The sequence below is a fragment of the Leopardus geoffroyi genome, chromosome X (genome assembly GCF_018350155.1).
Source record: "Leopardus geoffroyi isolate Oge1 chromosome X, O.geoffroyi_Oge1_pat1.0, whole genome shotgun sequence".
Classification (NCBI taxonomy): Eukaryota; Metazoa; Chordata; class Mammalia; order Carnivora; family Felidae; genus Leopardus; species Leopardus geoffroyi.
Window position 1 is genome coordinate 10,084,218 of NC_059343.1, and position 72,089 is coordinate 10,156,306.

Consider the following 72,089-nt stretch of genomic DNA (forward strand, 5'->3'; position numbering starts at 1 on the left):
AGACAGACACTCACTACAGACTTTTTGTTCTTTTCGGACATGTAGGTAGTAGTTAAGGTTCCCAAGACCCTGCCAAAAACGTCGTTTGGGGGCCCATAGACAGTTAAGCATTTGATGTGAACTGAGCATTTCTGGTAAGCATGAGTATTCACTATCTTCTTGTAGAGGTAATGTATTTTTATAGTCCTAGTGGTAACAGATACGCAGGTAACCATGGAAATTTTGCAGATGTCCCTTTAAGAAAGGAAGTAACCTTCTGAGGGAGAAGTAACTTCTGAGGGACTAACCTCCGATTTAGGCAGTTATTCAGGTGAACTTGATGAGTTACAAAATGATGCACCTGACCAAGGGAATTTTTTGTGGGTGTCCATGTGATGTGTACTGAACACTTCGCATATTTTTCAGGGTCCTCTTAAGACCCTGACCATGCCCCTGTCAGCGGTATTTAACGTGGCGTAAAGGAGGTAAGCGATTTGGGCTAAACCACAAGCACAGACCATCTGATCTTCCCACATCTAGGTGAGTGATGTTGATGCCCTTAATACTTCCTGTTACCCTGACCTTGTTGCAGGTATTCGGGTAAGAAATGACAGAGTGTGGGGCGCCTGGGTGGCTCAGTCAGGTAAGCGTCCCCTCTTGGTCTCAGCTCAGGTCATGATCTCACGATTTAGGAGATTGAACCCCACATCAGGCTCTGTGCTGACAGTGCAGAGCCTGCCTGGAATTCTCTGTTTCTCTTTGCCTGTTTCTATCTGCGTCTCTCTCTCTCTCTCTCTCTCTCTCTCTCTCTCTCTCTCAAAAAATAAAACGAAAAACAACCAAGAAAAAACAGAGTCCTTACGAATGCTAATAACCATCAGTTTCTACTTTGCACACTTTGGAAAAAATACGTGCTTAATCCCGTAGGAATTGAGAAGTTGATCCTGTCTAGGCAGTTGTGGTGGAGCCTCACCACTGTAGAAACCATAGGATTTTCCCAGGTATCCAGTCCGGTAATGTTAGTCTCTGCTGACCATAGTGTTGACCTTGAATTAGTGCAAGTGCGCCAGTGGAGTTGAGGTGTTGCCTAACGATGGAAGGGAACATGTTCATGTTCAAGTGAGGAAGATGTGCCTAACATTGGCGTTAATGTGTTTCTCTTCTGAAAACTTTATGAGCATCAGATTAAAATCTTTGCTAGTGTGCACGTATGACGTGATGTGGTATTAACCGATTAAAGACCTTTGTTTTACGGTTTTATTTTTCAGTAATTTCCACCCCCAGCATGGAGCTGGAGTTCACAACTCTAAGATCAAGAGTCCCGTGCACAACCAACTGAGCCAGGCAGGTGTCCCTAAAGACACTTCTATATTGAGATATATACATGATTTATGATCTTAAGCGTCTTATGTTTATTTGGATTTGGGCATGTATTCAGCTAAGACTTTATTTGTCCCTAATGATGTTCATAGCAATATGATTTCTTTGTATTCCTGTTTAAAAATATGTACTTAACATACTAGCGGTAGACGGATTTGCAGATATCCAGCAAATTTAACATATTGTCCTGCGATACTTTATTGACTATGGAATCATTATAAGTAATGTGAAGAGAGGAAGGTGTGTCTTCCTAGGGATTGACCTTGGAGTTCTCCAAGTATCTGTGTAGTGTTGATGGGTCCTGAAATGATACAGCGGCCAAGGGATTTGCAGGTGTAGACTTAGAATGAGACGTACACCAGAAATATTTTCTACGCTGGTATTTTTTGTGGTTTTTTTTTGAGACTGCTGTCAATCACAGTGACCCCAGCAATGATAGGTAACAGAGACATTGCTGATGTCACAGTAGAGATGATGTAGGCCTAAGCCACAGCACTGACCATCTGCTCTTCAGAAAGCTAGGTAAGTGCTGATGGTGTCCCTAAGAGAGAGACAGAGAGACAGTTTAAGAGTTTTAGTTTGTGGCGGCGGGGAGGGGGGAAGAGAGAGAGGGAGAGAGAGGAGACAGAGAGGGGAAGAGAGTGCTCTCACTAGGAGAAAGAGAGAGGCGGGGGGAGGAGAGAGAGAGAGAGAAGAGAGAGCTCTTCCTCTCCAGAGGAAGAGAGAGAGGGAGAGCGGGGCGGGGGGGGGGGGGGCAGGGAGGAAAGAGATGTGGGGGAGAGAGAGAAAGAGAGGGAGCAAACCCTTGTTGATACCTTGATTTCCTTGCAGGTATTCCGGCAGGAAATGACAGATTCCTTACTACTCGACACCATAAGTTTTCAGCGTTTAGAGAAAATTCTTGTTTAACTCTGAATGATGTGGGATTGCACGTATCAGGTGTTTGTCGTTATGTCTCAACCGCGGTAGTGATCATGGAAACTTTGCAGGTGCTCTGTAGAAGTTGTATTCCTTGAAAATGGTCTTGACCTTGGAGTACTACAGCTATCCAAGCAGAGGTAATGCTTTCATAATGATGGAAATGACTGAGCTTATGTATAGGTGCCCTGGTAGAACAAGCTGTGTCCTTTCACCCATGTACCATACTGTGTTTTCCAGGTTTGCTGTCGAGATCATGATGAACGTCCCGCTAGTGATTCTCTGGGGACATTTCTGTTCCCCAGACAATGATGATGTTCACCTCCATTGTTTCAAATGATCTGATCTTCTCATAGCGATATATGTGTGATCGATGGCCTAAACTTGCTTACCGTGTGTGTGTGTGTGTGTGTGTGTTTATGCGTGTATGTGTGTGTGTGTGTGTGTGTGTGTGTGTGTGTTTTAGATAATCAGGTAAGAAACGACAGCATTTCGCCAATTACTGCTCTCCTGCTATTCTAGTGTTTTCTATTTCAGAGAAAGACTATGTTTACTTCTGTGAGTGATAGGTGAATTCTGACGTGAATAGCCATAATCATGGAGTTGTGTGATGGGGTAGTACCCTTGGGTTTGTGCAGGTGAGCAGGCAAGTGGTGAAGGTGTGGCAATCTTTGGCATAGACCTTGAAGGACTGCAACAATGCGGGAAGAGCAGAAGGGTCCTGCAGTGAGGGCAATGAACAAGATGATGTGCCGTGGCCTGGTAGAAGAGGCGTGTCCATAGACGCATTGTTCGCAAAGTGGTTTTTAAGTTACCATCAAGAGGTCATGGTAAATTTCAAGGTGGTCATTGATTAGACTTTGCATCTATTCAAGTAAGTGATGCTATGGGCCTTAAGCACCCTACAAAAGGATTTTCAGATATTTAGATAAGGGTAGATGTTGTTCCTAAATGTTCTGTTACCATGTGTCTATTCAGGTGTTCGGTTCAGAAATGATACTGTGCCAACCAGTGCTAGTAAGTATGAGCCCTTATTTATTTCTGTTTTTAAATTGAGATCTAATGTGTATTTAACTTCAGTAGTGATAACGAGATATGCATTTCCAGGAAACTTCTCCTTTTAGCCAGCAATAGTGACCATGAGATTTCTAGAAGTACTGCTAGAAGAGATGTTAGTGTGTCTGACAATGGTGTTGACATTCAAGTTGGGCCAAAATCCATATTGTGTTGTTTTCCCTAATGATGGAAGTGACTGAGATTAAGTGAAAATAGGCTATTTATTTATTTATTTATTTATTTATTTATTTTTGGCAGGTAAACAAGTTGTATCTTGCCACAGGCTTGTTGAGTGTTTGTGTCAAGATTCTAGCAGTCCTGACATCACAGTGACCCAGACCGTCATCATCAATGGGAACTTGCTGGTAACCAGGTATGTGATAAAGTGGTTTATCACAATAGACATATCTGATCCTCAGCTCTCCAGGTGAGTGAGGTTAGTGTCTCTAGCCCAGTGTACCGTACTTTTTTGAAAGTTTCCTATTGACTTCTTTGCTAGTTCTTTACCGTTTCGAGATGATGTGATAGTAAGTCATTAGGTCCATTCACTTTGTATTGGAGACACAGTTTGTTTGACCCTGTGAGCGTTGAGGGATAACACATATGCAAATATTTACGACCGTGTCTTCCCCACAGTCCTCGAGATGGGCTCTCTGCTGGTGGCCAGTGAAGTGACGCTGAGTTTGTCTGACATCAGTGTTGATCCTTGATTACCGAAAGTACCAGGTGGAGTTTGTGTGCCTATCATGACGGAGTACCCAGGCTATTTCCAGATACTGGCTAACACAAGTCGTTTCCTTTAACGTAGAGTTCATAATGTCTTGACAGCAACCTGAAAAAGACATCGCTGTGCTCTTAACATTGATGTTAATGGCAGATGTGGCTGTTATGTCTGCAGGTAAGTGAGGATGTGGGCCTCAACCCCGGCACAGGCCGTCTGATCTCCAGATAGCTAGGTAAGTGACGATGGTGTCTCTTAGCGTCGGGACCCTGATTTCTTTGCAGGCATTCGGGTACGATTTGATAGTCCTTACTGATTCTAGAAACCATGAGTGTTTACCGGTTATATTTTAGAAAACACTTTTGGGGCACCTGGGTGGCTCAGTCGGTTAAGCGGCCGACTTCGGCGCAGGTCATGATCTCACGGTCCGTGAGTTCGAGCCCCGCGTCAGGCTCTGTGCTGACAGCTCAGAGCCTGGAGCCTGTTTCAGATTCTGTGTCTCTCTCTCTCTGACCCTCCCCCGTTCATGCTCTGTCTCTCTCTATCTCAAAAGTAAATAAACGTTAAAAAAAAAATTTTTTTTTTTAAAAAGAAAACACTTTTGCTTAGCCTTGTGAGAGTTGAGACATTGCCATATCCGTGTAATTAACATATGCCCTCAACCACAGCAATAACCATGAAAATGTTGCAGGTGTCCTGTGAAGACATATTTCCTAACTGGTGATGATTTTGACCTTGGAGGACTGCAAGTATTCAGGTAGAGCTGACATGTCTCATGAGGAGAAAATGACCAAGGTTATTGCAGGTGTCCTGTTAGAACAAGTTGTGTCCCTTTACACATGTGTTGTATTGTGTTTTTAGGTGCCTGTCAACGAGTTCAATGCACCTGACAAGGGTCATCAAGGCGGGGACATTTCTGGCCTTCAGGTATATGATGAGGTGTACCTTCACTGTATCAGACCCTCTGATCTTCATGAATCTGTTTGTGCTAAGTTTTGTTAATTGCTTGAAGTTGTTTACCATGTGGGTTATGTGAAGCATTCTGGGAGAAGTGATAGTATTTTTACCAAGTCTAGCAAACGTATTATCCCACCATTTTATGTTTTAGTGGAAATTTACATTTAACCATGTGAATATTTAGTGATTCATGGCTATTCACGTAATAACCATGGAGTTGCAGGTCACACGCGTTACCATGGTATTTTGGTAGGTGAGCGATGAAGGCATAATGGCATCTGACAGTGGCCTAGACCTTGGCATACTGCAAGACCCCAGGTAGGTTTCATGGGTCCTATAGTGATGGAAGCATACACAGATACTTCCCATGTCCTGGTAGAGGGGGTTATACATGAACCCATTTATCATACGTGGTTTTCACTCGATCTTAGCCAAGACGCTGAGGAGTGATGTCACAATGTGTTTTTCCCGGTCCTGTCCAGAAATCACAGTGAGCCTCCTACTGACCAGACCTAGGACTGTGCATTTCCAGGTGAGTGATAACGCGGGCCTTCACCCTGGAAACAACGTAGCCATCTGATAAGTGGATAAGTGTGGATGGATTTCCCAAGTTGTTGTTAGTATGCTTTTGTCTTTGTTCTGTTTTGACAGGTATTGGGGTAAGGAATGATACGGTCCCCACAAATGGTAGGATGCATGCTAGTGAGTATTTTAAAGTTTAGATAGAATGTGTGTTTAGCCCTAGTGGTGACAGAGGGATACACAGCTGTGCAAGTCCCTTATCCTACCGGGCCACAGCACAGTCATGAGCCTGAAATTTTATAGGTACTCAGGTGAGAATGGTTTCTCTAACAATGGAGTTGACCTTGAAGCTCTAGCTCTGCCAAGGTCCAAAGTGTTGATGATTCCTCTAATGATGGAAATATCTTACATGTCAGTTGTGTTTTCTCAGGTCATGGTATTTAGTCATGTTACAGTGACCCTGGTTATGCTCTTTCATGGGACCCTGCTAGTCACCTGGTAAGTGGTATTGTGGATGTGACACTATAGTTGAGATCAGCTGTTCTTAAGAATTCTAGGTAGGAGAGGATGGCGTCCCAAACACTAACCACAGCGTTAATATGTTTTCTTTTCTGAAGAAATCATGTTAAAGTCTTTGCTGTTGCATGGGAATCAGATGATGTCCCATTATCACATTAACTCATTAGAACTCCATTTTTTCAGGTACGTATCTAATTAATGATGTGAATACTCTTACATTACCCATGGTTCTGGCTTGTATGCAGTGAAATTAATTTCCCCTTAACAAACTTGGAATACAGACTATTTCGATATATCCTTCTTCAGGGATTGTGGTTTTCAACTCTATTTGAGAAAAGAATATGCAGGTATCCAGGTGATCTGTGTTACTGTCCATCTTCACAGTGTGGAACATGGGTGTAGGTATCTCTGTGAGGAAAGAAGGTATTTCTTACCAGAATTTAGTCTTGTACTTCCGCAAGTATCCAGCTAGTGGTGATGAATCTCAAAATGGTGCCCTTGACCAATGGAATCTGCAGTAGATCAGGTAGAATCAGGCATATACTGAACATATTCCTGATTGATAGGCTCCCCCATATTGAATGAGGCATACAGAAGTATCTAGGTAAGTGATGGTGTGGTCCTAACGACAGCACAGACCATCCGATCCTAATACGTAGGTAAGTGATTGTGCCCTTAACACTTTTGTTACTATGATTTGGTTGCTGGTATTCAGGTAAGAAATGATGGAGTCTCTACCAAGTCCAGTGACCATGACTCTCTACTTGCTACGTTTTATACACAACTTATACTTAATCCCGTGAGTGTTGACATTCAAATGTATCTATTGTTGTGAAGGAGTTTCTATGCCAGTAGTAAACACCGTATTGTTGCAGGAGTCCAGTTACAACATGATGGTCTCTCTGACCAAAGTGTTGACCCGAATTAATGGAAGCATCAAAGTAGAGTTGAGGTGTTCCATAATAATGGAAGTGAAAAGGATTATTAGCAGGTGTTGTGGTGGAACAAGTTGTGTACTTAAACATATTTTTCCTATGTGTTTCTTCAGATTCTTGTCAAGAAATCCCAGTGAACCTCACAGTATTCACTGATGGAAGCTTGCTCTTAACCTGGTAAGTGATAAAGCGGGTTCCACCACCATCCTGACCACGTGATCTTCCATAGGAAGGTGGGTGAGGTTGATGTCCCTGACATTTGTGTTACCATGTTTGTTTGCAGGTATCCCGTTAAGGCTTTTGCTCTGTTACACAGGTATGAGATGATGTGACATTGACTGAGACATTATTTTCAGAACTGGGTGTGGACAATAATATTGTGCAGGCTCTTACAGTAGCCTAGTGTTAGGCATGTGGCAGTTAGGAAATTCACTTGTCCCTAACAATCATAGTATGCCTGAGAATTTCTTCTTGTTTAGAGAGAATGTGTTTTGGACTGATAGTGGACTTTCAGACATCCAGGGAATTCACCGTATTGTTCATCGTTGTGTTACGAACCATGGGAATTTTGCAGGTATTCCTTCAAGAGAGGAAGATGGCTCCTACTGGGGGCTGACCTCAGAGTTTTGCAAGCATTCAGGTGTCGATGGTCTTGACATGATACAAATGACCAAGGGAATTTCGAGGTGTAGAGATAGAATGATTCATGAACCAAACACTTTTTTCACAATGTGTTTTTCAGATGAAGTCAAGCCCTCACCCTGAGCTTACTAATGATAACTTAACATGGGACATTGTTGTTATCAAGGTGTGTGACGATGTGGGCCTAAACCATAGCACAGATCATCTGATCTTCATATACAGAGGTAAGAGGTGATGGGTATCTCTAACACTTTTTGTTAACATACTTTTTACAAGGATTCAATTAATGAAGGAAAGATTGTAGCCAATTCTGGTAACGATTGTTTTTCACACTTTATATTGAAGCGAAAAATTATGTTTACCTCTGTGAGTGTTGAGGGATGGTGTGTATCCAGACGATCGTCATGATGTTGTGTCCCCAGTTAGTAACCATGGGATTTTTACAAGGATCCAGTTATGAAATGATGGTGTTATATGTCAATGGAGTTGACCTTGAATTAATCCAAGGATCCAGGGAGACTTAATTTGCTCTGTAATGATAGAGTACCCATGGTTATTTAGAGATGTTCATGTTAGGAAAAAAAAAAAAAAAAAAAAAAGCTGTGTCTCTTCATGTATACTTCACAAAGTATTGCATAGGTTCTAGTGAAGATATCATGATGAACCAGAAGTCATTAACGGGGGGACATCTCTGGTATGCAGGTAAGTGAGGACAGGCACATCACAGACCGTCTGATCTTTCTGTATCTGGGTGAATGATGTTGGATTGTCTAAACCTGTTTTACCATGTGAGTTCCTAGCAGGTGTTAAGGTCAACAAGCAATAATTTGCTAATTGTAACAACCATGTTATCCTGCTTGCACAGAAAAGGTTCAACTATGTGAGTATGGAGTTATGTGCATTTATGCAGGTAATTACTCTGGAATTCTGCCTCACCATTGTAACCATGGTATTTTAGAGATGTGTAGTCAGGAGATGATGAGGCTAAATGTGGTTAGCCCTTGAGTTAATTTGATGGATCCTGCCATGATGGAAGTGAAGGAGGTTATTTGTAGGTGTCCCTATGGAAGATGTGTGTCCATAGATGAACTTTTGTCCCAATGTGTTTTTCAGGTTCTACTCATGAGATCATAGTCAACCTCCTCATGTTCATTACCACAGACTTTGCATGGATCACAGGAAGTCATGGTATGAGCCATAGGCACCTTAAAGATCAGGTGATCTTCAGATACTGGGGTACATGAGGATGATGTTCCTAACCTTTGTCTTGCTGTTTTTGATAGGTATTCAGGTAAGAAATGATGTTGTTTCTACTGATGCTAGTAAGCATTAGCCTTTAGTAGTTGAGAGTTTTGATGTAATCAATGTGTGTTTATACCTAGAGGGGACTGAGGAATAAACATGTGTCCAGGTTATCCTTGTGTTCAATACCAAACACTACGGACCAGGAGATTTCTCCAGAAGAAATGATGGTGTCTCTAACAATGTCAGCTTGGAAGTTCTCCCAAGATTGTGGTAGTGTTGAAGCTTCCCCAACTATGAAGGTGACCAAGATTTATTGTAGGAGTCATGGTACAACAAGGTGTTGCCTTTCTTCCTTCCTTCCTTCCTTTCTATTTCTTTCTTTCTTTCTTTCTTTCTTTCTTTCTTTCTTTCTTTCTTTCTTTCCTTCCTTCCTTCCTTCCTTCCTTCCTTCCTTCCTTCCTTCCTTCCTTCCTTTCTTCCCTGTTGTTGTTTAACAGTTTGTGTTCTTAAACAACATCGCTGCGTGCATTTTCTCAATTTCCAGGCAAGAAATCACAGCAAATGTAGCAATGGTCATTATTGGGACATTATTAGTAAGGTAAGCAATAAAGTAGGTCTTACTGCCATGTAGACTTTCTGATCTTCAGTGCCTAGGTAAGGATGTGTCCCCATCACATGTGCTGTGCCTTTGCAGGTATCCTGTTAAGGTCTCTGCTAATAGAGGTGTGATGTGATGAGACATACGCTTACAGGAGACTTACCGTTACTTTCAGACACACAGGTAATTTTGTTCCCAAGAGTCTTCTAAATATGTGGTTTGGGGACACGTATAACAGTTAAGAAATTGATTTGAACTGAACAATTCTGGTAAGCATGAGTATTAACTATCTTCTTACTTAGAGATAATGGGTTTTTTATACTTGTAGCGGTAACAGATATGCAAGTAACCATGGAATTTCTGCGGACGTCCCTTAAAGAAAGGAAGGGATCTCCTACTAGGGGTTAACCTTGGATTTATGCAGTTATTCAGGTGAATCTGATGAGTTACAAAATGATAGAACTGACCAAGGGAATTTTCTGGGTGTCCAGGTAATGTGTACGGACCACTTGCCACAGCATATTTTTCAGGTTCCTGTTAAGACCCTGACTATGACCCTGTCAGTGGTATTTAACACAGCATTAAGGAGGTAAGTGATCTGGGCCTAAACCACAAGCACAGACACATCCCGGCGAGTGATGTTGATGTCCTTAACTCTTCTTGTTACCATGATTTTGTTGAAGGTATTCAGGTAAGAAATGACAGCGTCTTGTGGTTCCTGGGTGGCTCAGCCAGGTAAATGTCCCCTCTTGATCTCAGCTGAGGTCATGATCTGACGATTCCCGAGATTGAGCCCCACATCAGGCTCTGTACTGGCAGTGCAGAGCCTGCTTCGGATTCTCTCTTTCCCTTTCTCTTTGCCTCTCTCTCTACCCACCTCCTTCTCTCTCCCTCTCCCCAAAAAAAAGGAGAGCGGCTTAAAAAACAACTAAGAGGAGACAGAGTCCTTACCAATGCTAATAAACATGTGATTCTATTTTTCACATTTTAGAGAAAATTGATTTTTAATCCCGTAGGTATTGAGAAATGGATCCTGCCTAGGCAATTGTGGTGGAGCCTCACCACTGTAGAAACCATAGGATTTGTCCAGGTATCCAGTCAAGTAATGTTTGTCTGTCCTATCAACAGTGTTGATCTTGAATTGGTACAACTTTGCCCGTGGAGCTGATGTGTTCCATAGTCAAGGAAGGGAACAAGTTCAGGTGCAGGAATCTTGAGAGAACACATTGTATCTGAAACGCATTTCAGTGTGTTTCCTCAGGTTGCTGTTAAGAAAACAGAGTGAATGGAAATGGTTCACATACCCTTGCTGGTAAGCAGATAAGTGTTAAAGTGAGTCCTTCTACAATGAAGTCCTCTGAACTTCATTATCTAGGAAAGTGAGGATGATGTGCCTAACACTGATGTTAATGTGTTTCTTTGTTGAAAATTCTGTATCAGGTTAAGATCTTTGCTAGTATGCAGGTATGAGATGATGAGATAGTAACTGATTAAAGACCTTTGTTTTATGGTGTTATTTTTAAGTTATTTCTAGCCCCAGCAGGGGACTCGAACTCACAACTCCAAGATCCACAGTCACGTGCTCCACAGACTGAGCCAGGTATGTGCTCCTAAAGACATTTCTAGATTGAGATACCCACATATTTGTGATTTCAAGTCCCTTACCTTTGCTTTGTTTTTGGCATGTATTCATTTAAGGGTTTAGTTTGTCCCTAACGATACTGGGAACAAAAGGATTTTTTTTTGTATTTCTGTTTAAAAATATGTACCTAATGTACAAGCGATAGACGGATTTGCAGATACCCAGGAAATTTATCATTTTGTCCTTCCGTACTTTATTGACCATGGAATTATTGCAATATACCTCGAAGAGAGGAAGGTGTGTCTTCCTAGGGATTGACCTTGCAGTTCCTCAAGGATCCAAGGTCATTTCAGGATCCTGAAATGATACAGTGACCAAGGGAATTGGCAACTGTAGAGGTACAGTGAGAAACGCCCAAAGTATTTTTTGCAATGTTTGTTTTTTTTTTTCTTTCCAGACTCCTATCAATGAATCACCCTGAGCCCAGCAATGGTGGCTAACATGAGACATTGCTGATGTCACAGTAAGTGATGACGTGGTCCTAAGCCATGGCACCGACCATCTGATGGTGTCCCTAACACTAGCTGTTACCATGAATTCTCTGCAGGTATTCAGGTGGAGGAAATGACAGATTTCTTACTAATTCTCAAAACCATGAGCTTTCAGTGTTTAGTGAAAAGTCTTGTTTAACTCTAATGAAGGATTGCACATATCAGATGTTTGTCATTATGTCTCAGCCACACTAGTGATGGTGGAAATTTTGCAGGTGCTCCGTAGAAGTTGTATTACCTGACAGTGGTCTTGACCTTGGAATACTGCAGCTATCCGAGCAGCGGTAATGCTTCCATAAGGATGGAAATGACCCAATTTATTTATAGGTGCCCTGGTAGAACAAGCCGTGTCCTTTTACACATGTATGGTAGTGTGTTTTCCAGGTTTCCTGTCAAGAGATTATGGTGAACCTCAGACTGGTGACTCTCTGGGGACATGATGTTCTCCCTCACCATTTCAAACCATCTGATCTTCTCATATCTAGATACATGTTATTGATGGACTAAACTCGCTTACCATGTCTTCTGGTTTTTTCCAGATAACCAGGTAAGAAATGACAGTGTTTTACCAATTACAGCAATCATGCTATTCTAGTGTTTTCTACTTCAGAGAAAATTTATGTTTACTTATTTGAGGGTGAGGTGAATTTGGATGTGAACAGCCATAATCACGGAATTGTGTGCTACGGGAATACCCTTGGTGTTACTGAAGGTGAACAGGGAACGGGTGAAGGTGTGTCTATGGTTGGCATAGACCTTGAAGGACTTTACCAATCCAGGAAGAGTTGATGGGTCCAGAAGTGAGGCCAATGAACAAGATGATGTGCCGTGGCCTAGTAGAAGAGGAGTGTCCATAGACGCATCGTTCACAAAGTGTTTTTTAAATTACCATCGAGTGGGCATGGTAAATTTCAAGATGGTCGTTGATGGGACTTTGCTTCTATTCAGGTACGTGATGATAGGGGCCTTAAGCACCCTGTACGTTGATTTTCAGATATGTAGGTGAGGGCAGATGGTGTTCCTAACTGTTCTGTTACCATGTGTCTATGCAGGTATTCAGTTCAGACCTGATACTGTCCCAACCAGTGCTGGTAAGTATGAGCCCTTATGTATTTATTTTTTCAAATGCAGATCTAATGTGTATTTAACCTCGGTAGTGATAAAGGGATGTGCAGGTCCAGAGAATTTCTCCTCTTGCACAACAAGTATTGACCTTGAGATTTCTACAAGTGCTGCTAGAAGAGATGTTAGTGTGTCTAACAATGGTCGGCCAAGACCCATGTTGTGTTATGCTTCCCCCAAGTGACCAAGGTTATTTGCAAATACACTGTTTCTTTTTGCAGGTAAACAAGTTGTATCCTGCCACGGGCTTGTTGAGTGTTTGTCTGAAGATTCTAGCAGTCCTGACATCACAGTGACCCAGACCTGGTTGTTGGTGGGAACTTGCTGGAAACCAGGTATGTGATAAAGTGGGTCTTATCACATTACACATATGTGATCCTCAGCTCTCGAGGTGAGTGAGGTTAGTGTCTCTAGCACATTGTACTGTGCTTTTTTGAATGTTTCCTGTTGACTTCTTTGCTAGTTTAGCGATAGGAGATGCTGTGGCATTAACTCCTTAGGTACATTCATTTTGTATTTGAGACAAAGTTTGTTTGACCCTGTGAGCCTTGAGGGATAGCACATATGCAACTATTTACGACCGTGTCTTCCCCACAGTCCTCCCCATGGGCTTTCTGCTGGTGGCCAGTGAAGTGACGCTGAGTTTGTCTGACATCAGTGTTGATCCTTGATTACTGAAAGTACCAGGTGGAGTTTGTGTGCCTATCATGACGGAGTACCCAGGCTATTTCCAGATACTGGCTAACGCAAGTCATTTCCTCTAACGTAGATTTCATAATGTCTCGACAGAAACCTGAAAAGGCATCACTGTACGCCTGACATGGAAGGAGATGGCAGACATGGCTGGTATGTCCGCAGGTAGGTGAGGATGTGGGCCTCAACCCCGGCACAGGCCGTCTGATCTCCAGATAGCTAGGTAAGTGACGATGGTGTCTCTTAGCGTTGGGACCCTGATTACTTTGCAGGTATTCAGGTACGATTTGATAGTCCTTACTGATTCTAGAAACCATGAGTGTTTACCAGTTATATTTTGGAAAAGACTTTTGCTTAGCCTTGTGAGTGTTGAGACATTGCCATATCCGTGTAATTAACATATGCCCTCAACCACAGCCAAACCGTGAAAATGTTGCAGGTGTCCTGTGAACACATATTGTCCTAACTGGTGATGATTTTGACCTTGGAGGACTGCAAGCATTCAGCTAGAGCTGATATGTCTCATGAGGATAAAGCGCCCAAGCTTATTGCAGGTGTCCTGTTAGAACAAGTTGTGTCCCTTTACACATGTGTTGTATTGTGTTTTTTAGTTGCCCGTCAACGAGTTCAATGCACCTGACAAGGGTCATCAAGGCGGGGACATTTCTGGCCTTCAGGTATATGATGAGGTGTACCTTCACTGTATCAGACCCTCTGATCTTCATGAATCTGTTTGTGCTAAGTTTTGTTAATTGCTTGAAGTTGTTTACCATGTGGGTTATGTGAAGCATTCTGGGAGAAATGATAGTATTTTTACCAAGTCTAGCAAACATATTATCCCACCATTTGATGTTTTAGAGGAAATTTACATTTAACCATGTGAATATTTAGTGATTCATGGCTATTCACGTAATAACCATGGAGTTGCAGGTCACACGTGTTACCATGGTATTTTGGTAGGTGAGCGATGAAGACATAATGGGGTGTGACAGTGGCCTAGACCTTGGCGTACTGCAAGACCCCAGGTAGGTTTCATGGGTCCTATAGTGATGGAAGCATACACAGATACTTCCCGTGTCCTGGTAGACGGGGTCATACATGGACCCGTTTATCATATGTGGTTTTCACTTGATCTTAGCCAAGACGCTGAGGAGTGATGTCACATGAGTTTTTTCCGGTCCTGTCAGAAATCACAGTGAGCCTCATAATGACCAGACCTAGGACTGTGCATTTCCAGGTGAGTGATAACGTGGGCCTTCACCCTGGAAACAACCTAGCCATCTGATAAGTGGATAAGTGTGGATGGATTTCCCAAGTTGTTGTTAGTATGCTTTTGTCTTTGTTCTGTTTTGACAGGTATTGGGGTAAGGAATGATACGGTCCCCACAAATGGTAGGATGCATGCTAGTAAGTATTTTAAAGTTTAGATAGAATGTGTGTTTAGCCCTAGTGGTGACAGAGGGATACACAGGTGTGCAAGTCCCTTATCCTACCGGGCCACAGCACAGTCATGAGCCTGAAATTTTACAGGTACTCTGGAGATGATGGTTTCTCTAACAATGGAGTTGACCTTGAAGTTCTAGTTCCGCCAAGGTCCAAAGTGTTGATGATTCCTCCAATGATGGCAGTAAGTTACATGTCAGTTGTGTTTTTTCAGGTCATGGTAGTCAGTCATGTTACAGTGACCCTGGTTATGCTCTTTCATGGGACCCTGCTAGTCACCTGGTAAGTGGTATTGTGGATGTGACAGTGTAGTTGAGATCACCTGTTCTTGAGATTTGTAGGTAAGTGAGGAGGGTGTCCCAAACACTAACCACTGGGTTAACATGTTCTGTCCGCAGATATCTTGTTAAAGTCTTTGTGTTGCACACATATGAGATGATGTCATATTAACTCATTAGACCTCCCTATTTTCAGGTGTGTATGTAATTAATGATGTTTTGAATACTCTTACATTACACAAGCTTTTGGTTTATATGCAGTAGTTTAATTTGTAAACACCGTATTCTTGCAGGAGTCCTGTTAAAACATGATGGTCTCTCTGATAAAAGTGTCGACCCAAATTAAAGGAATCACCAAAGTAGAGTTGATGTGTTCCACAATAATGGAAGTAAAAAGGATTATTAGCAGGTGTTCTGGTAGAACAGTTTGTGTTTAAACAGACTTTTCCTATGTGTTTGTTTTTAGGTTCTTGTCAAAAACACCCAGTGAACTTCACTGTATTCACTGATGGAAGCTTGCTCTTAACCTGGTAAGGGATGAAGTGGGTTCCACCACCATCCAGACCACATGATCTTCCATAGGAAGGTGGGTGAGGTTGATGTCCCTGACATTTGTGTTACCATGTTTGTTTGCAGGTATCCCGTTAAGGCCTTTGCTACTATGCAGGTATGAGATGATGTGACATTGACTTAGACATTATTTTCAGAGCACTGTGTGACTAACGATATTCTTCAGGCTCTAACATAACTTAGTGTTAGGCATGTAGGCAGTTAAGACATTCAATTGTCCCTAACAATCATAGGATGCGTGAGAATTTCTTCGTTTAGAGAGAATGTGTTTTGGACTGATAGGGGGACTTTCAGACATCCAGGGAATTCATCATACTGTTCATTGCTTTGTTACTAACAATGGGAATTTTCCAGGTATTCTTCAAGAGAAGAAGGGGGCTCCTACTGCGGGCTGACCTCAGAGTTTTGCAAGTATTCAGGTATGGTTGACGGTGCTGAAATGATACAAATGACCAAGGGCATTTGAGGTCTAGAGGTAGAATGATTCATGAACCAAAGACATTTTTCACAATGCCTTTTTCAGATTCACGTCAAGACCTCACTGCGAGCTTACCAATGATAACATGGGACATTGCTGTTACGTAGGTAAGTGTTGTGGGCCTAAACCATAGCACAGATCATTTGATCTTCACATACAGAGGTAAGAGGTGATGGGTATGTATAATGCTTCTTGTTCACATATTTCTTAGAAGGATTCAATTAATGAAGGATAGATTCCATCCAATTCTGGGAACCGTTGTTTTTACACTTTATATTGAAGAGAAAAATTATGTTTACCTCTGTGAGTGTTGAGGGATTGTGTGTATCCAAACAGTTGTCATGATGTTCTGTCCCAATAAGTGACCACGGTATTGTTACAAGGGTCCCGTTGTTAATGATAGTGTTATATGAAAAACGTGTTAACCTTGAATTAATCCAAGGATCCAGGTAGACTTGGTGTGCCCTGTAATGAGAGAATGTCCATGGTTATTTAGAGAGGTTCAGGTTAAAAACACACACAAAAAAAGCTATTTCCCTTAATACATACTTCACAAAATGTTTTTCATGTTCTTGTCAAGATACCATGATGAACCAGAAGTCATTAACAGGGGGGACATCTCTGGTATGCAGGTAAGTGAGGGCAGGCACATCTCAGACCCTCTGATCTTTGTATATCTGGGTGAATGATGCTGGATTGTCGAAACCTGTTTTACCATGTGAGTTCCTGGCACGTGTTCAGGTAAGCACGCAATCATAATATGTTGCCAGTTGTAACAACCATGTTATCCTGCTGTCCTGTTGCACAGAAAATGTGTGTTTAACCTTGTGAGTGTGGAGTTACGTGCATTTATGCAGGTAATTGCCCTGGAATTCTGCCTCACCATTGTAACCATGGTATTTTAGAGAAGTGTAATCAGGAGATGATGAGGCTAAATGTGGCTAGCCCTTGAATATTGCAAACATCCAGTGAAGTTGACGGATTCTGCCATGATGGAAGTGAAGGAGGTTGGTTGTTAGGTGTCCATATGGAAGATGTGTGTCCGTAGATAAACATTTGTCGCAATGTGTTTTTCAGGTTCCACTCATGAGATCATAGTGAACTGCCTCATCGTCATTACCAGAGACTTTGCATGGATCATAGGAAGTCATGGTATGAGCCATAGGCAGCTTAAAGATCAGGTGATCTTCAGATACTGAGGCAAATGAGGATGCTGTTCCTAACCTTTGTCTTACTATTTTTGATAGGTATTCAGGTAAGAAACGATCTTGTTCCTACTGATGCTAGTAAGCAGTCGCCTTTGGTAGTTGAGAGTTTAGATGTAATGTATGTTTATACGTAGAAGGGACTGAGGGATAAACAGGTGTCCACGTTATCCCACTATTCGATACCAAACGCTACGGACCAAGAGATTTCTCCAGAAGAAACGATGGTGTCTCTAACAGCGTCAACTTTGAATTCTGCCAAGATCGAGGTAGTGTTGAAGCTTCCCCATTAACGGAGGTGACCAAGATTAATAGCAGGAGTCGTGGCAACACACGTTGTTTTCTCTCTTTCTTTTTTTGGAAAAAGGTTGTGTTCTTAAACACAATCATTGCACGTGTTTTCTCAGGTCCCAGGCACGAACTCACAGCAAGTGTAGCAACGGTCATTATTGGGACAACGTTTGTAAGCAAGTGAGCGAGAATGTAAGTCTTTCTATGATGTAGACTATCTCATCTCCAGTGTCTAGGTTGGGATGTGTCCCCAGCACATGCGTTCTGCTTTTGTACGTATCCCGTTAAGGTCTTTGCGAAGAGAGGTATGATGTGATCAGACAGACACTCACTACAGACTTTTTGTTCTTTTCGGACATGTAGGTAGTAGTTAAGGTTCCCAAGACCCTGCCAAAAACGTCGTTTGGGGGCCCATAGACAGTTAAGCATTTGATGTGAACTGAGCATTTCTGGTAAGCATGAGTATTCACTATCTTCTTACAGAGATAATGTATTTTTATAGTCCTAGTGGTAACAGATACGCAGGTAACCGTGGAAATTTTGCAGATGTCCCTTTAAGAAAGGAAGTAACCTTCTGAGGGAGAAGTAACTTCTGAGGGACTAACCTCCGATTTAGGCAGTTATTCAGGTGAACTTGATGAGTTACAAAATGATGCACCTGACCAAGGGAATTTTTTGTGGGTGTCCATGTGATGTGTACTGAACACTTCGCATATTTTTCAGGGTCCTCTTAAGACCTTGACCATGCCCCTGTCAGCGGTATTTAACGTGGCGTAAAGGAGGTAAGCGATTTGGGCCTAAACCACAAGCACAGACCATCTGATCTTCCCACATCTAGGTGAGTGATGTTGATGCCCTTAATACTTCCTGTTACCCTGACCTTGTTGCAGGTATTCGGGTAAGAAATGACAGAGTGTGGGGCGCCTGGGTGGCTCAGTCAGGTAAGCGTCCCCTCTTGGTCTCAGCTCAGGTCATGATCTCACGATTTAGGAGATTGAACCCCACATCAGGCTCTGTGCTGACAGTGCAGAGCCTGCCTGGAATTCTCTGTTTCTCTTTGCCTGTTTCTATCTGCGTCTCTCTCTCTCTCTCTCTCTCAAAAAATAAAACGAAAAACAACCAAGAAAAAACAGAGTCCTTACGAATGCTAATAACCATCAGTTTCTACTTTGCACACTTTGGAAAAAATACGTGCTTAATCCCGTAGGAATTGAGAAGTTGATCCTGTCTAGGCAGTTGTGGTGGAGCCTCACCACTGTAGAAACCATAGGATTTTCCCAGGTATCCAGTCCGGTAATGTTAGTCTCTGCTGACCATAGTGTTGACCTTGAATTAGTGCAAGTGCGCCAGTGGAGTTGAGGTGTTGCCTAACGATGGAAGGGAACATGTTCATGTTCAAGTGAGGAAGATGTGCCTAACATTGGCGTTAATGTGTTTCTCTTCTGAAAACTTTATGAGCATCAGATTAAAATCTTTGCTAGTGTGCACGTATGACGTGATGTGGTATTAACCGATTAAAGACCTTTGTTTTACGGTTTTATTTTTCAGTAATTTCCACCCCCAGCATGGAGCTGGAGTTCACAACTCTAAGATCAAGAGTCCCGTGCACAACCAACTGAGCCAGGCAGGTGTCCCTAAAGACACTTCTATATTGAGATATATACATGATTTATGATCTCAAGCGTCTTATGTTTATTTGGATTTGGGCATGTATTCAGCTAAGACTTTAAATTGTCCCTAATGATGTTCATAGCAATATGATTTCTTTGTATTCGTGTTTAAAAATATGTACTTAACATACTAGCGGTAGATGGATATGCAGATATCCAGCTAATTTAACATATTGTCCTGCAATACTTTGACTATGGAATCATTATAAGTAATGTGAAGAGAGGAAGGTGTGTCTTCCTAGGGATTGACCTTGGAGTTCTCCAAGTATCCGTGCAGTGTTGATGGGTCCTGAAATGATACAGCGACCAAGGGATTTGCAGGTGTAGACTTAGAATGAGACGTACACCAGAAATATTTTCTACGCTGGTATTTTTTGTGTTTTTTTTTTTTTTTTTTTGAGACTGGTGTCAATGAATCACAGTGACCCCGGCAATGATAGGTAACAGAGACATTGCTGATGTCACAGTAGAGATGATGTAGGCCTAAGCCACAGCACTGACCATCTGCTCTTCAGAAAGCTAGGTAAGTGCTGATGGTGTCCCTAAGAGAGAGAGACAGAGAGACAGTTTAAGAGTTTTAGCTTGTGGGGGCGGGGAGGGAGTAGGAGAGAGAGAGGAGAGAGAGAGGGGAAGAGAGTGCTCTCGCTAGGAGAAAGACAGAGAGAGGCGGGGGGAGGAGAGAGAGAGAGAGAGAGCGCGCTAACCCTTGTTGGTACCTTGATTTCCTTGCTGGTATTCTGGCAGGAAATGATAGATTCCTTACTACTTCTCGACACCATGAGTTTTCAGCATTTAGAGAAAATTCTTGTTTCCCTGTGAATGATGAGGGATTGCATGTATCAGGTCTTGGTCGTTATGTCTCAACCACAGTAGTAATCATGGAAATTTTGCAGGTGCTCTGTAGAAGTTGTATTCCTTGAAAATGGTCTTGACCATGGAGTACTACAGCTATTCAAGCAGAGGTAATGCTTTCATAATGATGGAAATGACTGAGCTTATGTATAGGTGTCCTGGTAGAACAAGCTGTGTCCTTTCACCCATGTATCATACTCTGTTTTCCAAGTTTGCTGTCGAGATTGTGATGAACGTCCCAGTAGTGATTCTCTGGGGACATTTCTGTTCCCCAGACAAGTGATGATGTTCACCTCCATTGTTTCAAATGATCTGATCTTCTCATATCGATATATGTGTGATTGATGGCCTAAACTTACTTACCATGTGTGTGTGTGTGCGTGTGTGTTTTAGATAATCAGGTAAGAAATGACAGCATTTTGTCTACGGCCATACCACCCTGAACGTGCCCGATCTCGTCTGATCTCGGAAGGTAAGCAGGGTCGGGCCTGGTTAGAACTTGGATGGGAGAAACGACAGCATTTCGCCAATTACTGCTCTCCTGCTATTCTAGTGTTTTCTATTTCAGAGAAAGACTATGTTTACTTCTGTGAGTGATAGGTGAATTCTGACGTGAATAGCCATAATCATGGAGTTGTGTGATGGGGTAGTACCCTTGGGTTTGTGCAGGTGAGCAGGAAGGTGGTGAAGGTGTGGCTATCTTTGGCATAGACCTTGAAGGACCGCAACAATCCGGGAGGAGCGGAAGGGTCCTGCAGTGAGGGCAATGAACAAGATGATGTGCCGTGGCCTAGTAGAAGAGGCGTGTCCATAGACGCATTGTTCGCAAAGTGGTTTTTAAGTTACCATCGAGAGGTCATGGTAAATTTCAAGATGGTCATTGATTAGACTTTGCATCTGTTCAAGTAAGTGATGCTATGGGCCTTAAGCACCCTACAAATGGATTTTCAGATATTTAGGTAAGGGTAGATGGTGTTCCTAACTGTTCTGTTACCATGTGTCTATGCAGGTGTTCAGTTCAGAAATGATACTGTTCCAACCAGTGCTAGTAAGTATGAGCCCTTATTTATTTCTGTTTTTAAGTTGAGATCTAATGTGTATTTAACTTCAGTAGTGATAACGAGATATGCATTTCCAGGGAACTTCTCCTTTTAGCCAGCAATAGTGACCATGAGATTTCTAGAAGTACTGCTAGAAGAGATGTTAGTGTGTCTGACAATGGTGTTGACATTCAAGTTGGGCCAAAATCCATATCGTGTTATGTTTCCCCTAATGATGGAAGTGACTGAGATTATGTGAAAATCGGCTATTTATTTATTTAATTTTTCTTTTTTGGCAGGTAAACAAGTTGTATCCTGCCACAGGCTTGTTGAGTGTTTGTGTCAAGATTCTAGCAGTCCTGACATCACAGTGACCCAGACCGTCATCATCAATGGGAACTTGCTGGTAACCAGGTATGTGATAAAGTGGTTTATCACAATAGACATATGTGATCCTCAGCTCTCCAGGTGAGTGAGGTTAGTGTCTCTAGCACAATGTACCGTGCTTTTTTCAAAGTTTCCTATTGACTTCTTTGCTAGTTCTTTACCGTTTCGAGATGATGTGATAGTAAGTCATTAGGTCCATTCACTTTGTAAGTGTGGATGGATTTCCCAAGTTGTTGTTAGTATGCTTTTGTCTTTGTTTTTTTTTTTTTTTGACAGGTATTCGGGTAAGGAATGACACGGTCCCAACCAATGGTAGGATGCATGCTAGTAAGTATTTTAAAGTTTAGATAGAATGTGTGTTTAGCCCTAGTGGTGACAGAGGGATACACAGGTGTGCAAGTCCCTTATCCTACGGGGCCACAGCACAGTCATGAGCCTGAAATTGTATAGGTACTCAGGAGATGATGGTTTCTCTAACAGTGGAGTTGACCTTGAAGTTCTAGTTCCGCCAAGGTCCAAAGTGTTGATGATTCCTCCAATGATGGCAGTAAGTTACATGTCAGTTGTGTTTTTTCAGGTCATGGTAGTCAGTCATGTTACAGTGACCCTGGTTATGCTCTTTCATGGGACCCTGCTAGTCACCTGGTAAGTGGTATTGTGGATGTGACAGTGTAGTTGAGATCACCTGTTCTTGAGATTTGTAGGTAAGTGAGGAGGGTGTCCCAAACACTAACCACTGGGTTAACATGTTCTGTCCGCAGATATCTTGTTAAAGTCTTTGTGTTGCACACATATGAGATGATGTCATATTAACTCATTAGACCTCCCTATTTTCAGGTGTGTATGTAATTAATGATGTTTTGAATGCTCTTACATTACACATGCTTTTGGCTTATATGCAGTAGTTTAACTTGTAAACACCGTATTCTTGCAGGAGTCCTGTTAAAACACGATGGTCTCTCTGATAAAAGTGTCGACCCAAATTAAAGGAATCACCAAAGTAGAGTTGACGTGTTCCATAATAATGGAAGTAAAAAGGATTATTAGCAGGTGTTCTGGTAGAACAGTTTGTACTTAAAGAGACTTTTTCAATGTATTTGTTCAGGTTCTTGTCAAGAAAACCCAGTGAACCTCATCGTATTCACTGATGGAAGCTTGCTCTTAACCTAGTAAGGGATGAAGTGGGTTCCACCACATTCCAGACCACGTGATCTTCCATAGGAAGGTGGGTGAGGTTGATGTCCCTGACATTTGTGGTACCATGTTTGTTTGCAGGTATCCTGTTAAGGCCTTCACTACTATGCAGGTATGAGATGATGTGACATTGACTTAGACATTATTTTCAGAGTGGTGTGTGACTAACGATATTATTCAGGCTCTTACATAACTTAGTGCTAGACATGTAGGCAGTTAAGACATTCAGTTGTCACTAACAATCATAGTATGTGTGAGAATTTCTTCTTGTTTAGAGAGAATGTGTTTTGGACTGATAGGGGGATTTTCAGACATCCAGGGAATTCATCATATTGTCCATCGCTGTGTTATTAACAATAGCCGTTTTGCAGGTATTCCTTCAAGAGAGGAAGGTGGCTCCTACTGCGGCTGACCTCAGAGTTTTGCAAGTGTTCAGGTATTATTGTTGGGTGCTGAAATGATAGAAATGACCAAGGCAATTTGGAGGTGTAGAGGTAGAATGATACATGGACCAGACACTTTTTTCACGGTGTGTTTTTCGAGTCATGTCAAGACCTCACTGTGAGCTTACCAATGATAACATGGGACGTTGCTGTTACCAAGGTAAGTGATGTGGGCCTAATCCATAGCACAGATCACCTGATCTTCACATACAGACATAAGAGGTGATGGGTATCTCTAATATTTCTTTTTAACACACTTCTGGATAGTATTCAAATCATAGTGGTTAGATTCCATCCAATTCAGGGAACCATTGTTTTTCACACTTTATATTAAAGTGAAAAATTATGTTTACCTCTGTGAGTGTTGAGGGATTGTGTGTATCCAAACAATTGTCATGATGTTCTGTCCCCAGTAAGTAGCCATGGGATTTTTATAAGGTTCCTATTATGAAATGATGATGTTATCTGATCTTGGTGTTGACCTTGAATTAATCGAAGGATCCTTGATATGCTCTGTGATGATAGAGTGTCCATGGTTATTTGCAGATGTTCTGGCTAAAAAAAAAAAAAAAAAAAGTTGTATCCCTTAATACATACTTCAAAAAATGTTTTTTGGGTTCTTGTCAAGAGACCATGATCAACCAGAAGTCATTAACAGGGGGGACATCTCTGGTGTGCAGCTAAGTGAGGAGAGGCACATCACAGACCTTCTGATCTTTGTCCGACTGGGTGAATGATGCTGGATTGTCGAAACCTGTTTGACTACGTGAGTTATTAGCAGGTGTTCAGGTAAACAAGCAATCATAATGTTTTGCTAATTTTAACAATCATTATCCTGCTGTCCTATTGTACAGGTAATATACGTTTAACTATGTGAGTGTGGAGTAATTTCCATTTTTCTGGGTAATTCCTGGATTTCCACCTCACAATTGTACCCATGGCAATTTAGAGATGTGTAGTCAGGAAATAATGTGTGTAAATTTGGCTAACATTTTCTGTCTGTTTCTCTCTCACACACAATAAGTAAAGAAACTTAGGGAAATAAAAGAAATGACAGATTCCTTAGCAATTCTAATAACCATGAGTTTCTACTTTGCATATTTTAGAGAAAATTTATGCTTAATCCTGTAAGTATCGAGAAATTGATCCTGTCTAGGTAATTGTATCGTATACTCACCACAGTAGAAACCATAGGATTTTTTCAGGTATCTGGTCAACTAGTGTTAGTCTCTCCTGAAAACAGTGCGTTGATCTTGATTTGGTACAAGTGTGCTGGTGGAATTCATGTGTTCCATAATAACGGAAGGGAACAAGTTCACGTGCAGGTGTCTTGAGAGAACGCATTGTATATTAAACACATTTCTGTGTGTTTCCTCAGGTGCCTGGTAAGAAAACAGGGTGAACTGAAAATGGTTCACATACCCTTGCTAGTAAGCAGGTAAGTGTCAAAGTGAATCCGACTACAATGAAGACCATGTGACCTTGAGTATCTAGGTAAGCGAGGGTGTTATCCCTAACACTGGTGTTAATGTGGCTTATTTTTTGATTTTTGTCGGTATCAGGTTAGTATCTTTGCTAGTGTGCGGGTATGAGATGGTGTGATATTAACTGATTGAAGACCTTTGTTTTAAAGATTTTATTTTTAAGTAATTTCTGCACCCTCCATGGGGCTCAAACTCACAACTGTAAGATCCAGAGTCACATGCTCCACTGACTGAGCCAGGCAGGTACCCCTAAAGACATTTCTGTAATCAGGTATCTACATAATTTATCACTTCAAGTCTCTTCAGTTTACTTTCTTTATGGGATGTATTCAGTGAAGAGTTTACTATGTCCCTTATAATGCTGGTAGCAATACGATTTTTTTGTGTTCTTGTTTGGAAATAAGATCACTTAACATAGCAGTTACAAATTTGCAGATATCCTGGAAGTTTCTCATATTGTCCTTCGCTACTTTATTGACTATGGAATTAGTGCAAGTAATTTGAAGAGACGAAGGTGTGTCTTCCTAGAGATTGACCTTGGAGTTCTGCAAGGATCCATGGGTCCTGAAATGATACAGTGACCAAGGGAATGTGCAGGTGTAGTGGTAGAATGAGACGCGCCCAAAATATTTTTTGCAATGTTTTTCTTTTTTCAGACTCGTATCGTTGAATCACACTGAGCCTATTGATGATAGCTAACATAAGACATTGCTAATGTCACAGTAGAGATGATGTAGGCCTTAGCCACAGCACCGACCATCTGATCTTCAGACTGCTAGGTAAGTGCTGATGGTGTCCCTAACACTTGTCGTTACCATGAATTCTCTGCAGGTATTCAGGTAGGAAATGACAGATCTCTTACTAATTCTCAAAACCATGGGTTTTCGGTGTTTAGAGAAAAGTCTCGTTTAACTCTAACGAAGGATTGCACACATCAGGTGTTTGTCAGTATGTCTCAACCACAGTAGTGATGGTGGAAATTTTGCAGGTGCTCCGTAGAAGTTGTGTTACCTGACAATAGTCTTGACCTTGGAGTCCTACAGCTATTCGAGCAGAGGTAATGCTTTCATAATGATGGAAGTGACCCAGATTATTTATTGGTGTCCTGGTAGAACAAGCTGTGTCCTTTCACACACGTATCGTAATGTGTTTTCCAGGTTTCCTGTCAAGAGATTATGATGAAACTCGCACTAGTGATTCTCTGGGGACATTTCTGTTCCCCAGACAAGTGGTGATGTTCACCTTCGCCATTTCAAACCATCTGACCTTCTCCTATCTGGATGAATGTTATCGATGGACTAAACTTGCTTAGCGCATGTGTTTTGGTTTTTTTTTTTTTTAATAATCAGGTGAGAAATGACAGCATTTTACCAGTTACTGAAATCATGCTGTTCTAGTGTTTTCTATTTCAGAGAAAATGTATGTTTACTTATTTGAGTGTTAGGTGAATCCGGATGTGAATAGCCATAATCATGGAGTTGTGTGGTATAGTAGTAACCTTGATGTTTTTCCACATGAATAGCGGAGAGGTGATTGTGTGTCTGTCTTCGGCATACACCTTGAAGGACTGCAACAATCCAGGAAGAGTTGACGGGTCCTGCGCTGATGGCAATGAACAAGATGATGTGCAGTGGCCTAGTAGAAGAGGAGACACATTTTTCACAAAGTTGTTTTTAATTACCATCAAGTGATCATGGTAAATTTCCAAATAGTCATTGATGGGACTTAGTTTATATTCAGGTACGTGATGATATGGGCCTTAAGCACCCTACAAATGGATTTTCAGATATTTAGGTGAGGGTAGACGGTGCACCTAACTGTTCTGTTGCCATGTTTCTATGCAGGTATTCACATCAAAGATGATACTGTCCATTACCAGTAAGTATGAGCCCTTATTCATTTTTTTTTTAATTTAGATATAATGTGTATTTAACCTCAGTAGTGATAAAGGGATATGCATTTCCGGGGAACTTCTCCTGTTGCACATCTCCTTGGCCATGAGATTTCTCTTCTCTTTCTAGAAGAGATTTTAGTGCGTTTAACAGTGGTGTTGAGCTCAAGTTCTACCAAGATCCCTGTCGTGTTCTCTTTTCCCTGATGACAGATGTGACCCAGGTTATTTGTAAACAAACTATTTCTTTTTGCAGGTTAACAAGTTGTATCCTGCCACTTGCTTGTTATAAGTATGTTTCTTAAGATTCTAGCAGTCCTGACACCACAGTGATAGACAGTGGTCGTCAGTAGGAACTTTCCGGTAACCAGCTATGTGATATTGTGGATGTCACCAATTAGTTGAGATCAACTGTTCTTGAGATGTCTAGGTAAGTGAGGATGGTGTCCCAAACACTGAGCACAGCGTTAACATGTCTTTTCTGCAGGTGTCACGTTCAAGTTTTGCTGTTGCACAGGCATGAGATGATGTCACATCAATTCATTAGACATCCCTATTTTCCAATATGCATGTGATTATTGATATTTGAATACTCTTCCGTTACACATACTTCTGGCTTATATGCAGTAGTTTAATTTGTCCCTAATAATACTGGTAAAAACGATATTTCGCTGTATACTTGTTCAGGGATTGTGTTTCCTACACTCCCCCTGATGAGAGGTTCTGCACGTATCCAGATGATCTATCATATTGTCCGTCTTCATAATCCTGAATGTGGAAATTTTACACGTATCTCTTTAAGGGAAGAAGGTATTTCCCACCAGGGTTTAGTCCTGGACTTCTGCAAGTATGCAGCTAGTGGTGATGCCTCTCAAAATGATGCACTTGACCAATGGAATCTGCAGTCGATCACATAGAAGAAAGTATGTGCTGAACGTATTTTCCACAATGTGTTTTTCAGGTTTATGTGAAGCTCTCCTGATTGATAGGCTCAGCTATCGTATTTAGTGAGGCATATGGAAGTATCTAGATTAGTGGTGATGTGGGCCTAAACCACAGCACAGATCATGTGATCCTAATATGTAGGTAAGTGATTGTGTCCCTAACACTTCTGTCACTATGATTTTGTTGCTGGTGTTCAGCTAAGAGATGATAGAGTCTTTACCATGTCTAAGTGACCATGACTTTACCCTTTTTAAATTTTGGAGACAACTTGCATTTAATCCTGTGAGTCTTGACATTTGAATGTATCCCTAATTGTCAAGGAGTTTCCATGCCAAGTTAAACACCATATTGTTGCAGGAGTCCATGATGGTCTCTCTGACAAAAGTGTTGACCCAGATTAATGGAAGCATCAAAGTAGAGTTGATGTGTTCCATAATAATGGAAGCGAAAAGGATTATTAGCAGGTGTTCTGGTAGAAGAGTTGTGTACTTAAACATATTTTTCCTATGTGTCTCTTCAGATGCTCGTCAAGAAAACCCAGTGAACCTCACAGTATTCACTGATGGAAGCTTGCTCTTGACCTGGTAAGTGATAGAGTGGGTTCTACCACCATCCAGACCATGTGATCTTCCATAGGAAGGTGGGTGAGGGTGATGTCCCTTATATTTGTGTTACCATGTTTGTTTGCAGGTATCCCGTTAAGGTCTTTGCTACTAAACGGTACAAGATGATGTGACGTTTTCTTATTAGAGACATTCTCATTTTCAGGTATTTACATTATTAACGTTCATGACTCTTACATTTATCTTAATTTTTGGCATGTATTCTGTTAAGAAATGAATACATCCCTAAGAACACTGGAAGAATGTAATTTTCTGTGTTCTTGTGTGGGGATACTGTATATTTAGTACCTGTAGTGATAGAATGATATAGGTATTCTATTACATAGTCTATCATAGCATTATTGACCATGGAGTTTTTGCAAGTATCCATCAAGAGGGGAAGGTAGGTCCTCCTCACTTTTTAACCTGAGAGTTTTACAAGTAACTGAGACAAATTTCAAGTGTAGAGGGAAAAGGATTCACTCTCTACAACGTGGCATTCAGGTTCTTGTCAGAACATTCCGGTAAGGTAAGCCTATTATTGGTAGTTAACGTGGGACATTGCCAATGTCAAGGTTAGTGACAAAGTGGGCCTAACCCACAGCACATGCCATCTGTCCTATACCTAAGGAAGTCCTAGCTTGCCTAAGCTTTCTGTTGCCCTATTTCTCTTGCTTACCATTTGTCTGTTAGTTTAGGTATTTAGTTTAGAAACGCAACTATCCTTATCAATACTCGTAACCACATACCTTCCTTTTTTTCGAGAAAATGTATGTTTAACCCTGTGAGTTTTGAGTGATGTATGGGTGTCCACCTAATGATTATGGAGTTCCCTGTTCCAGTAGTAACCCTGTGTCCCTTGACAGCAGTTAGGAGGCGAGGGTGTTTTTAACAGTGGCGTAGACCTTGGACAACTGCAAGTATCCAGGGAGAGATGAGGCGTCTCAGGAGGGTGAAAAGGACGGAGGTCATTTGCAGGTGTTCCGGTGGACAATATGTGTCCATCTGCCCACGTATCACAATGTGGTTTTCAGGTTCCCATCAAGAGCTCATGGTGAACTTCCTAATGGTCTTTACCAGCGACCTCCTTGTCTTGCAGTAAGTGGTGATGTGCCTTAAGCATCCCCACCGACCTTCTGTCTTGAGATGTCTAGGTAAGTGACGATAATATCACTAACACTTGTGTGACCACGGTTTTGTTTGGTTTTTGTGTGTGTGTGTGTGTAAAAATAGTACCTCAGACAAGGCTAGTAAGCATTATTAGCTCTCACAGGCTTAAGAGTTTAGGGGCACCTAGCCCATCCGTGGAGCATGTGACTCTTGATCATGGGTTGTGAGTTCAAGCCCCACCGTGGGCCTAGAGCTTACTTAAAAATAAATAAATACGTAAGAGCTTATGTTTAATGTGTGTTGAATATAAATAGTGACCGAGATCTATGCAGGTAAGTTATCCAGGCTTCATACCCCAGTATTGACCATAAGATTTTTCCAGGTGGTCAGTCAAGAGGTAATGGTGTCTCTAATATCCATGTAGACCATGAAGTTCTGCCAGGATCCAGGTAATGTTGATGGTTCCCCCAATGAGGAAATTGACCAAAATTCTTTACAGGCCCCCTGGCAGAACACGTTGTTGCCTTACCCACATTTTTGACACCTCTTTTTTCAGGTTCCTGTCAAGAAATCACTGTGAACGTAATAACGGTCATGAACAAAATCTTGTTAGTAACCAGTGAAGGGATAAAGAGTGTTACTTACCGTTAAGACCATCTAATCTTCACATTATCGAAGCAAGTGAGGATGAGGTCTCTAACATTTGTGTTCTCATCTTTTTGCAGATAAGCCATCAAGGTTTTGCTAGTAAACAGGTATGAGATGATGTGAGATTGACGTAGACATTATTTTCAGAGCCCTTTGTGACTAATGATATTGTTCAGGCTCTTACAGTAACCTAGTGTTAGGCACGTATGCAGTTAAGAAATTAAGTTGTCCCTGACAATCATAATATGCCTGAGAATTTCTTATTGTTTAGGGATAATATGTTTTGGACTGATAGTGGGACTTTCAGACATCCAGATAATTCATCATAATGTCCATCGCTGTGTTACTTACCGTGGGATTATTGCGGATAATCCTTCAAGAGAGGAAGGTGGCGCTTACTAGGGGCTGACCTCAGAGTTTTGCAAGTTTTCAGGTATTACTGATGGGTCCTGAAATATGATACAAATGACCAAGGGAATTGGCCGTTGTCCATCAGGATAAACTTGTACCAAACACGTTTTTCGCAGTGTGTTTGTCAGGTTCCTGTCGAGCATCACGACGAACCTAGCGATGGTCAGTAATGGGGAACTTTCTGCAAGCAGGCAGATAAGAGTATGTGGGCCTAAACCTCAGGCCATCTGGTCTCCAGATAGCTAGGTAAGTGATGACGTTTATAACGTTTCTCAATCCCGTTATGTTCCTGCAGGTGTTGAGGTAAGAGACGATGTAGCCCTTACCAATAATAAAAACCATGAGTTCTCACCTTTAGATTTAGAGAAAATCTATAGCCCTGTTTGTGTCGAAGGATGGTTCTTGTACAGGTGATTGTCATGGAGTTCACACCCCAGTAGGACCCACAGAATGTGGCAGATGTCCAGCTGATGTGCTCCATAGTAATGGGAGTGAAAAGGTTATGTGCAGGTGTTCTAGTAGCGTAATTTGCATTTCAAACCCATTGTTGCTTGTGCTTTTACAGGTTCTTGTCAAGAGAACACAGTGAACCTTCCACCAGTTTGGAACGCATCCTTACTAATAACCAGGTAAGTCATACAGTGGGTCTTACTACACTGCAGACCAATATAATCCCCAATATCTAGGTAAGTGAGGGTGGTGTCCCTAACACTGTGTTACTGTGTTCATTTGCAGATACCCTTTTAAGGTCTTTGCTTGCCCACAGGTATGCAATGATGTGACATTAACTCAATAGAGACGTTCTTATTTTTAGATACCTGCATATTAATGTGTTTCAGGTTCTAGTATTCACATTGTTTTTGGCATGTATTCTGTTAAGAAATCAGTGTATTGCTAAAATACTAGTAAGAATGAGAGTTTTATCCTTGTTCAGGGATATTGTATTTTTTAAAACGGGTAGCGATAGAAGGATATGCAGGTATTCGGGTAATTGAGAATATCGTCCGTCACAGTATTATTGACCGTGGCTTTTTTGTAGGTATCCCTGCGGAGAGGAACCAGTCTCTTCCTAGCTTTGAGCTTGGAGTTCTGCAAGTACGCCGGTAGTGTCCGTGGATCCCAAAACAATACAAGTGACCAAGGGAATTTGCAGGTGTATGGGTTAAATAAGACGTAAACAAAATTTCCACAATGTGTTTTTCAGATTCACTTCAGGACATTACGGTGAGTCTGTCAGTAGTAGTTCATGTGAGACCCTGGTGGTATGAACATAAGTGATGATGTGGGCCCCAGCACAGACCATCTGATTTGCATATGCATGGGCAAGTGATTAAGTGTTCTAACACTTCTTGTTACCGTGGGTTTTTTTTTTTTTTTTGGCAAGTATTCGGGGAAAAAAAATGATGGTTTTACCAACTGTAGAAAACACAAGTTTTCACTTTTATATTTCAGGAAGGTTTATGTTGAACACTGTGAGGCGTTACATACATACAAGTATTTATCTTGTGTTCCCTCCGTAGTACTATTTATATGATAATTTAGAAGCGTCCGAACACTGACAGTTTTCTGACGTTGTTGCTAACTTTTAATTACAAGTACTCAGAGTTGGTTTGTTCCGTAATGATGAAGTGAACAATCTTTTTTGCAGGTGTCATGGTAGAAAAAGTTGTTTCCATTAACTCTGATTTCGTAACGTGTTTTCCAGATCCTTGTCAAGACCTCAGGATGAACTTAGCAGCAGTCATTAATAGGGGCGGATATCCTGTTGATACGCAGGTAAGGCCACCCGATCTCCAGATACCTAGGTAAGGGATAACAGTGTCTCTAAGAGTTGTTACCATGATTTCTTTGCAAGTATTCGGGTAGGAATTGATAGTCCTTTCTAATTCTAGAACGTGTGAGTTGTTAGCGCTTGTATTTTAGAAAAGATGTCTGTTTAGCCCTGTGAGTGTTAAGGGATCCCTTTGAGTGTTAAGGGATATTTATCATGATGCTTCCGACCATAGCAATGACCGTGGAAATTTTGCAGGTGTCCTGTAAGGAAATATTGTCTTCCCTGACAACAATGGTCTTGATCTTGGAGTACTGCAAGCATGCAGGTAGAGTTGACATTCTCATAATAGCGACAGTGACCAAGGTGCCTTAGAGGTGTTCTGCTTACAGCAGGTCACATCCCTTTACACGTATGTCATAATGTATTTGTCAGGTTCCTTCAAGATCCTGAAGCACTTAACAGTGGTCGGTAATGGGGGACATTTCTTGTGTCCAGGTAAGCGGTGATGTGTATCTTTACCACCTCAGACCCTCTGATCTCTCCGTGTGTGTGTGTGTGTGTGTGTGTGTGTGTGTGTGTGCGTGCGCATGCGTGTGTGTGTGTGTAATACGTAAGGTGTTGATTGCCTTAGCTTGTTTTACTGTGTGATTTTTTTTTTAAGGTTTGCCGGTAAGAAATGATGTTTTAATAATTCTGGCAATCATGTTATCCTACTGTTACTTATTTTAGAGAAAAATTATGTTTAACCGTGTGAGTGTTGATCAATTTGTGGGTATCCACGTAATAATCACAAAGTTGTGCATGACAGTAGTAACTGTGGTATTGCTGCTGGCAAACATTCAAGAGATGATGGTGTTTCTAACAGTGGTGTAGACTGGGGAATACTGCAAGAATCCAGGTAGAGTTGATAGGTCCTGCGTTGACGAAACTGAGCAAGGTTATTTGGAGGGTCCCGAGAGGAGAAGTATGTCCATAGTCACCTTTGTCATAATGTGTTTTTCAGGTTCCGGTCAAGAAATCATGGTATGCCTCATAATGACCATTAACAGAACTTTGCTTGCAGCCAGGTAAAAGATAGGAGCCTAAAACACCCTACACACAATCCAGTCTTCAAATATTTAGGTTAGCGTGGATGGTCCTAACGTGTGGGATAGCATGTTTTTCTGTGTGGATTCAGTTGAAAAATGATACCGTCCCAACCAATGTTAGTAGTAAGCATTAGCCCTTAGTACTATAGAGCTTAACGTTCAGTGGGTGTTTAAACTTAGCAGTGATGGAGGCATATACAGGTATCTAGGTAAGTTATTCTACTATTAACAATCTCATTAAGTTCTTTGCTAGTATAAAATTGAGGTGATGTGACAATAAATCATCAGGGATTTCATATCTTCAGATATATAGGTAATTAATGCTTCCTAAACATTTATATTAGTCTTCTTGGCATATACACAGTTCAGAAATTAACTTGTCCCTAACAGCACTGGCAAGCATGAGATTTTACTGTCTCCTTTTTCGGAGATAATACGTGTTTTTACACTCATACCAATGGACCTACAGTCAGTCATCCAGCTAATTTGTCATATATTCCATACCCATGATGCTGACCATAGGATTTTTACAGGCATCCACTCAAAAGATGAAGGTAAATCTAACTAGAATTTAACCTGTTGAGTTCTGCGTATTATCCAGTAATGTCGACGGGGGTCCCAAAACAATACACTGGCCAAGAGAATTTGCAATTGTCCAAGTAGAATAAAATGTACATGGAACAAGTTTTCTATGCTGTGTTTTCAGGTTCAGGTTAAGACATCATGGGGAGTATATCCATCGTGGTAAATGAGGCACATAGCAGGTATGGAGGTAAGTGATGATGTGGGCCTGAATCACAGCACAGATCATCTGATTCTATATGCAGGTAAGGTATTATAGCCCTAACACTTCTTGTTACTATGATTTTGTTACAGGTGTTCAGGTAAGAGATAGTCCTTACCAAATCTAGTGACCTTGACTTTATACATTTTACATTTAAAAAATTTTTTTTCAACGTTTTTTTTATTTTTGGGACAGAGAGAGACAGAGCACGAACGGGGGAGGGGCAGAGAGAGAGGGAGACACAGAATCGGAAACAGGCTCCAGGCTCTGAGCCATCAGCCCAGAGCCTGACGCGGGGCTCGAACTCACGGACTGCCAGATCGTGACCTGGCTGAAGTCGGACGCTTAACCGACTGCGCCACCCAGGCGCCCCTACATTTTACATTTTAGAGATAAACGTTTAACCCTGTGAGTTTTGAGAGCTGATTGTATCCATAACTGTTAATTTCCCACCCCAGTAGTAACCACAGTGTATTTGCAGGAAGTCTGCTTCAGACATGATGGCCTTCTTCTGAAGGTGTTGACCTGAGTTGATGCAAACGTCAAGGTAGAGTTGATGTGCTCGTAATAATGGAAGTGCAAAGGATTGTCAGCAGGTGTCCTGGTAGAACAAGTCATGTCCTTGAGCATCTCTGTCCTATGTGTCTCTTCAGTTTCTTATCAAGAAAGTATAGTCAGGGCACCTGGGTGGCTCAGTTGGTTAGGCGACCGATGTCAGCTCAGGTCATGATCTCACAGTTCGTGAGTTCGAGCCCTGCGTCGGACTCTGTGCTGACAGTTCAGAGCCTGGAGCCTGCTTCGGACTCTGTGTCTCCCTCTCTCTCTGCCCCTCCCCCACTTGTGCTCTGTCTCTCTCTCTCTCTCTCTCTCTGTCAAAAATAAAACATTAAAAAAATTTTTTTTAAGTAAAAAAAAATTTTTTTAAGAAAACATTAATTTGACCCTAATAATATGAGTAAAAATCAGATTTTTCATATTCTTATTTAGGGATGATGTATAATCCAAGTAACTTACTCTATTACCGTCATCATTTTTATCGACCTTGGAAATTTTTTCAGGTGTCCGTTCAAGAGAAGTAGATGTCTCTTCACAGACTTTATCCTTGGAGTTCTGCAAGTAAGTATCCAGGTAATATGGATGGGTCTCAAAATGATACAAGTGACCAAGGGAATTTGCAAATGTGGAGGCAGAATAATTCATGTGCTCAAAACATTTTCCACGATGTGTTTTTTTCAGGTTAACGTCAAGACCTCACGGTGACTTTACCAATGATAATGAATGTGGGACATTGCTGGAATGGAGGTGAGTGATCCTGTGGGTCTAAACCACAGCACATACCATCCAACTTTCATACATCAAGGTAAATGGTGAGTGTCCTTACACTTCCTGTTACCATGAATTTTTTGAAGGTGTGCGGGTAAGAAATGATAGAGTCCTTACCAATTCCAAAGACCCTGTTTCTCTGCTTTCTGTATTTCAGGAAATGTTCATTTTTAACCCTCTGAGTGTTGAGACTGCACGTATACAGGTATTTATCATGATATTGCCCGTGAAAGTCCTACCCATAGGCTATTTGCAGGTGTCCAATCATAGATTGATGGTCTTATCCGATACTGGTATTAACCTTGGATTACTTTAAGTATCCAGTAGAGTTGATGTGTCTCATGATGATGAAGTGAACACTGTTATTTGCAGGTTTCCTGGTAGGAAAAAGCTATGTCCTTCAACACACGCTCGTAATGTCTTTCCAGCTTCCAGTCACGAATTGATGAATCTAACATTGCTCATCAGTGGGGATGTTCCTAGTGTGCAGGTAAGTGATGACGTGGGCCTAGACCAGGCCATCCCATCTCCATCTAGCTGGGTAAGTGATGAAGGTTTCCCTAACAATTGTTACCATTTTTCTTTGCAAGTATTCAGGTAGGAAATAGTCCTTACCAATTCTGGAAACCCTGAGTTTTTTCTTTTTATATTTTAGAGAAAATTTTATTTTATTCTTGTGAGTGATGAGGGGTTGCCATATTCAGGTAATGATCATGATGTTTCTAACCCTAGCCGTAACCATGGAAATTTTGCATGTGTTTCATAATGAAATGTTGTTATATCTGATCGTGATCTTGACCTTGGTTGGAATACTGCAAATATTTAGGTGGAATTGATGTTCTACTAATGAAGGAAGCGTCTAAGGTAATTAATTTGAGGTTTCTTGCTGCAAGTTCTGTCTTTTTACACATCCCTAATGTGTTTTTCAGATTCCTGCCAAAAGATCAAGATGAAATCAATGGTTAATGGGGGACATTTCTGGTATCCAGATAGGTTATGATGTATACCTTCACCACATCAGACCATCTGATAGTCACATATCTAGGTAAGTGATATTGATGGGCTAAACTTGTTCTATGTGATTTATTTCAGGTATTCAGGTACAAAATGATAGTGTTTTATCAATTCTAGCAGTCATCTCAAAAGAGATGATGGTGTTTCTGACCATGGCATAGACCTTGGAGTACTGCAAGAATCCAGGTAGAGTTAAATGTTGGGTCGTGCGTAATGAAAAAGGCCATTTGCAGTATCCTAGTAGAAAAGGTGTATCTATAGACAGCTTTTTTACAACGTGTTTTTCAGGTTCTGGCAGTCATGAAATAACGGTGAACCTAAAAATCGTCATTAACAGAACCTTACCAGTAACCAAGTAAGTGATAAAGTGGGTCTTACGTCACTACAGACCATGTGATCTTCAGATATCTGAGGGAGCATGGTTTCCCTAACAGAGTGTCACTTTGTGTTTTTTGCAAGTGCCCTGTTAAGTCCTTTCCTAGTATACGTGTATGAGATTATGTGGCATTAACTCAATAGAGAGCTGCTTGTTTTTCATATATGCAAATGATGTTTTCAATACCATGTTAACTATGTTTTTGGCACGTGTGCAGTTCAGAAATTAATTTGACCCAAATAGTACTAGTAAGCATGAGATTTTAGCATCTTCTTATTCAGAGATGATGTGTTTTTATACACCCATAGTGGTAGATAGGCAGAAATCCAGGTAATTTATCACACTGTCCATCACCGCATTATTGACTGTGGGATTTTTGCAGGTATCCCTTCAAGAGAGGAAGGTGTCTCTTACTAGGGTTTAACCTCAGATTTCTGCCATTATCCAGGTAACGTTGTTGAATTTCAGTGATACGGTTGACCAAAGAATTTGCAGGTGTCCCTGTAGAATAGGATGTGTACCAAACACATTTTCCACAATTTTTTTTCAGGTTCATGTGACGACCTCCCTATGAGCCGGTTAGTGGTAGGTAATGATGTGTGCATAGCAGGTATTGAGGTAAGTGATAATGTGGGCCTAACCCCCAGTACAGATCATATGACCTTCATACATGTAAATAAGTGACGATGGTGTCCCTAACACTTGTGTTGCCATATATTTTCCAGGTACCCTGTTCAGGTCTTTGATAGTACAAAGGTATGAGATGATATAATATTAACTCATCGATGTTCTTATTTTCGACTATCTATGTAATTGTTTTTAAGACTCCTCCTTCCCTTGTTTTTGGCAAGTAGAAGTTAAATTAATTTGACCCTGTCCGTGGGGGACGGGAAGGGGGAAAACCTAGTTACACAGAGGGAGAGAGGCAAACTATAAGAGACTCTTAAATACAGAGAATGAACTGAGGGTTGATGGGGGGGGGGGGAATGGGTGATGGGCCTTGCGGAGGACGCTTGCTGGGATGAGCACTGGGTGTTGTATGTAAGCGATGAACCATGGGAATCTACCCCAAAAACCAAGAGCACACTATATACACTCCATGTCAGCCAACTTGACAATAAATTACATTTTTTTAATTAATTTTTGACCCTAATAATACTAGCAAGCAGTTTTTATTGTTTTCTTATCTGGAGATAACGTGTATTTCTCACTCATAGTGGTATGTCAGATATCTAAGTCACGTATCATATTTTTCTAACTGCATTATTAACCATGGAATGTTTGCAGGTATCCCTTCAAGAGAGGAAAGTGTGTCTGACTAGGGTTTAACTTCAGAGTTCTGGAAGTGTCCAGGTAATGTTTATGGGTCTCCAAAGGATACAAGTGACCAGGGAATTTGCAGGTGCATGGGTAGAATGAGACATGTCCCAAACGTAAACCACAGTATGTTTTTCAGAACATGCCAAGAGATCACAATGAGTCCATCTATAGCAGTTAATGGGGGGGACATCACTGGTATTAAGGTAAGTGCTGCTCTGGCCCTAACCCATGACACATACCATCTGATCTTCGTGTATTTAGGTAAGTGATGACATGTGCTGCCACTTTTTATTACCATGATTTTGTTACAGGTATTCAGGTAAGAAGGAAGAATCTTCCCAATTCTAGAGACTGTAAATTAAGAGATAATCGTGTCTCTACTGGTGAGATCAGCCTACCTAAGGTTACTGGTAGACTTAATGAGTCCCGCAGTGATACAAGGGACAAGGTTTTTACCAGGGTCCAGGTAATAAGAGTGTTGTCATATCACATCTGTTCAAGTGTGTTTTTCAGGTCACTGTTAAGATACGATGGTAAGCTTCATAAAGATGATGAAAGGGATTTTGTTTATATCCGGGGAAGTGATGATGATAGCCTTTTCCATGCAATAGACCATCTGATATTCAATATCTATGTAAGTACGGATGGTGCTCCTAACTTTGTGTTGCTGGGGGGTTTTTTTGTGTGTTTTTTGCAAGTATTCGGCTAAGAAATGATATCGTTAGGGGCGCCTGGGTGGCGCAGTCGGTTAAGCGTCCGACTTCAGCCAGGTCACGATCTCGCGGTCCGGGAGTTCGAGCCCCGCGTCGGGCTCTGGGCTGATGGCTCAGAGCCTGGAGCCTGTTTCCGATTCTGTGTCTCCCACTCTCTCTCTGCCCCTCCCCCGTTCATGCTCTGTCTCTCTCTGTCCCAAAAATAAATAAACGTTGAAAAAAAAAAAAATTAAAAAAAAAAAAAAAAGAAATGATATTGTTAGTCAATGCTAGTAAGCATTAGCCCTTTCTTTAAAATTTTTTAAATTTATTTGTTTTGAGAGAGAGAGAGAGAGAGAGAGAGAGCGAGCATGAGCGCAGGAAGGGCGGAAAGCGGGAGAGAGAAAGAATCCCAAGCAGGATCTGCAGTGTCAGCATGGAGCCCGATGCAGGGCTCGAACTCACGAAACATGAGATCATGACCTGAGCCGAAATCAAGAGTAGGACGTTTAATTGACTGAGCCCCCCAGGTGCCCCAGCCCTTATTATTTTAAAGCTTAGATACAACGTTTGTAAAACCTCAGTAGTGACAGAGATAACACAAGTGTCCAGGTAAGTTACTGACCATCTCCTATTTATTGACCATGGATTCTTACACTAGTCTTGTCGAGACAGTATTGTGTGTCTAACTGGAGGCTGACCTTGAACTCTGCAAGTTTCTAGGTAGATTTGATAGGCCTCATATATTCGATGGGATTTTGCAGGTGTTCAGGTAATACATGTATTCCTAACACAGTTTTTGCCATGAATTTTTGTAGAACCCAATCAAGAGATAATGGAAGGCCTTACATCCTCTCTTGATTAGATACCAGAAAAATCCCAAATTACCTACTGTGGTCACGAAGAGCACTGGGTGATGTATGGAATTGTTGAATCACTGTATTGTATGCCTGAAATTAATATTACACTGCATGTTAACTTTACCGGAATTAAAATGTAAAAAATACATATACAAGGGGATTCAAACACAATCCCAGTGAAAAAATGACCTATTCAAGTCATGGAACAAGATTTTCCATTTTCAATAGCTGCCTATGAAAAAAATCTTGCTCCAATTCCTAAAATGAGAAAAAGCAAAAAATAAAATCGAATGAATGAATGAATGAGTAAATAAATCAATACATATTGTTGTCAGTTGAACCATCATCTCTTGATTTGTATTTTTACAGACACCCGCTCAAGAGGAGATCATGTCTCTATTCAAGGGTCTTGTCCCTGGAGCTTTGCAGGTATCTGGATAAATTTTATGGTTACCTTTAAGTCTGTAGGGCTCAGTAGGTTTTTAGGTGTCCAGGTTATAGAATTATCCGTAAACAACTGGGGAGAACCTCAAGTGGTATTGAAGGCGAAGTTTTGCTTGTGTTCAAGTACAAGTTAATGGTGTTTATACCACAGTTAGAGCTCATGAGATTTTGCAGATACCCAGGTAGACAATGTTGTTGGTGTTCTTAAGCCAACATAGTGACCATGTTTATTTTTAAGTATTCTTAAGTTGTAAGCAGTGATCAGGGACATTTTGCAGATATCCTGTCACACTGTGAAGGTGTCTCTAACTAAGGTGTTTTTCTTGGAAATTTGTAGGTGTCCAGGTAATGTGTCCCTAATCCAGATAACGATCATGGGATTTTGCAGTTATCCAAGCAAGAGACGACATGCCCCTGCCATGATCTTGATTCCCCTGCACATGTCTAGGTATCCAGGTAAGAGATGGTATTTGTCTGATTATGTTAGTGGCCCGGGGGCTTTTACTGGTCTGCAGGCAGATGATGCATATGTCTGTCTCTAGAGTGCTGACCTTTGAATTTTACATGTATCCAGGTAAGAGTTGATCTGTCCCTTACCGTGCTAGTGGTGTTAGGATATTTTAGTTCAGATAAGCAGTGGTAGTATGTCCTTAACCATGTTAGTTACCACGAGATTTTGCAGGTATCCAGGTAAGATACCCTGTATCTACAACATATTATTTCTCTTCAGACTTTTAAGGTATTCTGGGAAGAGATGATGGTCCTAACCACACTAATGACGACAGAAACTTGCACATATCCACTCAAGAGACGATGGCATCTCCGTCAACATTGGTGGCTGTGGAAGAAATGGAATGCTTTTTTTTTTTTTTTTTTTTTTTTGGAACTATATAATTTGTTAAAAGAATTTTGACATTCAATGACTAGTAAATGTTATTCGAAATTGTATTTTGTTCTATCCATTTCTTGATTCACTTTCTCCATAATGACATTTGCACGAGGCATCTTAGGCTCACGTTTATGAAATATTTTAATATCTTGGGGCCATCGATACAGACCCACTTCATCTGAAATGTGGTTATTCCTAACCACACTAGGAAAACTAGGCTGTCGACCCAATTCTTCATTAAAAGCGTTGGGGGGCAGGGGCGGGGGCGCCTGGGTGGCTCAGTCGGTTGAGCATCCGACTTCAGCTCAGGTCATGATCTCGTTGTTCATGAGTTCGAGCCCCACGTCGGGCTCTGTACTGACAGCTCAGAGCCTGGAGCCTGTTTTAGCTTCTGTGTCTCCCTTTCTCTCTGCCCCTCCCCCATTCATGTTCTGTCTCTCTCTCTCTCTCAAAAATAAATAAGCATTAAAAAAAGAACTTAGAAAAAAAGGGTTTGGGGGAACCAAGGAAGAAGAATATTGGTATACATATTTTGGAGAAAAAAACATTTGTATCACCCTCCTGATATGAATAGGCATTAGATGGTATGTTAGAAAAAAATATATGAATCGTGATAGAGATTAATGGGGAACTTGAATATCTCTTACCTAATTTTCAGTTATTAAATTACTTAGTTTATATCATTACCATATAGAAAATGAGAGCTGAGTAAGAATTTGATGATCATTGGGGTGCCTGGGTGGCTCAGTCGGTAAAGGGTCCGACTCTTGTTTTCAACTCAGGTCATGATCTCATGGTTCATGAGTTCAAGCCCCACATCAGGCTCTGCACTGATGGCCCAGAGCCTGCTTGGGATATTCTCTCTCTCTCTCTCTCTCTCTCTCTCTGCCCTTCCCTGCTTGCATGCTCTCTCTCTCTCAAAATAAATATATAAACTTTAAAAAACAAAAGAATTTGCGGAGTACGGGGAGGTTAATCAAGGTCACACAGCTGTCTAGTCGTGAAGTGCACTTTCCACTACCCTGCTTTCCTGGTTTGAAAACCTGAGACCAATTAAAAAGCAATAAAGCAAGTGTCCAGGCGCTTGTTAGAATCCATATAGCTCAGGAAATGTACATCCAATTGGCCAGACTCTTCATCGTGTGCTTTGCTTTTTTGTTCATGTAGTCAGTATAAAATTCTCCTTGTCCCTGGGTCTCTGTCCTAAACCCCCAGCTACAGATGTCTCCAGTGAAGGGAAGCAACCTAGTCTGAATTGCAATTCAGCCGAGTGGGATCCCTGTGAACTTCCATTCTCCTCTGATAGAACCGTCCTGCGATCCATTTACAACCATTGTTCATCTAAGTATGGAACCACCACTCTCTATTTCGACACCATGGAACATATGTCAGAGCAAGACCTGGTAGGTCTAATTCCATAGGAAAAGAGAAGTAAAGGGTTGAATCTGCAACATTGGATGATGATAATGTTGGAGAAAGAAAATTAATGAAGATAAACAAACGTGACAAGATGTCTTCACCCCCATCCCTGCACACAGTAGGCACTCCGTATTTTTCTAAGTAAATGAGTGCTTCTTGACAGGTTGAGTGATTAAGGATCAGTTCATTCAACCACCATTCATTCTTCTTGTGTGTGAAGTCACGAAAGCTAAAACTCCATTTCCCAGACTTCTTGCAACATGGATGTGTGATTCAGGGTCCATCATCCAGTGTAACAGTATGTTTAACTTCTACTGGAATTAAGTCCCAGGTAGAAGGGCAAAGGAGTGGACAAACATTTTGCTGGCACAGAATGTGGCAGGGGTACCTTGGTTCTGGCCAGACGCATATGAGTTCGTCTAATTCATAAAGTAGGTAAACCAATGCTGGAGACGTAGCTCAGGGTCCAATATGCTACCTGAAGAGACATTGATTTTCCCACTTTTTTTTTCTTTAAGTTTTTGAAAATTCAGGCCATGTTGCCATAGAGATACAAGACGTTGAAAAAGCCAACTATTAAACCACCAGTGAAACCCATGAAGAGCCAAGGAAAAACTAATCATCCATATGAATACATAGTATATAGTTACTGTAAGGTCGATATAGTTTTGTGTTCTGATTTCTTTTAAAATTGTAAATATATATGCGCATATTTTAATATCTAGCAAATTGCAAAAATGACCAGGAAAAACTAAAGATGCAAACCTGTGCCCCTAGAAGTCCTTCATTCAACACTTAAGTACCTAACAGTAGTCGGTACGGTTCCACGCTCTGGGGATCACGGGTGAAGAAGCTAGACAACATCCATGCCCTAAGGAAGATTACATTTTCCAGTATGTTCCCATTCCAGTGACCCATACATCTGGTGGCCCCGTTATTTCAGCATTTCCATGATCCCAGCATAATTATTAATCGCTCTCGCTCTCAAGGGTATCTCATTCTGGGCACTACGTGAAATGGACACCGTGGATATGACAATACACAGGACCTACTTTAATGAGAAAAATAAGTGCTGTAAGAATATAAGGTAAGGTGACGGTAATTGGGGAAAGGGACTTCTTTCGTGTGAGTGGTCGGTCAGGGAAGGTCTCTCTGAGGAGAGCTAAAACAGTGAAAAGAAGGAGCCAATAGGTGAAGATTGAGAAGGTAAGCATTCTGGGGACAGAAAATGCAAGTAGATGTGTCGGGAGGACAGAAAGAGGCAGGACAGATGGAGTGCGGCACATGAAGGGAGGGTGCGGCCAAGGGATATACAAGGACCAGATTGCACGAAGCCTTGTATATCGCGGCAAGGAACTTGACTTCCATTTGAAATGCAGTGGGTGGTCTTTGAGAAAGAACAAAGTAACTTAATTTGTGTGTCTTTGCCCAATTTATTCAATGCCACAGTACAGCAAATCCGTACCTGATGAGGCACTCTGAAACCTAAATCCCAGTGGCTCCTGTAGTAATGCCACAGGGACCACGACTTAATGACAACTCATGCCCAGTTATTACCAACACCGGCATGGGAGGTCCATTATGATAGGACTTCAAGCTTACTACTAAGCTCAAATTCTCAAGAAACCTTTACAACTCTCTCCCCCCTCCCGCCCCCGCCAAAGTATTAATGGATAAAAGACATCAAAGCGTGCAATTTTAGGACGTTAGAACAGACTTGCAAACAAATGCGAATTTTTACAAGTTCGTTCCCCTTCCCCTCGCCTCATTTCCGCCATCTGTTGGATTTTGCAGTTTAAACGTAGTTGGGACAAGTCTCCAGACGCAAGGGAGTGGCGATTTGGGGCAAACTTCCTCCCATGGGTTTGGTTTCCTCCCATGGCTTCCTCCATGAAATTGGTTGGACAGGGAGGGAGGAGCAGGGTTCCACAATCTGGTAGAGGTCCTTGATGGGTGTTCCAGCAGCTTCTACGCTCCTCCTGAGGCATTTTAAAGTGGTACAGCTCAGAGGCACACCTCCCTCCTGCTATGCTTAGCCTCCCAAGGCCCAACACTTGGCCACATGGGTTGTATGCAACACACGGGTGCCAGGCTGCAGAAGCTGAAGCGAGGGCCAGGTTCTAGGTCACTTTGCTCACAGAACCAGGTCAGCTCAGAGGAAGGGACACGTCCTCAGTTCAGCTTTGCTTTGCCTTTGCGTTTTATGAATTCCAAGCTCCTCAAATCCATGGGCTCTCTGCCCCAAACCAGGTCCGGAAAATGGATGTCCGCTCCCTGCCTCTCTACCTCTGACTCAGAAAAGGGCCGCGCCCTGCGGGGAGGCCACCAAGACTTCTGAGCCTCATTTGGGACATTCCTGGGGCCCTCATGACCTCCGGCCAGTTCTCTTACTCTCTGAATCTCAGCAGATTCACCCTCACCAGCTGGCTAGCTCTGTCTCCTGGTTCTCACTCTGGATTTGAAATCGATTTCCCATTTCAGCAACATCCAAGGCAGAAAACAAATAGAAGCCTTTCCATTATTCGCTCAAATAATTAGTTGCTCAAGACTGCTCTGGATAGCCGGACTACACACAGCGAGCCAGCTGCTGAATATATCATTATCTCAAGCAAGCATCACCTCGCCTGGCGCCGGGAGTCATGCTAGGACCTCCATCATCTCCGTCCCCCTTTGGTACTTCTAGTCTTTTCTGTCTCCCCCAGGACTAGTTAAGACAGATGCTAGTGTGTCGGTGGGGTTTGGAAAGTAACACTTTTCATAGCAGTGGTTTGAGCTAATGGTGTTTTCCATCTCAAAAATGTTTTACAAACACTAATTAAGCTTTGGCTCCCGGGTAGGCTTAGGCCAAGGGGATGCTTACTGAGTTAACTGCTTTGCCCTCAAGCCACAGAAAGTCCTCAAGGCAACCGAAGTCCTGGGGTCTTCTGCCTAACAGTACTCCACCTGAAAGACGATTTTTTTTTTTTTGTATTTTCAGCTGCAATGTATTTACTTTTTAGTACATTACGTATGTACTAAGTACAAAATACATTTACTTTTTTTGTACATTTACTTTAATACGTTACATATGTACTACAGAGGATTTTTTGTTGTTGTTTCATACACATTCACAGTGAATGTGTTCATTCGAATCTCTCAATGTCTCCAGATTATTGAGAATAACATCATTTAGGGTAATTGAGTGAGGGAAAAAAATCGGCCCTGCGCCCGGAGAGGTTGGACAGGTTTGTTGTATGGAGTGCTCGCCCAGTGAATCAAATGATTGGATCCAAGCTCTGATTCTGCTACTAACCAGTTCTGTGGCTTTAACCAAGTCGTCACATTTTTCTGAGCTTTATTTCCCTAGTCTCTAAAATGATAAGATTGTATTGGGCAATACTTAATTTCTTTTAGTTTGAAGATCTTTTTTTTTTCTTTTCAAAATTGTAATTGCAAAATTAAAATTAAGCGTAAAAAAATAATTTTTTAAGTTAAAACATTGTAACATTTGCTTTTTTCCATGTATAGTTCTGAGTATTTAGCACTTACTTTTGGAACTTTATTGATGCTCGCAAAATGAAGTGTTTTGTGATGCTTCATAAAATGAAACCCCCGGACATGCTTTTTGAAATGAAGGCCGGCAAGTAAAAACCACATGTCAAAAGGTTTTTTTTCTTATTTGTTATGGAAAAGTGTACGTTGATTGAGTTAGTGCCCTGGGAAAATAAACCGCAAGCGTAAGTCAATTCGGTAAGACAATAGTTATCTCTCAATAGGAAGAGGAAAGAAAACAAACAAAACGCCCAAGCAAGTGTGAGTAAGAAGGAAGGAAGGATATGAGAGAATACGAGGTCCTCAAAAGCATTTCTTCCGTTTCCTCGTTCTGGCCCAGAAATCCAAACAGAAAAGCCTTAAAAGAAACACCTGGGAAAACAGTATCTCCACATTCAAAATGCAGCAACACAGGCATCATACAATGGTAAGATTCATTCGTGGCCATTTTGACTTAAATGATGCTCAGCCAGGTGTGGCTTTGTCCCCCCACTCCCCACCCCCCTGGGACATTTCACAAGGGTCTAGAGGACCTTTGGGTTGTCCTCACTTGAGAGGCCAATGGAGTAACACTGGCATCTGGTGTATGGTGGTCAAGGATGCTGCCAGAAACTTCCTACAATGCACAAGACGGCCCCCATCCCAAAAGCACGGCCCGGCCCCAAATATCAATAGTAGTCAGGTTGAGGAACCCTGCCCTGTATCATCACCTTGCCGGTAAAGGTGTCTCCAAGTCGCCAAATCCAGCTGGAGTTAGTGATACGCCATTGGTAAGATTGACTTCAATGCCCCCAATTCCCAGCTGGCTCTACATGGCGGTCTCTCCCACTGCTTGCTCTCCGGTACCTTCGTTAGGCCTGGGAACCAGCCCTGCACAGAGTCGAAAGCCTAGCAGGTGCCTAGCTGCTCCACAGTTGATCTTCTCGGAAGGCAATGGCTGTGCTTTTATTTTGAAGTGACCCGGGGTCCTTTTAGTTAGGAAGACCTATGTACATGTCTACTCTGATCTATCGGCCAGTTTATTTCATTGGCGCAGACACAAGGTCAAATGCCAGAAAAAGGAAAGACCATAGGCGCTTTTTCTAGACACTCGATAGCCTCTCGGGCTGGATCCACCAAGAAGCAAATGGCAAGATGCAATGAGGGGCGAGGGGTGCCGGGCGGTTCCCGGGGGGCGGTTCCTGTGCAGGATGGAGGTGAGGACGCAGGGGGCAGGCAGGGTCTCTGCAAAGCTGGTGGGTCTCACAGAAAGGAGAGGGAGGAAGAGGAGGGGGTCGAGGGGTAAGAGCCTCCAACGGCATTGCCATGCAGGCAAGAATTTTCCAGCATGATAGGCCATCTTTGAGCGCACCCGTCCTCCCTCAGAGAAGTCTCTCGTCCTCCAGCCGTGGGCCAGTTCCGGACCTCTGTGTTTGCGCTCACCTCTTTGGGAGAAGGCCATCTCAAGAGGTCAGAGGCCAAGAAATGACAGCAGCCCAGTCAACCCCGGCCTGAGGCGTAGCACCCCGCCTAACCAACCAGCAGACCCAAGAGTGAGAAAATCTTGTAGTTACAAGCCATTGAGATGTGTTGCCTTCACGGAGGAAATAATTGATCCTGCCTGGGAGGGATGGCCAAGGCTTGATGGAGGAAGGAACATTGAGGCAGAGTGTTCTTTATAATTACACTTTTGACAAGACAAACATCTTACGTCCTCATTGGCAAAAATGTGGAAAGCATGGAAAGCACCGAGTGTAACGTCAAAGACATTATATCCGTCGTTCTTTATTAGAATCCTTCTCCACGCATACTAGGCCTTTCTGCACGCTGACACTTCCCCTTTTTGCCTCCTATCTTATCAGCAATCTTCGTTCTTGCACACGATCAAATATTCTCTGAAAACCTAGCTTATCATGGTTGCAAAATATCCATTTCGGCAATTAACTGGAGCTGCAAGGACAAGTTGAAGCACACCGGAAGGACATTCTTTTGTGCATGTGGTTTAAATTATTTATGGAACACTTACTAGGTGCCAGGCCCTGTTCAAGGCCCTGGAAGAAACAATTGTTACAAAACCTGTTCAAGGCACTAAAAACCAATTGTTACAAAGTAGACAGAATCCCAAAGTCTCCCAGCAGGTAACCGATAGGTTGTGGTATATCCATACAACGGAACACCTCTTCACAATAAAGAACTAACTCCTGATACGTAGTACAACAGGAACAAACCTCAAAAACATTACAGTAAGTGAAAGAAGGCAGATACCAAACGCTATATATGATGATTGCATTTTGATAAAACTCGAGATAATTCAAACAAATCTTGAGAGAAAGGAAGCAGACTAGTGGTTGTGGGGGAAGCAGGAGCAGGGAGGGAAGACAGGAATTATAAGGGGCATGAGAAACCTTTGGGGGATGATGAGTATGTTCATTACCTTGATCATGGTGATGTGTTCATGCAGGTACACGTACGCCAGAACTTTCATTGTGTATGTCAATTATACCTCAGTAAATCTTTTTAAAAATTTTTTAATATTTATTTTTGAGAGAGAGAGAGAGAGAGAAAGAGTTCATGCAGGGGAGGGGCACAGAGAGAGACAGAACCCGAAGCAGGCTCCAGGCTCTGAGCTGTCAGCACAGAGCCCGATGAGGGGCTTGAACCCATGAACTGCGAGATCATGATCTGAGCCAAAGTCGGACACTTAACCAACCGACCCACCCAGGTGCCCCCAAAAATCTGTTTTTTAAAAAATCATAGGGGTGCACCTGGGTGGCTCAGTCGGTTGAGCGTCTGACTCTTGATTTCGACTCAGGTCATGATTTATGGTTTGCGAGCTCATGCCCTATGTCAGGCTCTGTGCTGGCAGTGCAGAACCTGCTTGGGATTCTCTCTCTGCTCCCCCCACCCCGTGTTCTCTCTCTCTCAAAATAAATAAACATTTTTTTTTAAGTCACAGGGGTGCCTGGGTGGCTCAGTCAGTTAAGTGTCCGACTTCCACTCTGGTCATGATCTCATGGTTTGTGAGTACGAGCCCCGCATGGGGCTCCCTGTTGTCAGTGTGGAGCCGGCTTCAGATCCTCTGTCCCCCTCACTCTCTCCCCTCTTCCCCTGTCTCAAAAATAAATAAACGTTAAAAAAAATTTTTTTGTAAGTCATAGGAGTAGGGTGTGGGCTGAGGAAGTGGAGGATAGGCATCTGAGCGGAAAGAAAAGCGAACACAAAGACATAGAGGCATTGTATTTAATAAGCACGTAGGAATTAACATCCACTGGGCAACATTCCAAAAGTTTTACAAGTATTAATTCATTTTCTCCTTGCAGCATCCTTGTGAGGTAAGTCCTATTCATGCTCCACCTTGCTGAGAAATTAAGCCACAAAGATAATGAGTAACTTGCCCAAAGTAACAGGAACTGTGATAGCCGGGCTTTGAACTCGCAAGCCTAGATCTAGAGTTCATGCTTTTATTTTTTTTTCTATTTTTTTTAAGTTTATTTATTTATTTTGAGAGGGAGACAGAGTTAGTGAGAAGGGAAGGGGACAGACAGAGAGGGAGAGAGAATCCCACGCGGGCTCCGTGCCGTCAGCACACAGAGACCAACACGGGGCTCGAATTCACGAACCGTGAGATCGTGACCTGAGCCAAAGTCAAGGGTTGGACGCTCAGCCGACTGAGCCACCCAGGCTCCCCTAGAGTTCATGCTTTTAAACCCAATGATCTGCTGCCTCCACATATGTAGGGACATATTTGGTAGTATTTGCAGGTATGTCTGAAAAGCCACACGACTGGCCAAAACTGAAGGGAGGATAGAGGAAAGAGAAGACCTTGGAAATGTAAGTTGAGGGAAGTTCACTTAAGTATGAAAAGTCCAGTCGTATAATGTGAAGATGTATTAGAAGCCTCCCAAATGATATCTTTCTTTTGCATGGACTTTCATTCGTATCAAATCCTAATTATATCCGCAACGGAACTCGTCTGAAAGCAACTTTTCTACCACCCTTCGAGAGGACTTCGTCCCAAATGCACAAGTTGATCAGATAGCGTATTATGCTCTCCAGGTAGCTTAAGAATCAGGCGACATATTCTTTTCTCTCTGGCTTTAACACAGATCACTCACAAAATCTCCTCTGCTCCCCTAAAAGCATGAGGAGGACATGACTGAAAAATGGGGCTATTTAAAGGCTGTTACCCAAAAAGGCAGGCTCCTAAGCTTCTTACAGTTTATACCAACTACGAGATACACCTTCAGCAGCAGATGTGATAGGGACCCAAGACTCGGTGGCACGTGTCTTCTTGAATCCGGGAGCTCATTGCTGCTCATCTCCACCAGCCCTCGTGTCACTCCCTCCGGAAACCCAGCCTTCAAATTGAAGACTCCTCCTAAGTCTTTTTCCTTCTTCATTTCCAGACAAAACCTATCTCCAGAAGACTGAAGAGGAAAACGGGCCCCTGAGCTCAGCAGCCCATCCCTCACCAGGGCCAGGAAATTGGACTCAGCTCCCTGGGTTAGCCTGCTCTGGCTGCCATAACCAAGTACCATAGTAGACTGGCTGACTTAAACCATCAAAATAGATTTTCTCACAGTCCCAGAAGTTGGAAGGCCCAGCTCAAGGTGCCAGCACGGGCAGGTTCTGGTCATTGCACCCTTCCTGGTTTGTAGACGGCCTCTTCCCCTTTGTGTTCTCACGTGGTCCTTCTTTGGTGCCTGCCCGTGGACGGCCATCTTCCTCTTCGTAAAAAGCCACCAATCCTTTTGGATTAGGACTCTACCGTTAATGGCTTCATTTAACCTTAATTACCTCCTAAAAGCCCCGTATCCACGTACAGTCAACCTGGGGATTAGGGCTTCAACGTGTGAATTGGAAGAGGACACGTTCAGTCCACAGCACTCCCGTCCTCCGCATTCTGTGCTGTATCCATTTTCCAGAGGGGCCCCAGCGTCCCCACCTCTCCCTGAATGCAAGCCACCCTCTCACGACCAGTGCATTTGAGATTGCAGCCTTGAGACCCGTAGGCTAGAGTCAGCTTTCACCAAGACTGTGTTTAGCCCACAGTTTTTATTTTTCAACGTTTTTTTTTGTTGTTGTTGTTGTTGTTGTTTTTATTTTTGGGACAGAGAGAGACAGAGCATGAATGGGGGAGGGGCAGAGAGAGGGAGACACAGAATCGGAAACAGGCTCCAGGCTCTGAGCCATCAGCCCAGAGCCCGACGCGGGGCTCGAACTCACGGACCGCGAGATCGTGACCTGGCTGAAGTCGGACGCTTAACCGACTGCGCCACCCAGGCGCCCCAGCCCACAGTTTTTAAACCAAGTTAAATTAGCTGACGACATTGAAAAACTTGGACTATAGCAAACCATCATTTGCTTTCTAGCTTTTCTTGAAGGAAATCTGTAATGGAGTGTGTTTTGGTCTTTGTATTGGCCTGGAGAGCTCAAAGTCAAGCTTGTGTCCAAAGGCTGAAAAGCAAAGCAAGGACCTTGTGGAATCTACTGCGGGAGCTGAATACCCCTGATCAAGCTTCCCCCCACCTTTTCATCAAATTATTTACCTCCTGTTTTATTGTGCCTTGTGGATATTTACAATCCATTTCAAATTTAGAGGGAGCTAAAACCAGGTATATATATATAAATATATATTTTTGTATATAAACAAGTATATATACATTTTATATAAATATAAAAATATACATATTTATATTTATATTATTAATATGTTTGTATTTATTTATATAATTTTGTGTATATATTTATATATTTTTATATTTATATAAAAATGTATGTTTTTATATTTATAAATATATAAATATATAATATAATATATAATATATTATTATATATTATATTATTTTATTTTATATTATTATATTTTATATTATAAAATTATAAATAATATTATAAAATATAAATGATATTTTAAATATAATTATAAATATATTATTTATATTTATATTAAATATAAATTAAATAATAAAAATATAAATAATGTTATAAAATATTATAAAATTATATTTTATATTATAATATAATATAATAATATAATATTTATATTAATATAAATAAATATTTTATATTTATTTATATTATATTATTCTATATTAACATATAATATATAATAATATAATATATAATATAAATATATATAAATATATATAATATATATTTATAAATATATAAAAATATATTTATAAATATAAAAACACATTTTTATATAAATATAAAAATATAGATTTTTATATAAATATAAAATTTTTATATAAATATAAAAATCTATATTTTATATTATATATATTTATATATAAATTATTATATTTATATATATTTATTTATATTAGAAATATTTATTTAAATTCACATATATTTAAATTGACCCTCAAAATGTGTTTGCTGTGAGAATAAATGAATGAACAGGTGTGTGGACATTTTCAAAATGTCCAACGAGAACTCCTTATTCAATCCAAAAGTAAATGTAGCACTTGAAAGGCAACTTACTGTTTAGCAAAATCTTGAAAAGAACTACTATGTAATAAAGGGGGATGGATCATTCATCAATCAATGAATCTGTTTGGCACTTCACAGTTTACAAAGCCCTTTCCTATATATTGTCTCACATATGGCTCATATCTGTGAACCATTAGGGGGAGGAGAACTCAGTGCTTACGGCCCGGCTGAACCATAAAGATGGTTCATAAAGATGACCCATAGCTCAGCTCAGATCAAGTCCACGTGTGGGTTTACCCCTATTCTGACATGGGCCCAGAGGCATGGGCTCGTGAACCGTGTGAAAAGCAGAGTCAGGACTCGGATAAACATGGATCTTGAAGCGTTTGTCCAAGGCCGGGTGCTTGCGTATATAACACACTATATCACTCAGGGTGTTTTCACATTAATGATCTCACTAGAGGCTTACGGGCTGATCTTATGTCCGTGTAACAAACGTGGAAATTAAAACAGAATTATGAATGATACACCAAGTTCACACGGCTGTTTGGTGAAAGAAATGGACTTAAAGTGGAGACCTGACCTCGAGTCTGGTTTCACTGCAGCAGCCTGGTCCAAAGTGTAGTCAGGGAACAGGCAGTGTGATGCAAAACAAAGTTACGAAGCCAAAAAAAAAAAAAAAGAAAAGAAAAGCTTCATGATGAACTAGATTTGGAAAGCATTTTCAGGACTTCTCCGAGACTTGAACATACTACCACCTATTGCCAAGTTACAGGGGACAATTTGCTACGCAGCATTTTCCCAAATCGTAAGGCCACGCAAACCATTCTTCAGGGACGTTCCTTTCACACAACTAGCGTTCTCGAGGCCAGGCTTTGAGAAACACTTTGCTACATCAGTCGTGGGTCAGTCACGGGTTATGTCAAATCGTGAGTGACATCACAGCCCTGTGAATTGCTCGTTCTCGAGGCTGAGGGTCTAGGGACACGGAATGAAAACAGAAGTTCCTTTGAAAAATGAGACGTCTTCTGTGTTCGTAGTCCCTAGCGCTCACGCCTCACGCCATTAATGTCAGCCTTGCTTAGGCCAATGGAACGTGAGTGGACCCAACTCGTGTGACTTCCAGGCAGGGGTTTGAGAGCTTGCGCTTTTCTACGCACATTTCCCTCCGCCATGGTGACCAGCCGCGTTCAGCTAGAGATCGCTCCCCACCCCCCCCCACCCCCCCCACCCCCGTCTGGGGCACCCACACGTGTCGCCAACCCAACTGTTCCCATTGAGGAGAAAGAATCCCCTGCTGCCACAAGCTACTGAGATTGGGGGGAATTTATGACTGCAGCATGACCGTAACAGTTTCCAAAACATCTATTGTCACATAATTAAGTATTGGTATGGCCTGTCTTCTGCACACACTTATTCACATGTAATATTTGAGCAGTTGTTAGGAATCAGAAGAAAATTCAAGGGTCCTAAGTGTAGGAGATCTGTTTCTTACTTGTTTGCCCTTGATAATGTTACCGAACTACCCTGAACTGCTAGTTTAAAAAAAAAAAATGCCTACACAGCTCACCTCACACGGTTGATGAGACAATCATATATGGAGGTATTTTAAAAACTGTGAAGTACTGGGGCAGCTGGGTGGCTCGGTTGGTTACGTGGCCGACTCTCGATTTCTGCTCAGGTCACGAACTCACAGGTCATGATCTCACGGTTTGTGAGTTTGAGCCCCGCGTCCGGTTCTGTGGTGCTGACAGCTCAGAGCCCGCTTGGGATTCTTTCTCTCTCTTCCTCTCTCACTGTCCCTTCCCCACTCATGCTCTCACCCTCTCTCTCTCAAAATAAATAAACTTTTTTTTTTTTTTTTAAATTCTGTAAGGTGCTAAACAAATGTAAAACCTATAAATCAGCATGCCCTCCCAGGCTGGATTTCAGAGCTCCTGCCTCGGCAATGAATGACAGTGGAGTGACCTCCAAGCGGAGAAGCAGGAACTCAAATGCTCTTGACGCACGTCTCTGGTTCCTTTTCATTGTATTTCATGCATTTTATGGCAAGAGACTTCTGAATTAATGAATATGAACGTTTCTCCATCTCCTACCGGGATGCTTTGGGCTCTAATTAAAAGAAATCCAAGCTCACACAAACTGGAACAGTACGGGAACATTTCATCGGACGCAACGTCAAATCCGCAAGCAGGGCAGTTGATAGGTAATCGACAGCTGGACTCATGGCGGAGGGATCAGCTCAGGCGCTCAGATGATGATGTCCGAACAAAATCAAGATTTGTTAGAAAGGAGGAAAGGAGAAACAGACAAGAACGCAATACTCTGTAAGGCAGCTCAATAGGAGAAAATCTAGCACCTTGCACGTCTCCACAGACCTGCGAGCTGTTTGATGTTCAGATTTGCCAACCTGATAATTGGGCATAAGTAAAATCTCCTAACACTTAGTTCTACCATCTGTTGCTGACATAACAATTTTTACATAATATGAAAAATGCCAGATGGAAGCGATGCATTAACCGTGTCCAAGATGTTTTATGCTCACAACATACACAGAGTAGAAGCAGCTTGGTCGCATGCACTGTTGATCTCGTAGCTCTCTCCAGTTAGAACTCTGGCCATCGATGGAGGACAGCCTCGGAGCTTCCGAATCGCTTATGTTCCCTTGCTGTTTGGAAAGCCGCGTGCGCTGGTGACCCCGCAGAATATCAGGCCAGGACAGATGCGGAAGCTACAATTGGTTTGGAGCTGAGCACGGGGAAGGGGAAGGCACGCGTGTTTGAAATTGTGTGTGCACAGCAAATACACAGTTTTTAGCTTAGAATTCATAGGATGGTGAGTAAGACTGGTAAAGTTTTCTGAAGATGTTTTTATTTTTCCCGTGTATCTTATCCAGTATCAGAAATACGTAAATTACATAAGAAATATGTATCTTATCCAGTATCCAGAAATATGTAAAATCTTGTACATATTTTATACCTACTACTGCACATGTCCATATGAATGAAGACTGTCATTTTGAAAATGGCGTCCTATGAGGCGTCACTCAGCGGCTTGCCTTTCCAACCACTGTTCAGCGAGTTTCACCCTTGTTGGTCTTCTGATCTGCCGTCTACTATTCCCTTACTGGATCTCGATCGCACAGTCTCCTCGCGTGTGCTTCTGTTGATGCCCGTGTACTCTATTTCCGTGTTCCACCATCACAAACAATGCTGCAAAGGACAATCTGGTGTGTGATTCCTTGCGCGCGGGCCAGAGGAGTTGTGTAGGTTACAGAGCCACAAGGGTAGAGCGAGAAATGCCTTTCCATCATGATTTATCAAGTCACACCTACACCAGCGATGTATGAAAGCTCCTTGGTCTCCATTTTGCCAACCTGTTGGCTACAAGATGGCGTTTTCCTGATAGAGAAATAGAGCTGCTCTTCACTTGACATTCAGGTTTCCTCGTCTATGAATTTGCTTCTTGATACATTTTGCCGATTTGCCCATTTGTCTTTTTCTTGTCGAATTGTAAACATTTTCCCACTAACATTTGTTGATTATGTGCATTGCAAATATCTTTCTATGACTTGTCTTTTTAAAAATATATATATAATATTTTGTTTCAGGCATTTTTGGGTGTGTGTAGGTTTATAATTTCAGTGTAGTTATATTTGTCTACCTTGTCCTTAAGTAAGGGTTTTGTTTTCTTGTGCGTGTCGATGGAATCTTCCAAAGATTCAAGATTATTAAGAGATTTTCCTGAATTTTTTTCCAGAAGTGTTCATGGTTTCTTTTGACATTTAGATCGTCTGCCTGGAACTTATTTTTGTGAGGTGTAAGATAGTGACTTAATTTTCTTTCCAGAAGGATAACTAATTTTCCCAGACTCTTTTGTTGACTAGTTCATACTTTCCACATGAATTCGTAGGTTCTTCTCCATCCTGAAGCAAGTCTCTATATATACCTGGGTTCACTTTGTCCAACTTAAATAGCATACTGTCTACATTACTATTTCTTTTTATTGAGTCTTGATATTTGGCAAAGCAAGCTCTCTGGCCGTCCTAGCTACTGTGATGGTTACTTTTATGTGTCACCTTGACTGAGCCACGGAATGCCCAGATTAAACATTATTTCTGGATGGGCATCATCTGATCCATTGAGGGCCTAAATGGAACAAAAGGCAGAAAAAGGAGGATCTGTTCCCTTCCTGCCTGCGTGTTTGAGCTGGAACATCCGTCTTCTCCCGGCTTGGCATTGGGATTTATGCCATCGGCTGTCCTGTCAGCACGGGAATGACACCACCAGCTTTCCTGTGTTCCCAGCCTGCAGACAGCAGATTGTAGGACTTCTCACCCTCCACCGTCACGGAAGCCAATTCCCAATTCCTCATAATAAACCTGTTTTTGTATCTCATTGATTCTGCTTCTCTGGAGAATTCTGACTATTCCGGTCTCTTGTCTTTCCCATACAAGTGTTAGGGTCAGCTTGTCAAATTCCAGGGAACACCCTGTTGAGCCTTTTCTTTTAACTCCATTACGTTTCTAGATTAATTTGGAGACACGTGCCACGTTCATGATCTTGACCTCCGCGAACCTGCTATCTCTGCATATATTCGGATCCTCTTTCACATTCTACAGTGCCGTTCTGTGACTTTCTCCACAAGAGATTTTTTTCACGTCTTGTGCAAACTTATTCTTAGGTATTTTGTAGCTTGGGTTGCTATGATAAACGAGAGCTTTATTCTCAAACGTTGCTAATTGGTCACTACCGTGTGTAGAAATGCTAAACAGGTTAGCGTGTTGATTTCTGTACTCAACAGTGTTGAGGAACATCATCGAAAAGGTCTGACCACCAACTGCCCAGGCACTGGGCAGCTGGACCCAGGCACTGGAGGGTCGTCTTCAACCCCCGCTACCCATCCAGGGAATGTGGGTTCCTCTTGGCGCTCCGGCTCCTACAGGCTGCTCCAAGGACATGGCCTTGACACAGTGATGTGATATTGAGAACACCTGCGCAGGATACGTGGCTAAACCCAATTAAGGCCTCTTTATACACTTTTAAGGTTTGGCGGGTAGGTGGGAGGATCCATTTGCCTTGCTGCCGCCTAAGACGAGCCTCGCATGTAAGTTCCCCTTGCTTATTAGAACTCCCACCTACCACCCCGGCGTGGACTGCCTCTTTCTTCCCTTTCTCCCTGCCCTCCGAGGTTTCAGTTCACGCCCGGGGAAGCTCCCGAGAGGGTTGCGGACCCACAAATGTTGGCCAGACTTTCTTATCAGTCTAAAAGTTTGTTATAGATTCTTTGAATTTTCTATGGAGATAATCATATTGTTTACAAATGACTGTTTTATCTTCTTTTTAAAAATTCTTAAGCCGGGGCACCTGGGTGGCTCAGTCAGTTGGGCGTCCAACTTCGGCTCAGGTCATGCTCTCATTGAGTTCGAGCCCCGCGTCGGGCTCTGTGCTGACAGCTCAGAGCCTGGAGCCTGTTTCAGATTCTGTGTCTCCCTCTGTCTCCGCCCCTCCCCATTCATGCCCTCTCTCTGTGTCTCAAAAATAAAGAAATGTTTAAAAAATAATAAAAATAAATAAATAGGAGATATACCACAAACAGAATTCTAAAAGTTAAAATATTTATTCAGTGCTAGGAGAAACCCCACTTGAAATATTATATGGTACGTGTATACAATCTTTTTGACATGAGTAAATTTTATATTCTTGTGTAGTTATATGTAATAATTTTAGTCCTTATTTTCTTTTTTAAGATTTTATTTTAATTCCAATAGCATTCCTTTTTTTATTTTCTTAAGGAAACAATCTTGTTTCCTTATTCTATAATAATCTTACCCCTTTTAACTTTTCTCTGACTTATGCTTAAAAGGCCCCTCCCCACTCCAATAAATATTCAACTATCAACATTTCTCCACTATTTTCTCCACTTCTTAAAAGTATTTGCATTTTGTTCTTTGTATGGTGTGAAATCTAAATTTAACATTTCCCTCACAGATAGTTGATCCTTTTTAACTCTTTGAGGCATAGTCTCTTGACCATTAGTTTGTGATGTTTTCTTTATTATATATTATCTCCTCAAATAGATTGGGATTATTTCTCTACAATCACTTTATTTCCATGGATCCATTTTCATGCTAGTGTCATGATGTTACCATTTCTGTCATTTGTTAAATGTGTCTTTGTGTGCGTGTGTGTGTGTGTAACACACAAACAAAAGGAGAACAATGAAATATTGCATTTCATTCTTTTTTATTATTTTTTTAATGTTTATTTATTTTTGAGAGAGAGAGAGAGAAAGAGAAAAAAAAGGGAGGGGCAGAGTGAGGGGGAGACAGAGAAACCCAAGCAGGCTCTGTGCTCTTATCACAGAGCCCGATGTGGGGCTCGAACTCACGAACCGTGAGGCCATGACCTGAGCCGAAATCAAGAGTCAGATGCTTAACCTACTCAGCCACCCAGGCACCCCTAACACATCTCTTTCCAAAGGAAATATTGGACCAGGGTCCCATAATTTTTTTTTTTTTTTTAGTAAACACTTTCCTTTTATTGTTACCCACTAGAAACATTTAAATTTTTTTTAATGTTTATTTATTTTTGAGACAGAGAGAGACAGAGCATGAACGGGGGAGGGGCAGAGAGAGAGGGAGACACAGAATCGGAAACAGGTTCCAGGCTCAGAGCCATCAGCCCAGAGCCCGACACGGGGCTCGAACTCACGGACCGCGAGATCGTGACCTGAGCTGAAGTCGGACGCTTAAACGACTAAGCCACCCAGGCGCCCCAAAACATTTAGAGACCTAACGAAAATGAATGCAGATACAGCTGTGGTAATATACCTCTCCACACACTCTTTCAATTGACATATTATATAACATTACAAACAAATATAAGTATATATACAAAACACTTTAAGACTTGTAGAGGGGAACCCGGCTGGCTCAGTCAGTAGAGCATGTAACTCTTGATCCCGGGGTCGTGTTCCAGCCCCCCGTTGCACTTAGAGATTACTTTAAAAAAATAAAATACAAATGCAAGGTGAGACTTCTAGAAATAAATTGCATTTTAAAATATTTTGAATAAATATTTTATTTCATGTTTAAAAACTTATCGTAACTAAAATCATAAACAGAAAGCAGGAGCTAATTATAGGATGTTGTTTCTATGCAGAAAATAGTTGAAATGATGCCTGTATATATTAACTGACAGAAGAAAATGATATAAAAACTATAAGGAATTTAAAATTTTCTGTTAAAATGTTTTTACATGTGATTTATTTTATTTTATTTTTTTAATTTACCTCCAAGTTAGTGAGCATATAGTGCAACAATGATTTCAGGAGTAGGTTCCTTAATGCCCCTGACCCATTTAGCCCATCCCTCCTCCCACAACCCCTCCAGGAACCCTCTGTTCTCCATTTTTATTTTTAAGAGTTTCTTATGTTTTGTCCCCCTCCCTGTTTTTATATTATTTTTGCTTCCCTTCCCTTAGGTTCATCTGTTCTGTGTCTTAAAGTCCTCATGTGAGTGAAGTCCTATGATATTTGTCTTTCTCTGACTCATTTCACTTAGCATAATACCCTCCAGTTCCATCCACGTAGTTGCAAATGGCAAGATTTCATTCTTTTTGATCGCTGATCCATTCTATCTATATCTATATCTATCTATATATCTATATCTATATCTGTATATATATATACCACATCTCTTTATCCATTCATCCATCGATGGACATTTGGGCTCTTTCCATACTTTGGCTATTGCTGATAGTGCTGCTATAAACATGGGGGTGCATGTGTCCCTTCGAAACAGCACCCCTGTATCCCTTGGATACATGCCTTGTAGTGCAATTGCTGGGTCGTAGGGTCGTTCTATTTTTAATTTTTTGAGGAACCTCCACACTGTTTTCCAGAGCGGCTGCACCAGTTTGCATTCCCATCCCATAATTTTTTTTTTTTTAATTTACAGTATGCCTTTATATCTAGCAAAGAAACTCATTTAATTACTCTTGAAGTTGTGTGAAATCCGGATGCTAATTTGGAAAACACATACTTCTGTAATATTCAGTCTTCTCTTCCCATTATGTGGGCTATGTATTCATTTATTCCTATTTTCTTTGTACTCTCTCAGTAAATTTTATAACTCTCCTTACCTAGATTCTCTTTTTACATTGAGGTTATATCTGCATGTTTTCAGGTAGAGTGTTGTTCCGCTAACATACATATTTTTGATTAGTTACTTTGGGGAGAGCTGGAAAGCTGGTTGTATTGGTACATTTATCCGTAACCAGGCATTTTAATAAACTCCCATAAAGATAACCGCTTTTTAATTATCTTCGGGTTTTGCAACAGGCAATTATATATCTCCAAATAATACATTTTGTTTTCTCGTTTCCAGTAACAATGCTCCCGTAGCTGTTCTAGAATTGTATTAGCTAATACAATGGTGCAGAGAGCCTCGTTTTCTTTCTGATTTTGATGGCATCCTGCTTCCTATTTGGGTTCTTTGTCCAATAATGCATGGTACTGATTAAATGACTTCATTTGTGTTGTCTGGATTCTCAAGGCGGCTGGTAAACAACTTGGGAAGACAACATTCTGTGCAAACATGTCTGATACTCTGGGAATGGTCTCCACAGCCCCTGGCACAGAGCAGGGAAGTTGCTCAGGGCCAGAAAGAATCTGTCTTATACTGGATTCTCGGGAGGCCCAAACAGACTGGGGCGGCTTGTCTCTGGATCTGGCCACGTGTCTACACAATTCTGCTTCCCCAGAAGCCTGGGGTTTCTACCTTGGCCCCTGGGCAGACACTTGGGTTTTCCTCACATGCTACCGTCTGTCCTCGGTGACACACGAGGAATAAATGGAAATTGCAGCACCTGTGTCAGCTGGGTTCCACTTGACAGAGAAATATTCTAAACAGAACAATTTACTTGTTACAAAATGAAATATTTGAGATCCGTGTTTCCCACCGGTCTTGTCACAAGAGATAAACACCCTTAACCATTTGGGGGAGGGGGCGGGTACGTATCTAGGCATGCACGTACTCATGAACACACGTATTTCTATACTCGTGTTCTACCCCTTTCAAATATATGCACATCTTTGAATAATGTGAGCCCATCTTCGTAACTTCTTTCCAACTCAGTACGTATACATATTGTTTGTTCTTTTCAACAACTGCGTAATATTCCACCATATGGCCATTCTATAATCCTCCCTTCCCCTGTTAATATATATTTCCAGCTTGTTTCCTTGTATCTTGGACCAACATATATTTACGATAAATTTCTAGAAATAGGTTGTTGAAGTATAAGGTAAGTGTGTATTTTTTAAATTTAGCTTAATTTAAAGAGATACTTTCAACTAGTCCTTTGTCGATGAATTTATAGTCTGGTTCATGAGCTGTTACTTATTGATCCGCGATGAGATAAAAACAACTGGAGAGTGTTTAGAAACACTTATCGTAATTTCATATCTCCATAATATCCAAACATGTGATTTTTGTATTTGATAAAAGTACTGGCATAAAAAAAAAAACGATCATTTTAAAATAATAATGCTAAAACAAAAAAAGAACGATGGGGAGATTCCATTTGGAGACTATTGATTAGATGACATCAAAAGCCTTTTCCGTCTCTCTTTTTTTCCTTTTGTCTTGTTTCTTAAATTTCTCCTATGAGTGAAATCGTGTGGTGTTTGTCTTGCTCTGACTTATTTCATTTACCATCTGACTTATTTCATTTACCATACCCTCTAGGTCCATCCACTTCATTGCAAGTGGCAAGATTTCATTCTTTTTTACATCCCAATAATATTCCATTGCACATATACACCACCTCTTTTGTATCCGTTCATCCATGAATGGACACAGCTGCTTCCATATCTTGGCTATTATAAATAATGCTGCTATCAACATAGGGGTGCATGTATCCCTTTGAATTCGTGTTTTTATGTTCTTTGAGTAAATACCCAGCAGTGCGATTGCTGGATTGTAGGGTAGTTCTATCTTTAACTTTTTGAGGAACCTCCATACTATTTTCTGCAGTGGCTGCCCCAGTTTGCATTCCCACCAAGAGCGCAAGAGGGTTCCTTTTTCCCCACATCCTCACCAACACCTGTGGTTTCTTGTGTTGTTGATTTTAGCCATTCTGACAGGCGTGAGGTGATACCTCACTGTAGTTTTGATTTGCATTTCCCGCCTACAGAGTGATGACGAGCATCTTTTCATGTGCCTGCTGGCCATCTACATGTCTTCTTTGGAGAAAGGTCTGTTCATGTCTTCTGCCCACTTTTTAATTGATTGGTTTTTGGGTGTTGAGTTTTATCAGTTTTTTAAAATATCTTTCGGGGCGCCTGGGTGGCGCAGTCGGTTAAGCGTCCGACTTCAGCCAGGTCACGATCTCGCGGTCCGTGAGTTCGAGCCCCGCGTCAGGCTCTGGGCTGATGGCTCAGAGCCTGGAGCCTGTTTCTGATTCTGTGTCTCCCTCTCTCTCTGCCCCTCCCCCGTTCATGCTCTGTCTCTCTCTGTCCCAAAAATAAATAAACGTTGAAAAAAATAAAATAAAATAAAATAAAATAAAATAAAATAAAATAAAATAAAATATCTTTCGGATACTAACCCTTTATGAGATATGTCATTTGCAAGCATCTTCTCCCTTTCTGTGGGTTGCCTTTTAGTTTTGCGGATTGTTTCCTTCACTGTGCAGAAGCTTGTCATTTTGATGCAGTCTCAATGGTTTATTTTTGCTTTTGTCTCCCTTGCCTCAGGCTACCTATCTAGAAAAAAGTTGCTATAGCCGATGTCAGAGAAGTTATTGTCTGTGCCCTCTTCTAGGGTGTTTATGGTTTCAAGTCTCATATTTAGACCTTTAAACCATTTTGAATTTATTTTTGTGTATGGGGTAAGAAAGTGGTCCGGTCTCATTTTTTGCATGTCGCTGTCCAGTTTTTCCAACACCAGTTGTTGAAGAGGCTGTCTTTATTCCATTGGATATCCTTTCCTGCTTTGTCAAAGATTAACTTGCCATACAATTGTGGGTTTATTTCTGGGGGTTTTTATTCTCTCCTGTGTGTCCATGTTTGTGCGACTACCACACAGCTTTGATTACTACAGCTTTGTAATATAACTTGAAGTCCAGAATTGTGATGCCTCCAGCTTTGCTTTGCTTTGCTTTTTCAAGATTGTTTTGGCTATTCGAGGTCTTTCGTGGTACCATACAAATTTTAGGATTACTTGTTCTACTTCTGTGAAAAATGCCGCTGGTATTTTCATAAGGATTGCGTTAAATGTATAGATTGCTTTGGGTAGTATAGACATTTTAACAATATGTGTTCTTCCAATCCATGAACATGGAATACCTTTCCATTTCTTTGTGTCATCTTTAATTTCTTTCATCAGTGTTTTATAGTTTTCAGAGTATGATTTCAAGAGCTTTTCAGTGTGAAAATAAATATCTTAGGAAAAGTTTCTTAAGAGACATTACAGATGACTGTAAAAAATGTAATAATTTTTTCATATTATATTGTGAAAAAATATGTACGTTGTAATTAGGGCTGGATGTGGTGTATGATTGGTAGTGTAATACATTTTTATCAGAACAAAGAATAAAAGAACCTGATTCTTCACCACGAAAAGTTTGGGAAGCGCTGCTCCCATAAGCAGCCAATGAGAATTTCTATTCTCTTTTCTAAGCTTTTCTTTATTGTTTATTCATTTTTTGAGAGAGAGACACACACACATATACACGTGTGTGAGCATGAGTGAGGGAGGGGCAGAGAGAAAGGGAGAGAGAGAGAGAATCCCAAGCAGGCCCTGCACTGCCAGCACAGAGTCGGCTGTGGGGCTCAAACCCACGAACCATGAGATCATGACCTGAGCCGAAATCAAGAGTCCAGTGCTTAACCGACTGGGCCACCCGGGCGCTCCTATTTAAATATCTATTAATATGTTGGTTATAAACACACTCGTTTTGATGTGAATTTTTTTAATGTTTTATTTCTTTTTTAGAGAGAGAGCACAAGCAGGGGAGAGGCAGCGAGAGGGGGGCAGGGAATACAAAGCAGGCTCTGCACTGACAATAGCAAGTCCGTTGCGGGGCTCAAACTCATCAACCGTGAGATCATGACCTGAGCCAAAGCCGGACACTCAACTGAGCCACCCAGGCGCCCCGTGAATTTTCGTGATTTCTAATGATGTTCATATCTTTGTTGGTCATGTGGGTTTCTTCTTGCTACTTATGTTGTTTGTGCTATTTTTGTTGTTGTTGGTTTGCAGATTCTTCTTCCTTTCTGGTATCTGTCGATTTCACATTCTTATTTTTGAGTTCCTCTATTATTTAGAAGCATTTTTGTTAGAATTTATTCAATAACTCTATGTATTTAGACTGTGACGAATTGTCTCCCCCCCCCCACCCCCAGGCTCCATTACAGTTTCGTATCGGGCATTGCTGGTTTAATGAACAGCTGTAGATTTTTGTATAGAGTTGTCTTTCTCTAGACTCTTCATCGGTAATAACAGATTTCTAGGGAAGTCAATTTTCTTTCTCTTTCTCTATACCTCTTCTTTCATATTCTTTCCCCACAGCAGGATCATATTTACTGAACATGCCCTAATGTTGCTCATTAACCAGAGATTATTTGGAAAAGGAAATGTTTGGGATCCCTGTAGGTCAGTCTCTGATAGCAGGACTATTGATTTTCTCAAACAAATACTGTCCATCCTCTTTAGAAGCTTCCAGATTTGGCCCTGCTTGTTATCTTCTGTCCATGAATTCTCTCCACTCACCACTTCACCTCCTTTGCCTGATAATAGGCCAAACGGCAAGTCATAATAAGTCCCAAAATATAGCCATCTGGGGGTGTTGAAGCAGGAATAATTGTGGTCAGCTCTGCAAAGCTAAGCATAAATGTCAGGGGAATGACTGCTCACAGATTTGTAAACAACTGCTGGGCAGTGAGCTGACAGAGGGTAAAATGTGCACAGGGAAGCAAATGAAGAGCTTCAAGTGATCAAATGTCAGTGTAGACAGCTGGGCGATGAGGCTAGCTGACACCACCTGCTGGAGCACAGCTGTCGGGGAAGGCGAGCGCCAAGTGTCATGGCCACAGGCAGCGCCAGCCCAACAGGTGAAAGCCAGACAGAGAAGAGCCCATAAGCTCTGAGACACTGAGTCATGGCCTGGGGTATGCAATCCCAAAATGCAATGTCAGCAACTATCCCTCTCTCTCTCTGTACTGAAAAAACTCTTCCCACGTGTCTCAAGATTTAGGGTCTTGAGGCAGACCTCTTGAACCACACCAGACGTAATGAAGTCTATAGGCAAAGCAACTGGCCTGAGTATTGTGAGCACCAACAGTCAAAAAGTCCTATACACCTTCACTACATGGTAGGCTCCAATCAAGACAAGCTGTCAGGTAAGACACAAAGAGTTATGGCAGAGACATACAGGACAGAGGTCAGGTGCAGGGATAAGTCTGGACCCAGCATCAAACCAGTAAGGCAAAAGTTGAGGGAAACACTTCCCAGGACCCAGTACTTCTGAACACAAAAATGGCAATCGCCTAGCAACTCTGGAAGTCACAATGGAAGGAGCTGCCTGGGAAAAATGACTCAGGAATTAGTGTCAGGCCACTTTTTGGAAGCCTGATGTCCCATCACTATGAACAAATCTTTGTGCTTTAAGTGTGCTCGTTTCCAGGAGCACCTGGGTGGCTCAGTCGGTTGAGCGTCCGACTTCGGCTTAGGTCATGATCTCACGGTTCGTGAGTTCGAGCCCTATGTTGGGCCCTGTGCTGATGGCTCGGAACCTGGAGCCTGCTTCGGATTCTGTGTCTCCCTCTCTCTCTGCCCCTTCCCCGCTCATGTTCTGTCTCTGTCTCTCCAAAATGAATAAACGTTAAAAAAAAAGGTAAAAATAAATAAATGTGCTCATTTCCAAACCCCATGTCTGATGAATAACCTCCCCTTTGATCCAGCAACTCTGTATCTATGAACATATCTCAAGGAAATGACCAAGGGCATACATCAAAGTCTAAGTGCAAAGATGTTTGATGCTATAGAGCAGCAAGGCAAGATAAGAAACCACTGAAGCAGACACGTGGACGTTCCACGCCACCCTCCTCAGACCCTTGCCCTCAGCACACCTGTGGTGGACAATTCCATGCCTGGTCCCAGCCTCCCACTCCTGGCTCACCTTGGTGGCTCAAGGCTTTCTGCTGTAGGAATTTCTTGGATGCCACAAGAAGGCCATCCTACCAGACGTAGCAGAGAATGGAGGGATAGTTAATATTTCCAGGGAACCACCCTCCACCAATGGGAGGAAGAGAGAGAGTATGAACGCCCCAACTTCTTCCTTCGATGAAACTATTTTGGGAGCTATTCTACACGATTCCTAAGAAGGACCCTATGGGATTGAGCCCCACTTGCCCACAGTGATCAACCGCTTACTAACACTCTTTTTTGGCTTTGCTCCTTTCCCTGATTCACCCTCTGCCCCCTTCTCTTCTGTTTCCTGGGATCATCTCTCAAATAAGTTACCTGGACCCAAAGTCTTGTTTCAGGACTTGCTTTGAGGGAACTCAAAAGTCAACGTAAACATCAAAAATAGGGGTTAAATTAACTATGATACATTCACAATGGAATATTATGTAGCCATTAAAATTACCTTGGACCCAAGGAACAAGAAAGCATATGACTATACCAAGACTTTACATGCATGCTCATAGCAGATTTGTTATAGCCCCATACTGGAAATAATCCAAATGTCCGTTAGCATGTGTGTGAACAAACAAATTGTGATATAGCCATACAATAGAATACTAGTCAGCAACAGTATTGCTGAATTAACTATTACTTTATTGAAACACATAACAAGATGAACCTCAAAGTAAGAATGCTGAGTGAAAGAACCCAGGCAAAACAGTACACAGTGTATGAGTTTATTGATAGGAAATTGTAGAAAATGCAAACTAATCTACAGTAACAGAAAACAGACCAGTAGCTGTCTTGGGGTGGGGGGAGGGTATAGAAAGGGAGAAAATGGGATTATAAAGAGGCACTACAAGATTTGGGGCATTTATTATCTTGATTGCAGTAATGGTTTCATGGGTATATCTACATGTTAAAATCTACCAGAATGTACCCTTTAAATGAGTGTGGTTTACTGTATGTCAATTATACCTCAATAAAGCTGTTCAAAATGAAAAAATAATCTCGTATAAAAATAATTAGTGACGTGAAAATGATTCAGATTGGATTGTTGGGTTATAAAAGGGCTAGTTTAAAAATTTTTTTTTCTCAACGTTTATTTTTATTTTTGGGACAGAGAGAGACAGAGCATGAACGGGGGAGGGGCAGAGAGAGAGGGAGACACAGAATCGGAAACAGGCTCCAGGCTCTGAGCCATCAGCCCAGAGCCCGACGCGGGGCTCGAACTCACGGACCGCGAGATCGTGACCTGGCTGAAGTCGGACGCTTAACCGACTGCGCCACCCAGGCGCCCCATAAAAGGGCTAGTTTTAAATCAGCATGTACAGGGGCACCTGGGTGGCTCAGTTGGTTAAGCATCTGACTTCAGCTCACGTCATGATCTTGCAATGTGTGGGTTTGAGCCCCGCGTCAGGCTCTGTGCTGACAGTTCAGAGCCTGGAGCCTGCTTCGAATTCTGTGTTTCCCTCTCTCTGCCCCTCCCCTGCTCACACTCTGTCTCTCTCAAAAATAAATAAACATTAAAAAAAAAAAAGTTAAATCAGTATGTACAATATGAGTCTAGATACTCATACAGATTCACGATTAATGATCAAAATGACAAATGTTGTTAGTGTTCATCTCAGTCTGAGGATGACAGGGACTTTCATTTTTTTCTTTCCATATACCTGTATCTTCCAAATTTTTATAATGCATATATATTACTTCTGTAATACAGAAAATCCATAGATAGAACACAACACAAGATAGCTAATGGTATGGGCCAGAAAATTATAAAGGGCAATGATTTTCAAATTTGGTTTTTGAAAACCAAGGCTTCATTTTGAAGCCTTGGGGGTTTCATGAAGGTGTCTTAGGGATTATTAGCCCAGGTGGGAAATGAGGATAACATAAATCAGAGTCTTCCAGTCCTTCTCTAAGTAGAGTAACTGTTTTCATTACAGGAATAAATATGAAAGCCTGAAGAAGGTCAATTACTGAGGCCTGGGACACTCATGGAATGCTTTATGGTTAAGACAGAAGTTAGTACGAAAGATGGGGCTTAACCAAGCGAAGTACAGAGTCTTTGCTTGGGTCTTCTAGAAAAGTCTGAGTAAAGACACTAATGGAACCTGTTACCCTCTGCAGCATACTTTTTTCCTCCTCCCATTACTATTCAATTCTTCGCTCAAGTCAGAGCTAACCACTGCAAAATGCCCAGCCTGATTCTAGGCCTACTCAAGATCACTCAGGCTGGGAATCCAAATAACTCAGTAGCAATGCCCAGGGAGGTGGTAGGGGGGTGCTAACAAGTGAGGGGACTTTATCTCCTTCCCCAAGCTCCATCAGATCCCCTCCCACATTTTTTATGTCCACCAATAATGTTTTCTCTAATATTCATTTCTTTGCTACCCTAGCTTTGAGGTCCCTCAATCCTCCAAATAGGTCACCGTTCTTCTGTTCCTCCTAGAACTGCCACCGAAAGAACTGGAAACTTAGAGGGGACCATCTTGAGTCATTGCTCTCATGGAAATTCTCCAAAGACGCTTTTGAGATGTCAAAAAGACCTTCTACTTGCACTCTTTTCTCCAAGGATCCTTACCAGCCTTTGAGCCTACTGCAGTGAACTCATAGAACCTTTTTGGAATCAACCCAGTGGGGCCTTGGGAGGGGGTGTGGCACGAGCTACTCATGAGACATACATGAGGCAATGAGCTAGCTTTGCAGGGACTCGCCCCAAAGTCCATGAGCCATCATGTGTCCCATGAACCAAAAGGAGGGAGAAAAGGATGTGCACTGGGGCTTACTATTTCTTGATCCTCATAATCCTAGCTCAATACGGGACGAAGTGTTTTTGCGAGCTCTGAAATCTGAGGGAAGGGCTTTCTTGTTAGGTCAATGTTTTGAGGACACTGGAAAGTACACGACAGTCCAAGTATGGCCAAGGAAGGGAAAAGCAGCTGATTTGTTTCCATTGGGGCCACCTACAGGGTTTTCTTAAATGACAGCAGGGAAAGCAGTAATTGGGTACAGTGGTGTCCTAGCCACGGAGAATTCACGCTTGGAAATTGATGTGCTTCAGGTAAAATGGTCACGGACAATTGGATTTTAGAATGACTGACAATGGCATTTCCATCCACCTGAACCCGGGCTCCAATTAAAATAGGGAAGTATTAGTCTAATGCATTCCTCCGCTGGCAAACTCAGATATACTCCGGAAGATTTGAAAAGAAGCAGAGCCGAGGACTCAGCAATGAATTTCTGATTCACTTGCAGAAAATACAAAGTTCCTTTTCATCTCCCTAGAGAGAGACAATCCTGTTAAAATCTCAGTTTTAAATGTAGCACGTAGGACCAAGAAAAAGTGTCAGCTGAATGCATTTGATATTTCTCGGTTTGAAAGAGAGTGAATAGTTAAATTTAGCTGTATCCAAAAAAATGCTCCACTTACCCCTGTGCAAGGAATTTCAATCACTCTAACAGAGTGTTTGCATTTGTGGCTGCTGATTTCCGAAGCCATCGCTTCCCAACATTTTGTGTCAAAGTCCAAATGGAAAATGACCACACATTTAGGGCCCACTGGGGTAAAGTGGGGGGGGGGCTGCTCGTGGGAGAACCCACCTGGTCACCCCAAGGTGTGAGGAGTTCACTATGTACACCTGCTACCCCCACTCAGGACCAAATGAATCAAAATGCTCCAGGTTGGGATCCAGGGCCAATGGATGGCCAGCTGGCTTGCCCCTGAGGGGTTTTAGAGCAGGCCCTTGACTGCACATTGGACCCACCTGAGGAATGTTATTTATTTATTTATTTATTTATTTTAAATTTTATTGTATCTATTTATTTTTTAATGTAATTTATTGTCAAATTGGTTTCCATGCAATACTGAAGCCTGGGTCCCACCCCCACCCCACCCTCAGAGATCCTAGTTTAATTGGTCTGGCCTGTGGCCCGGGGCACTGGGGGGGGGGGGGGGGGGGTGGGTTTAGAAAGCTCCCCAGGTGATACTCATGCAAAGCCACTGTTGAGAAGCCCTGTTTTTGCAAATAAAGTTCTAAGGGAACAGAGCCACCCTTCATTTACATACTGCCTGGGGCTGCTTTCCTGCCAAAATGGCGGACTTGACTGGGTACCTCAGGGCCTTATAACCTGCAGCGCCAGACAGATTTACCATCCGGTCCTTTACAGAGAACATGTGCTGAGCCTGCTTTGGAGAGAAACTTCAGGGGACTTTCAGGGTCGCCTGAAAAAAATCAGGAGTTTTGGTCAAGGTAGTGACAGAATTCCCTTAAGGGATTCTGACAGAGACGAGATATTCAGAACGCAGAAATATGAAGGGACTGTGAGGGTAAAAATGAACCTTCACAGCCATCCTGCTTCCCCACATGGAGCAGGGAGGAAGAGTTCAGGAAGAAGGAGAGGCTAGGTGGGTTTCTGTGGAGACAACCTGGGACTGCTCTTAAGAAGAAACCGTCACTAGAGAAAAAGGCAGTGAGGCAGAGACCAGCCGGGGAGTTTCAGGTGAGCGTTTAAAGAGATGGGGGGGGGGGGGGGGCGGTGCTGAAGTGCTGTCACCCTGTGATGCGTTGACACTACAGGGGCGGATGATTCTGGTGGTTTTTAGAAATTTGGCTGTGTGCTATGAATCATATTCCCCTCAGTCTAAGAGACTTCTGTGAAGTTCTATACGTCTTCCATACTTTTTTGGACGTGAGTTTAGTCTTGGCGACGTGACTCTGTACCATGCCCCCGATGGCAGCGGGAAGTGTTTGGCGACAAGGTGAATGCACCTTTCAACTACCAATCTTCACAAGCATCGTAGCAGTTAGGGTAGAACATTAGAGAGGTGGCAGCGGGAAAGTAAAAAAGGAATCAGGTGGGGATCGGAAAGCCTAGGAAAGCAATGTGACATTACTGGGTCGGTTTTCCCCTCTCCGGGCTCGAGGTGGCTTCCACAGAACACGTACAAAGGAGCATGTGCTCTGCTTCTGGTCCCTGGAATCCAAGACCACGGTGTATATGGATGGATATTCATACGTCTCCCCTTCATTGTGAGGAATAGAACCCTTTAAGCCTTGAAGTCATTGTCCAAGCCAACATTTAGCATCTCAGTGATGGCCTTGGGGAATCCCTTTGCCGATCACAGATTTTCCTCACCCGGAGTCCAGGCTTTTAAAAGGGGAAAGGAAGAACTGGAAGGGGTACAAATGCTTGCCCCGGGAGAGGGCTTTCTAGAATTATCTGAACGCTTGTCAGACAGCAAAAGTAATACACTTTAATAACAAGGTTGATGTCCTCTATTCAAGGAGAAACAACGCATGGATTGTGGGGGACAGTGCCTCACAGGCAGGGGAGCACTGTTCCTGACAGATGTGGGGCAAGGGCAAGTCTCGCAGAGTCTTAAAAGAGGCAGCATGGAAACAGGGCCCAATCAGCTAAGAAGTCAGAGATTTCTCTGCGAGGCCAGCAGGTCGTATTTTCTAGGATAAGGTAGGCCAGCTGAAGCGGAGCCAGAGGACTGTGACTGGTATCCATTAGGGTTCCCTGGCAGGTATTTCCCACGAGTGCGGGCTGACTTACGTTTAGATCTGTGATGTGGGCGGGGCCGCCGGAGCCC

At 41.9% G+C, this 72,089-nt stretch overlaps 6 long non-coding RNA genes across 6 annotated transcripts; all 6 read left to right on the forward strand.

The window, feature by feature from the left end:
• The first annotated feature begins 15,583 nt into the window (after positions 1 to 15,583).
• Positions 15,584 to 23,565, forward strand: LOC123594199. The gene is made up of 3 exons (XR_006710703.1): positions 15,584 to 15,671; positions 15,778 to 15,808; positions 23,200 to 23,565. It is a non-coding gene; the product is annotated as an uncharacterized LOC123594199 (long non-coding RNA).
• A 1,732-nt stretch (positions 23,566 to 25,297) lies between these two features.
• Positions 25,298 to 26,099, forward strand: LOC123595248. Its single transcript, XR_006711097.1, has 3 exons — positions 25,298 to 25,534; positions 25,744 to 25,812; positions 25,913 to 26,099. It is a non-coding gene; the product is annotated as an uncharacterized LOC123595248 (long non-coding RNA).
• A 155-nt stretch (positions 26,100 to 26,254) lies between these two features.
• On the forward strand, positions 26,255 to 26,996 carry LOC123595314. The gene is made up of 3 exons (XR_006711130.1): positions 26,255 to 26,495; positions 26,600 to 26,633; positions 26,903 to 26,996. It is a non-coding gene; the product is annotated as an uncharacterized LOC123595314 (long non-coding RNA).
• A 615-nt stretch (positions 26,997 to 27,611) lies between these two features.
• LOC123594203 lies at positions 27,612 to 34,143 on the forward strand. The gene is made up of 7 exons (XR_006710705.1): positions 27,612 to 27,732; positions 28,112 to 28,175; positions 28,282 to 28,359; positions 29,228 to 31,465; positions 31,567 to 32,631; positions 33,140 to 33,203; positions 33,931 to 34,143. It is a non-coding gene; the product is annotated as an uncharacterized LOC123594203 (long non-coding RNA).
• An 858-nt stretch (positions 34,144 to 35,001) lies between these two features.
• Positions 35,002 to 38,746, forward strand: LOC123594286. Its single transcript, XR_006710740.1, has 3 exons — positions 35,002 to 35,124; positions 35,245 to 36,376; positions 38,009 to 38,746. It is a non-coding gene; the product is annotated as an uncharacterized LOC123594286 (long non-coding RNA).
• A 459-nt stretch (positions 38,747 to 39,205) lies between these two features.
• On the forward strand, positions 39,206 to 40,985 carry LOC123594861. The gene is made up of 3 exons (XR_006710910.1): positions 39,206 to 40,022; positions 40,375 to 40,493; positions 40,768 to 40,985. It is a non-coding gene; the product is annotated as an uncharacterized LOC123594861 (long non-coding RNA).
• The last annotated feature ends 31,104 nt before the right edge of the window (positions 40,986 to 72,089 follow it).